At 39.2% G+C, this 66,892-nt stretch overlaps 1 protein-coding gene across 4 annotated transcripts; it reads right to left on the bottom strand.

Annotated features, from left to right (window-relative positions):
* Positions 1 to 6,855: 6,855 nt before the first annotated feature.
* Positions 6,856 to 44,534, bottom strand: SNX16 (sorting nexin 16). 4 transcript variants are annotated; one of them, XM_014827070.3, is made up of 9 exons: positions 44,395 to 44,534; positions 42,703 to 42,946; positions 42,476 to 42,615; positions 36,957 to 37,043; positions 29,977 to 30,125; positions 21,005 to 21,074; positions 10,721 to 10,857; positions 10,072 to 10,191; positions 6,856 to 9,125 (listed from the first exon to the last, which is right to left on the bottom strand). In XM_014827070.3, exons 2-9 carry the CDS (start codon positions 42,848 to 42,850, stop codon positions 9,029 to 9,031), a joined length of 948 nt encoding a protein of 315 aa, XP_014682556.3. In that variant the 5' UTR covers positions 42,851 to 42,946; positions 44,395 to 44,534; the 3' UTR covers positions 6,856 to 9,028. The 4 variants fall into 4 exon arrangements, with proteins under 4 accessions (XP_014682556.3, XP_070337097.1, XP_014682555.2 ...); XM_070480996.1 differs by lacking the exon at positions 44,395 to 44,534 and adding an exon at positions 43,855 to 44,141; XM_014827069.3 differs by having other exon boundaries at positions 42,476 to 42,946.
* Positions 44,535 to 66,892: the final 22,358 nt, after the last annotated feature.

The raw sequence follows: 66,892 nt of genomic DNA, 5'->3' as shown, positions 1-66,892 counted from the left end.
TGTTCAATTTTTTTTTTTTTTTTTTTAAGATTTTATTTTTTCCTTTTTCTGCCCAAAGCCCCCCGGTACATAGTTGTGTATTCTTCGTTGTGGGTTCTTCTAGTTGTGGCATGTGGGACGGCGCCCCAGCGTGGTCTGACGAGCAGTGCCATGTCCGCGCCCAGGATTCGAACTGACGAAACACTGGGCCGCCTGCAGCGGAGCGCGCGAACTTAACCACTCGGCCACGGGGCCAGCCCCTAGGTCTGTTCAATTTTAAAGTATATCCTTAACTAGAATTGGATTGAGATGCAAGCAGAGTGGGCTTGGAAGGTTCTGGAGCTCCAAAAACTGGAGAAAATTAGCAAACATTTTGTAGATCTGAAATGCTCAGAAAAGTAAACCCAACAGCTTTTAAAAAATACTTTGAGCAAGGCGTTGTAAATATATATCCATATATATTTCATATATACATATACATCAACACTTAGCGAGTAACCGATGTATCGTTTAGCTAAAAAAATGAAAGGTATTTCTAAATGTATCTATGTCCCCAGCACATACAGTAAAGGCCTTATTTTGAACATCAAGTTGCTCCCATATTATAAAACCAATTTCTCCGAGACCCGCTGAATAAGCCGTTGACCAAGTATGTGGAGAACAGAGGTCTGCCACGTACCGAAGGATCAGCCTCCCAGACTGAGAGCCCGCCTGCCTCTGTCTGGCCCAGCTTTGTCCGCCATATTCCTCTGGTCGTCTTTCTGTCCTTTTCGGCACCTCAGCCCACATGCTGTGGTAACTTTCTCTTCTTTCACTATGCATTCTTTAATTAATTCAACTGTACGCAAACTCTCACTTCTTCCCCTGCCTTCTAATTCGTGCCCAGTCACCACAGGAAAATCTTTATTCCATTTAAGCAAAAATACAGCCCTTATTTTGATTAATAAGGGTGAAGTTAGACTAGTGATGGATAGACTAATGCCAAACAGAAAGAAATCCAGTGCTAGCCATGTTCTCATCAGCCCTTGAGCAGCACGCCCTGACTTGCCCCACTGCGTGCAAGAAGACGCTTAAAATGAAACTGTCAGGTAATTGTGGCTCGGCAAGGAATTCCTTTGTATGGCAGTAGGGAGGCGCTCAGGGCTGATACAGCCCTGCTCCAGCCTAATGGAGGCACAGAAGGCCAGAGGGACCGGGACTCGGGGAGCATCTCCTCGCTCACTTGTGTCCTTGTGGCATAAATCTTTTGCACTGTTTCTTGGCCAATTTAGTGAGGTGGTCAGAGGCGTCACTTTTTAGCAGACATAACCTGTACCATCTCTTCGTGCTTGGCCTGGCTCGTTTTGCAATCTCCCGTTAGATTCTTTACAAAAGTCTCCCTTCCCCTTCGGCTCTAGTTAAACTGCTTCTCTCAAGCCCCGTGTGTCCAGATAAATACCTGTTGCTATTTTATTCTTGTTTAATTACCAGTTCAAAACCATTTTGTCCCACTGCAAACAATATACAAATTTCCATTATCTTATAGATTAAAAAGGCATTTTAAGTGTAGTTTGATAAACCACCATTTATCGAATGCATCACTTGGAAATGTGCTTGGGAAAAAACCATTTGTAAGCCAGGCAGAGCTGATGCAAGCCTTCACCATTTAAAATATGGGGTAAATGATGGAATAACATGGTTAGAAAATGAACATGAGTACATCCATCAATATAAGTTCAATAAGGGATTTCCATCATATTTTAGGTTTACAGATGGACTCCTGAACAGCCCATGATGATGGTTCCGTGCAGGAGGTTGGACGTCAGATTCCATCATTTACGAGTGCCTACTGTGTGATAGACTGGGCTGAGCGGTGTCACACTCCATTAGGCCACAACAGTCCTGTAGTTTGGGTGGCATTACTTTCCTTTTACAGGAGACAGACAGGTTGAGGAACTTGCCCTAAGTAAACAGATAGCAGATGGTGGGGTAATATGCATCTTATTATTAGTTTAAAAATAATTTTAAAAAATTACAAAGTAATAAATGCTTATTATCGGAAACTGAGAGAATACAGATTCATGAAAAAAAGAAAATAAAATCCCTTCATAATTCCATCAAGCAGATAACCACGGCTATTATTTTACTATATTTATTCTTTCTGTACACAAATGCATAAATGTATACCTTTTTTCTTTTAAAAGTGAGATCATACTGTTTTGTAATCTTCTTTCAACTAGCAATATGTCATGAATATCTTTAAATATTCTTCTGCAACGTCACTGGGTACAAAATATTTAACAAATCCCCTTAATACTGAAAACTGAAGTATTTGTGACAAATGTCATGCATATCCTTTGACCTAAATCTTTACACACTACATCCATTTCCTTTGTTTAAGCTCCTAGAAGTGCAGTTGCTGAGTTGAAGGCCATGAATATTTTTAATGGTTTTGCTATACGTTGCCAAAACAGGTCTAGAAATACTATTCTTAAAGCAATTCACGCTCCTACCAGCAACGCAGACTTCATTTCTTCATCGTCTTCTTAGAGCTGCAATTGTATTACTTTATTAGTGAGATCAAACATTTTCATTTCATTGTCTGCTTGAATTTCTTCTTTTTCTTTAACTTTGCTTTAAATACTAAATATTATTAGGATAAGCAAAACAAAACTTCATGATATTGCGCTATTATCGTATCTCCTGTGAAGGAAGGAAAACATGATCTTCTATGATAACAAATTACTTATAGAATGAAAAACAAATTAACTCAATGAGACACCTGGGCCCAGCAGGAGTACTTCCATGACACTTGTCACCATGGTACACGTGGAGTCACACATTTCTGGTCTTCTTCATTTTAGTACTACTAACATAGTCCCTAATAGGCTATAGACCATGGTACTATGGGCGGGGACAGGAAGAACAGGAAGGGTAATGCCTCCTAATTAATCTGAGTTCTGTAGGGCAGGCCTCTCCCCGGAATTCTGGATGATCATATCCAATTGCCTGCTGGGGAGCTCCACTTGGATTGCCTACAGTATTTCAGATCCAGCATATCCCAAACTCAGTCTACCCTCAGACTCCCTAGATCCTCCTCTGTCAGTCTCTTCCTTAGCAGGGCAACAATCTACCCAGAGTGTGTCAATCCCCAAGAGTTACATTTTCTTTCTAAACACCTCTATTTTCTCTAATATTTCCCTAATTCAGTCCTTTTTAATCTTAATCATTCAATACATATTTTTGAGCACTTACTATGTGCTCCCAGCTGGGAGGGGGGCAGGGACAAGAGGAAAAGAGAGAAAGCCCTGCCCTTTGGGGGAAGCAGTGGGGAGCTGGGCAGGTGAAACAGACAGTAAGAAAGTAAATAAGAAATTTGAGATGAAGGTGACTGTTTTGAAGACTATTTTTAGGCTGCTTGAAGAGGTAACATTTAACCTAAGACTTGAGAAGAGCCAGCCTGTTAGGATTCTGGAAATAGCTTTCTGGACACGGGGTATGACAAGGTTAGGAGGCAGAAGACCTTAGACTCCAGGAACAGAAAGGTGGCCATGTGGGCTGGCACTTGGGAGAGCAGTCAGCAAAGAGAAAGGATAGATTCAAGGTATAAGGTAAGCCAGCCCCTCGCTCCCCAACCTCAGAATACACACTTGATTGACTGGCCAAGGTTCTCCATCTTCTCCGTAAGATGTGCTGACACCCTGGATGCTCATGGCGAGCTGGCTCCTTCTTAAGACACCTGCACACGCCTGTTCCCTCCCAGGAGCTGTGTGACTACCAGGCATCAGTTTTATTTCCAAATTTGTGTACACCTCAAGTTTATTAGTAGTAGATGAAACAGTGAAACATGAGAACAAATGATCATTTCTAGGGAAAACTAGGTCAGATGATTTGGAAAGAAAGACATGGTAAAAGTATAGGCAAGATAGCAGTACAGGATTAAAAAAAATAGTAAAAACTGTCACAGATTCCTTCATACGTGTCTCATATCTTCTCTTTACAGAAACGAAAACTAGGAATCAGAAATGCATTAGGGGTACAGCTTAGCAAGAGAGAACCAGGAACTCTCATTCGTGAAACCAGACCAAAGAGGGGCCTGAACCTCTGTTAGAACACTGGCGAATGAATATACTCTTATGTGCATTGAGTTAACATGCAACGTTTAAGGTGTCTATCGTGGTTTGTGTGTCCCTTTTTGACCTATCACATGAGGTCAATGGGCTTCTGCTGCATCGTGGAGCTTGAACTGACGCGAGATGAAGGCATAAGCAGTAGGGACAATCATGGTACTTGTCACTTGCATGGGCTGAAGCTGACTCTTCTGCTAGCTGTGCCCCTCTATTCCACTTTTAAGAAGCAGCTAAAGCATCAGACTTCTACTTCTTGCTAATCTTTGCCCTCCTTTCTGCTCCTCTCGTCCCCATAATTGACAGTGAATACCGCTATTACCCCATTTACCACAATGCCGCACAAAGTACACATCAGCCTACTTGGAAGGCGTATCACTCTGAATTCCTTGAAGGGACCATGTGCTTCTCAGTAATTTTTATAACCCGGTGCCAACACAGCAGATGCTCAATGTTTGTTGAATGACCAAATGAAAGAACAGGCTATCTACTTTAATCTTTTAAACTGAGAAATATCTTTGTAAACATTTAATGATGTTACTTACATCCATCCTATGCTGTTATGGACTGAATGTGTGTGTCCCCCCAAAATTCATATTTTGAAGCCTTAACTCCCAGTGTGGCTGTATTTAGAAATGGGGCCTCTAAGGAAGTCATTAAGGTAAAATGAGGTCACGAAGGGTGGGGCTCTGGTCCAGCAGGGAACTAACGCTCCTATGAGACACCAGAGCGCTTGCTTGCGCACACATGCAGAGGAAAGGCCACGTGAGCGCACTGCAAGAAAGCAGCCGTCTGCAACCCAGACGGCCCACCAGACACCAACTCTGCTGGCACCCTGATCTGGGACTTCCCAGCCTCCAGAACTGAGAGAAAATAAACTTCTGCTGGTTAAGCCACCCAGTCTGTAGTACTTTGTCACAGCAGCCCGAGCTGACGCGAATGTACAATAAGACTGTTTTCTCTTTCATCTTTGGTTTGCCCAAAGGATCCTGGAAAGTAAGTGACCTTTGATATGTCTAATAGATGCTTCTCTCCCCTTTAGCTTTCAAGAAAAAAATTTTTTTTCTTTAATTTTTTCTTTGCTAACAAAATACACAATATCATCACAGGAAGAAAAACCTCCCCCCTACACTTAAGCTTATAATCTATAATCCAAATTTAAGATAGCTTTTATCTTGGTACAACTAACGGAAACCTACAATTTATAGTGGTTCAACAAGAGGGTAGCGTCTCTGTGGTTCTCTTCCTCTTCCCTCATCTTGTCACTCCTCCTGTTTGCAGGATGGCTCCCCCAGCACCTCTGGACATCTCCTGAGATCAGAACAAGGGGAGGGGAGACACTGTATCAGCAGCATACTTTCCTTCTTACTGGAAAACAAGGTTTCCAGGAAGCTACCAGCAGAATTCCATTTGTCCCACCGGCCACAACTGTGTCACAGGCTCAGACCCAGCTGCAAAGGGAGCTGAGAAAAGTATTCTGTTTCTCCAATTCCTATTTTGGGGTGGCAGAGGAGGAACGCAAATATCTGCTGGGTCAGTCAGTGACTGGCGTTTGCTATCCAGGGAGGCGAAGACTGGACGGGCAGGTCAACTAACTCTAGAGAGAGTCCTCCAGTTCCGGGCCTAATCCCCCAGGGCGGGCTTGACATCTCACGCTTCAGCCAAGGGCTTCAGCCGCCATCTGACCGACACTGACACCTCTGTGATTACAATTTGCCAGGTGCGAAGAGTCCATTAGGGTATTTAAAGCCTATACCTATTCTCACCTGTCTATTACAATAAAACACTACCTTTCACCGTCTGAGTACACAGCTGTACTGTTTTATATCGATGTTTGCTTTGTGTGGAGACAGTGACGCTGCTCTACTTTGCTGCCAATGATGAACATGAAACGACAAGTGGTGTCTGTTCTAACCAGAGGCCATGGTTAAAACATAATCTGAGTTTATCAATACTGTGCTCTGGCCGAGAACCTACCCACAGCTTGGCACTAACTAGCACTTCTAAGTTTGCCTTCCACATTCACTGATCTTACTTAAAGGCATCTTTTAAAGGGAAGGATGATTTAATTGTGTGATTATTGGCATCATTTAATGGTGCAGAAATTGTTAGTACAGGCTATGAAAAGTTCTTACCTAATGTAGTCTAAGATATCACTCAAATCTGAGACTTTATCAGAAAAAAATACACATGTTCTCATGAAGAAGTTAAATAGGGAAGAAAATTGGTGTTGAGAAAATAAGATAGAAAAATAAAGTCCTGTTTACTACACAAAAACCTAACTCATGAAGTTCTATATAGTAGCTACAGGTGAACTACAGTTTGGCTTAGAGCTGCCCAAAAAACAAAGCAAGAGAGACAGTAATAGAGTCCTTAAGAAAACAACAAAGCAATTGTTTAGGAGACACACAGGCTCATGGAACCAAGGCCTAACAGAATTTTCTCCTGTGAGTCCTCACGAAGGGCACCCACCTCATGAGATAGAGCAGTCGTCAGCCTGCAGGACACGTGTACTGAAACACAAGCAAACAAAATCCACTTCAAAACCAGACAAATTATTCTTAGACCCAAGGCCACTGCTCCCTTCTAACATCACCAACAGCTGGAGCCTACGCAGACGACTTACCCGAGGAACGTGGTCTTCTGAAGCAATGTGCCTTAACCGCCGACCTCAGTACAGCAGCCAGATACAAGACATTTTAAAATGCTGTGTTTTATGGTTGTATTATCTACACGTGAACTTAAGTTTTAAAAGATTATCCACAAAGTGTTTTCTGTTTCAGTTATGTTCTATTTTTTTATTGATTACATTTGAAGTGCATTGCACCTATTCACAAAGACTTATAATCAGTAACACGAAGTGTAACCTTAAAGAGAAAGTCACAGACTCATTCCACATCTGTGAAATGCAGCAGTTAACTATAATTAAATTACAACAATCGTAAGGGATAGGGAAACAGCAATTGGAGGGGGAAAAATGGTATTCAACATCTGAACGACACAGCTACTACTGTACTGAAAAAATAATTTATTAAATGAATATAATACTGGGAATAAAATGCATTATAAAAATAAAAAAGTAAATTCTAAATATAAATAATAGTGGTTTATCTAATTAACAAGAGTTTTTCTTCACCCATCCAAAGCTTTTAATATAGTCTTCTGAAAGGCCAGGTTTTGCAAGTGTATGGTTCACTTTAAAACGCACATGTAGCACACAGAATATCTGGAGGTTAGGAAAGATCATCTTGTTTAATTAGATTAAAAATGGTACTGATTAATTTAAATGATTGTTCCTTTTGAACCTTTTTGAAGCCTAGGATAATATTCTGAAATGAACAAGTACGCGAATTTATTATATTCTTTCTATCTCCCAGGATAAACACATTTCTAATACACTTTGGGGAAAAGGTTCTGAGACAGAGCAGACTTGTGCATTCTGATGAAGACTTTAACATTTTTGGTACTTTGGTAAAAAGCAGTCTCCTTTTTAGATGAAAGGTTAACAACAACTATCGGATCTGTTAATCTACGTCAGTAGAATTTTATACAACCACATCTTAATATGTACATCATGAGAACAATGAACTCTGAGATAGGAGAGAAAAAAAGAACTGGAGGTTGTTATTCTATTTCCCCAGTAAGTTTCCCTCAGTTTTTAGAAAGCATACGCAGTTCAAAATGCCAGCAAGATTACAATGCTTATTAACAACAATATGCAAAACAGCAGCAACAAAATAAACGAGTAACTTCACACCATAAAAATGAAACAAGGCACTTTCAACAACTAAATGCAACGAAATAAACAATCAACATTTTTTTCATAAAGCTGACTTACAGACCCTAGGAGACTTTTGTAAAAAGTGAAATAGTAACGGCACTACGTAATTCTTCACCCTGACTCCACGTGCTGAAGAGATTCACCAATTAAACTTGGCACAAGAGTTTCATTATCATAAAGTGCATCACTTGGCTAAATATACATTTAAAAGAAAATCAGCCATAATACATTATAGCAACATATTCAGAAATAAAAATGCAATGACAGGAGTCAATATAGTTATGAACTTTGTAGTATATATGGCTTTTTATTTATTTTTTTGCATAACTCCCTATTTGCTTAGAATCTATAATATACTTTCGAAACAGTATGCTTTGATTAGCAAAAAGAGGTAGTGTTCTGAAAGAGGCAAACTCACTAATTCTACAGGTAGAGATTTCAGATAAAGGCTGTGTGGAAAATAAGTATACCATATTACAATAAACTGGGACACATCACATTTTGATATTAATGACTTATCTTTCAAAATCAAGGCTATTTTATCACTTTAGCTATGTTATTACAGCTCTTTCAAATAGTTTTCCTTTGGTACTAGAAAGTTATCTTCTTTTAAATAGCAGTAACATTCCAAAAAAAGCAATTTTTATTTAGAGTTGGTAAATACGTCAATATTTAAAACTGAATTCATCTTTACCACTGATTTAAACCATGAATGAAAATATATCCTGTCAGAGACACAAAGAAGTACACATCGATCAGGTAGCAACATGCAATTAATTTTCATTTGACTAACATACCTGGTGATTTAAAAATACACACACACACAGATGCATGCACGCACACGTTAGTTTGGAGCAATACATGGGCAGAACACCAGAATAATTTCCACACAGTATTTAAGAATGTGGCCTTGATAACAGCACTCTACCTAGACTTCTTGTTTAGTGTATTGAACACAAAGGTTGGATAAAAGACAATCTAAAGCAGCAGTGAATTGATTTCCTATCCCAATAACTTAAAAACAAAACTTTTCTTTCTGTAAACTTTACACACGTACATTCTTGCTGTTTTCTGTAAATGCCTCAGTCTTTTTTCCTTCTTAAATACTTGCCACTCTGTTCTAAACCTGCTGAAACGTAAGAATGAAGAACTGCTTGTGGTGTTAGTCTTCCTCAGCAGTATACGCCACTTCTGCTACTTCTATCTCAGATACGGAATTCTCAGGTTCACCACAATTTAAGCATGGCTTATCATCAGCTCTGCAAAAGAAGAAACACTCAGTGAGGAGAGTGGATGCCCGCTACTTCACTTCACTACACCTTTAAAACTCTTTGACCTTATGTAAAAAAGGTTCGCATATTCAATTAGAAGTTGAGTACTTTTCAGTTGCTTTTGTCAGATAACCCCTTGGGAGATTTTGTTTTAAAGATCGGCACCCGAGTTACAGCTGTTGTCAATCTTTTTTTTTTTCCTTTTTCTCCCCAATACATAGTTGTACCTTCTAGTTGTGGGTCCTTTTAGTTGTGGCATGTGGGACGCCACCTCAGCGTGGCCCACTGAATGGTGGCATGTCGGTGCCCAGGATCTGAACCAGCAAAACCCTGTGGCGCTGAAGGTGAGCACTCGAAATTAACCACTCGCCCACGGGGCTGATCCCTGGAGATATATTTTTAATTCAGCTCTCTCAATTACCAGGCATCAATGAAAATCTAGGTTGTAATCACCTTTACCAACATAAAATTTGTTCTCATGATTCTAGCTTAACTAGCATCACTGAAGTATTAGTAATTACCTTGGATTTACATGTAATAAAAATCCTACGTGCTTTCAAATATACTATTTTTTAATCATTCCTATTAGGTAGGCAAGGTGGTTGCTATTACAATGTCCTACCCTCTAAATGGAAAAAGAGACACATCGAGGGAGGTTAAAGTAATTTGTCAAGATTTACAAAACTAATGAACTGAGTCACAGCCCAGTTACTTCAGACACAGCTTCAAAGCAGGTTCTAAGAAAACTTAGAGCCTGGATGCCAAAGGCTTGTTTTTAGGCACAGCCTAGAAGATCTATAGTCTTTCTCTGTCTGCTCAGCAGATTCATGACACAATAACACTGAGTTCATAAAAAATACTCCACAGAGTAGCATTACGGCAATCTCCCGACGATTATTCAGACGATGAGGCTAATGAACTAAACACTGTGTACCCAGATTCTTCATCCAAGACGTCTCCATCAGCCGCGAGTGCAGGCGACTCCGCCGTCAGGCTCGGTCCACCTTCCAGTCCTGCCCCATGCAGTGATCCTTCAGGTTCTAAAGACAGTGTTCTAAAAGGAAATCACAGCGACAAGTTATTTTCTTGTTCAGTATCTTCTTGAATAAAATAGGCGTACATACATTGTTGAGAAGGCACGCAGCCTTAGTAGTCTTCCGCTGGTAAGGCTTAATTAGTCATATGACTAACGCACTGCTGACTCTGAGTCAACAGAAAAACTGGTTATAATTAATTTAAAATGATTTTAGCATCAATTCAAAAATGCTGATGAGAAGGCAAAGTAGAACTTTCCTATGTGAAAAGCTGGCATGAAGGCCTAGAAACAAAGATATCATTTACGTAGGTTAAAGCGAATATTGCTTAGTTTGTTGAACGGCCAGAGGCTTATTTTCCTGATGTTTCCCCTCCTTCAAATGCTCAGCCTCCTAAACAAATAATCAAAAGACAACTTCCCCAATCTACGAGGAAGCACTCCGAGAGTCTACGACTTTCGGAATCAGAAATATCCTAAGTCATATGAAAATACAAAGGGCATCCAGCCCAGCCTATTGGGAGCTGAAAACGCAGGCGTCCCAACTCACCGGATTCTGCTCTCCAGAGCGTCTATGCGAAGCTGCTGCTCACTGAGCAGTGTCTTCAGGGACTCCACCTCCTTCTGCTTTTCAAGCAGTTCCTTCTGAAAACGGTAGTTCGTCTCTTCTAAAGTTTCACAGAAAGCCTTAAAAACAAACACACAAACACACATGGAAACAGACTCTAATTACTTCCTTATGCAGCATGTCTCTCAAGAGCATTACTGGAGTGAAAGAACACGGATAATCAAATCCTCTGTTCGCAGCCCGCACCCGCTGCCCTCCCCTGCGTCTTCTTAGCTCTCCGCTGTCTCAGCTCTCTGTGCCCCATCTACCAGGGGGACTTGGAACTGCAAATCCCTTTTCTAGAGAATTATTATGTAGAAAGTCAGGGGGCCTGAAGCAAATATGTGATATCTCTCTAGTGTGGGAAAAAATGACGAATAGCCACTGTTTCAGTTTCTATTCTCCTTAGTTTATTTTTGCCCAGTCCTAGGTAATTACATTTAAAAAGAACTGTGGCTCCTGATTCCGTGTATCAGCCCAGCAGAGACACTGCTGTAGCAACTACTTCCTCGACAGCACCTCGGCATCGCTTTCTCTGTGCTTCTCCTTTCACTGTAATTACTCAAAACCGACATTCTATCCTTTATTTCAGCAGTGTTTGGCGTCCTGGTTATAAAGATTAAAACAGAGACACAGACAAAATCATACTACCATGAAGAACGATGCCATGAGAAACTCTGGGTCGCCTCCCGTGACAAGGCTTTCCAGGTTACTGATGGCTTCTTTTCCCTGTTCCTAGTTAGCTCTCCTCTGTGACTATTTCAAGCCTTCACCCTGAGCAAATCCCCTACAGTATGTTACCACTGCTGATCCCAAGCCTGGAAGATGATCCCGATTCTTACACCAGAAAAAAATCGCTGATCCCCAGAATCCTAACTACACTTGCAGCCTGTTCTTGCCCTCAAGGACACGTGACTCTTCAAGTAAGCCCCGTCTCCTGTGGAAGCTTGCTCCATCACTTACACGCTCGCTCCAATTTTCAACCCTCTCTCCTCTTTTGGCCCTTAAACCTCGACAGTGTCTCCATACAAAACCAAAATCATCTCTATCACTCTCCTGATCATGAGTCTCTCTAGCTACTAACTCATCTCCTTCCTTTCAAAATGGAAAAGTTTTCCACGAAAAAAGGTCTTTTTTTAAGCCAAATTTAGCTTCCCATTCATTTCGAAAATCTTCAGAGTTCTACTCTTTTTTTCTCTATAATTAGGCTCAAGCAAAGGCTAACAATGACCTTCTAATTGTCAAATCAAGAGTATTGTTTTTCACCACTTCACAGTATGTCACAATTGACTTAAAATTTAAAAAAAAAAATTTAATGGAATCCTCTTTCATTGGCCTCTGTAAAACTTCCTGGCTCTCCTCCTAACTTTGACAGTTGCTTCTGAGCCTTTACTTGTTCTTTGCACATGGGCATTCATCAGAGTTTTGTCCTCCGTTATATACTCTCTTGCTCCATACGCCACCCCTGGGCAATCACACTTACTGCTGTCGCTTCAGCTATTATGTATACTATATGCTATCGACTCCTGTTGTTTTGTTGCTGTTGTTGTTGATCTCCAGCCCAGACCTTTCCTGAGAACAGACATCATTCACATGCCCACTGGTCCTCTTCAACTGGATGTACCAAAGGCAAGTCAAAGCGCATTCGCAAAAGAAAACCTGCTCTACTGCCTACTCATCCACGCCACCAGGCAGGCAGGCATCTCACGTCCTTCCTCTGCCTGATTTCTACCGCCCAAGGGTAACCCAGTCTTCCCACTCTTCCATTGCCCTCCTCCCCCACTGCCTCATCAACATCTCTTGTGTTTTCTCACTTTATTCTCTATACTCATTTCTCCTGTTTTTGGTTCTTAACAAACTACAACACCAGGAAACTAACTGGCTTACCTATGTTTACTTTGGCACTCTTCCAATCCAAGCTGGTTTTCTTAAAAATAGATCTGATCATGTTACCTATGATTCAATACCGCCTAAAGGATAAGGCCGAAGATCTTACTTGGCAAATGAGGGATCTTATCATGTGACATATGCCTTTCACCCTAAACTCACAGCTTGCTCTATTTACCCTTCCCCTCCTCTGAGCCTCCACACACCCATGTTCCAACCGAACTGAACTATTTTTCAGTTTCTCAAATATTTATTTTTATATAGATGGGAGTATATAACACCTATCATTCTGTGGCTTGGTTTTTCACCTAACCACATAAGACAAACATTATAAACATTCCCAAATTAAAAAATTTGGGTATATTCACAATATTACGAAAAAATGAAGAGTTTTTAACTATCGCACAAATAGAACCTAAGAGCATAGAGAAAAACAAAGTAAATAAACCACAGATCACTTCCATTGATAACAATATGGTTGACTAGATAAACTAAAGCCTCCAGCTACAAAATATCTAGCTAAAACCGAAACTTTTGAATAGCTGTGAGGGGAAGAAACAAAGGCAAATCTCAGGGGGCAAAATAAATGGAAATCAAAACAGGTGCCGTCAGCCTGCACGGACTCGGCAGCATTGGGGAGTGGGAGAGGACGACGAGAGGAGAGGCTGCCGTTTGGTAACGCTGAGCACCAGGATGGGACAAGAGATGAGGAGTCAGGCATATTTTGGGAGCCAGTGACAAGAAATGAGACACTCAGGAATGAAGCAAGGGTCCTAAAGAGCTAAGCCATTAATAAAGTCACTTATCAACACAGGGATACAGCACGAAAGACAGTCTGTCTCACTCTGGCCTTGAGGTGGGAGAGGTGGAGTCTTCCCTGAAGAGCCTACACCCTTGGCCAATGCCTCACGTGGATTTAGGCTTTGAATTGATACTATCACAATTAGCCAGAAACACCCAGCTGAGAAACTAGCATAAAAAATGCTTGAGGTATATCTGCAGAAGCAAACACAAACTTCTACGGAAGGACGTACCCTTGCCTTAGCTGTACAGAGTTCCTGCAGACCAAGTTCTAATCAAAGTGAATTTACAATTCAAAATGACAAGGAATTTATTACTAGGAAATTATCCAACACTCAGAGAGTGAAGGGAACCAATACACAGAAGGATCAGAATCCCATCAACTTCAGATAACATTACTAGGAAGAGACTGTAAAATCTGAACATGTATAATGACTTGCAAATATAGTCATTTTTAAAATTCAACTTTTTTTTAAAAAACTATTTCTTTAAAAGCAACTATTAAGAAACATTGGGTATACTGAGACAAACCAAACAGAATGTCAACACATGAAAAACAGTCAATAACATTAAAATCTTAAAGGAAGGATCACATGGAATAAGTCTGACTGAAGACAATATGGTAAATTGGAAGCCAGAACTAAGAAAATTACCCAGAATGAAGCACAAAGAGATGGAGATGGATATTATGAAGGAAAGGTTAAGATAGATGGAAAAGGAAAATAACATGCATATTTATAAACAGAATTCTAAAAGGAGAGAACAGAGACAAGGAGGAGAAGCAACACTCAGTGAGAAAATAGCAGAGAATTTTCAGAACTGATTAAATACTAGCGTTTTCAGATTTGGGAAGAATAATGCATCCCAAGGGAGATAAAAAATAAAGACCACCCAGATATAAGAGAGTGAAACTGCAAATGGCAAAACCAAAGAGACGCTCTCTAAACCACCAGGGAGAAAAAGCAGCTTACTCTACAGGGACAACTGCGAACAGCTCCCAGCGGCAGTCCACGCCCAAGGCAGAGAGAAAAACGACTCCCGAGGTGGAATTCCAGATCCAGTCAAATCACACTTCCAGAATGAGAGCAAGATTAAAAAAATTTCAGACATCAAAGACCCAACATCATCAACACACATTCACTAAAAGATCCATTAAATGAGGCACTTCAGGAAGTGAACTGGAACCCCGTGGAAAGAGCGAGATGAATTCGGCACAGTGAGGAAAGGAAGCGGCGAACACGCACCTAAGTCAGAAGCACTGACTCTGTAAAGCATGATAACGGCTAACTTTGGGAGGGCTGGACAACTTGGTGCTAAAACACGTGAGGACAATAAGATATGACGACCAAAAGACAGTGAACACAGAACTTACAAACCAAGAATGGAGGAAAAAAGAGAAGAAAGAAAACTGCAAATATGTAAAAAGGAGGAAAGGGAAAAAAAGCAGGGTAAATAAAAAGGACAAAATAAAATGGCAGAAATAAATACCAATATACTGGCAATTACTATACACACCAGAATAAACTCACCAGTTCAAAAACATTTCTCCAATTGCATCAAAAAATGAAAATCTACCTCTATGATGCTTACAAGAAACACACTTAAAACATAAAGGTAGAAAAAGACCTATCAGGCAGCAGGCAAATCTGCTCCTTCTCCCGCACAAACGGTGTAGTTTTATTAAAATCAGACTGAATGCACTTCAAAGTGAAAAACACTATTAGGCACAAAAAGAGCCACTATCTAATAATAAAAGTAACAATTCACTAGGAATATTTCAACTACATAATTGCAAGGAGAAATTTAATAAATCCACAACTATAATGAGTACGTTCAATATACTACTTTCGGTAATTAACAGATTAAACAGGGAAAGAAAACAGTAAATATTTAAAAAATTTAAATAATACAATTAATAAGCTTGATCTGACAGGTATATATTTAACCCTGAGCATAACAATCAGGAAATATATTCTTTTCAAATACACACGGAAAGTTTAGAACATCTATCACATACCTGCGGACTGCAAAGATTACACAGCACTGTCTCAACAATAACAGTGTCACAGAGAGCACAGTGATGAAAATGCAGACAGATGAAAAAAGTCAATAATGGAAGGAAAAATTTACAGAAGTGTAAAAAATTTAAGAGAATTCAAAAATTTATGGAGCAAAGAAGTATTAAAAAGAACATTACAAAACATGAATGATAATGAAAATACTACTTAAGACTTGTGATATACGGTTAGCATGTAATTCAAAAAGAAATTTATAGTTTAAATGAATGCATCAGAAACAACTGAAAAAGTATCCAACTCAAGAAGTCAAAAAAAGAATAGACTAAACCTAAGCAGAAGGAAGAAATTCACAGAGATTTGAAAAGAATTTAGTCAACAAAATCAAGAAATCAAGAGATGGTTCTTTGAAAAGACATAAAGTACACCAAATCCAAGGATAAAAGGCTGGTAGAAACAACAGTGAGATTGAAAGTGGATCTATAATTAAAGATATGTTTAACAGATTTTGAAAATCATGACAAAACAGCCTTACATCAATGTATTTTAAAACCTATATAAAATGGTTTTACAGTCGAGTTCTGATGACCACTTAGGGAACAAACATACTCATCTCATTCAAAAGGTTCTGGAGAACAGAAAAAGAGGGATTGTTCCTCAACTTACAAGACTGGTTATAATCCTGACACCAGATCCAATGACAGTAACAGAGAGGAGAATTACAGATGCAAAAATTCTAAATAAAATCATTACAATCCAAATCTAGCAATTAATAAAATGGTGAATTTATGAGTTAATCCCACAAATAATGTTCTTTCATCTGAGAATTTATGAATGTAGTTTACCAGACCAACAGATCAAAGGAAAACCCCATATGATCATCCTTATAGAAGCAAGCAAAAGCACTAATAACACACACACCACCTCTCAGTGAACCAGGAAGAGAAGAGAACTTCCCTAACCAAAAATAAAAACAGCAGAAGCAATGCACAACTACCAAAAGCCTATAGAAAACACCATACCCAATAGGAAATACAGAATCATTTCCTTTAAAGTCAGGAAGAGGAAAAGCGCGCTCTCGATAACTGCTTCTGTTTCATTCCAAAGATCCTAGCTGGCACGATCATATAGGAAAATAAAATGAAAGGAACTACAGATTAAAAAGTAAAAGACCTAACTGTCTATATTGCAGAGGTTATGACTACCTACACAGAAAATCCAAAAGGACCTACACATGAATGAGAGATTTCACCAAGGATGTGACACATAAAATAAATACACAAAAAATCAATACTACAACAGTAAAAAATTAGAATATAAGATAAATACCAATTATGATGTAAGAAAAGCAGAAGAATAGGGCCAGCTCTGGTGCCTCGTGGTTAAGTTTGGTGCGTTCTGCTTTGGTGGCCTGGGCTCAGTTCCTGGGCATGGTCCTACACTGCTCTGTTAGCAGCCATGATATGCTGGTGGCCCACATACTAAATAAGAGGGGAAGACTGGCACAAATGTTAGCTCAGGGTGAATCTTCCTCAGCAAAAAAGTCCAACTAACCAAGCAAACAAAAAACATACGCATAAACCCTACAGTTTTCCTTAGAAATTTAAGGAAAAAAACGTAAACCTTTACTGAAGGACTTTTAAAAAAGACCTAAGGGCCAGCCCAGTGGCCTAGTGGTTAAGTTCACATGCTCTGCTTCAGCTGCCTGGGGTTTGTGGGTTTGGATCCTGGGCTTAGACCTACACACCACTCATCAAGCCATGCTGTGGTGGTGTCCCATATAGGAAATAGAGGAAGATTGGCACAGATGTTAGCTCAGGGACAATCTTCCTCACCAAAAAAAATTAAATAAATAAAAAAGACCTAAGTAAGCAAAGATCTATGGATAAGACTCAATACTATAAAGACAAGGCTCTTCAAAATCAATCAATAAATGTACTATAATTCCAGACAAAATGCCAACAGGATTTTTCATGAAACTCACATGCTGATCCTAAAATACACATGGAAGAGCAAATAGCCACTTTTCAAGAAGAACAAGGAAGGCAACTCCTGCCCTACTAGATACAAAGATTATAAAGCCATAGTAACACAGTACAAACTCAACAAATATAGAAACTTAGTAAGAAACAGAATGATTAAACAAAAAGCAAATAGAAATTCTGGAGTTGAAAAACACAATAACTGAAATGAAAAATTAACAAGGAGCTCAACAGCTGATGTGAGATGACAGAAAAATGAATCAGTGAGCTTGAAGATAAATCAATAGAAATTAACCAATCTGAAAAACAGAAAAAAGTGACCGAAGGAAAATAAACAGCACTTCAGAGACATGAAGTGTAATATGAAGTACACAAACGTACAGGGCATGGGAGTCCCAGGAGAAGGGCAAGGGAAAAGAACGGGAAAAGTCTTTGAAGAAACAATGGCCAACAAATCACAAGTCTGAGACAGAACATTAATTTGCCAAATCCAAGCAGCTCAGTGATCAAATAACGATAAACACAAAGAGATCCACACCTCAATACATCATAATCAAACTGTCAGAAGTCGAAGAAAACAATCTTGAAAGCAGCAAGGGCGAGATGACTCATCATGTATGTGGGAACAATACAGTGAAAGGCAACTTTAATCAGAAACAACGGAGGCTGGAAGACAGCAGAATGACACAAAGTGCTGAAAGAAAAAACCTGTCCAAGACACTATCCTTCAAAAATGGACACTCCCAGATAAACAGACAGTGAGAATTTGCTGCCAGCAGTCCTGCCTTACAAGGACTACTAAAGGACGACCTTAGAGCTGAAGGGATGTGATACCAGACGATAACACCATCCTCAGGAAGAAACAGAGGCCTGGAAATAGTGAATATATGGATAAACGTAAGAGTCTACAAAATGCTTTCTCACTTCTCTTAAGTTCTTTAAAAAAGAGTGTATAAAAAATAATTATTACGCTATATTGTTGGGTTTATAATACATATACATGTAAATATGTAACAACAGCAACACAAAAGAGGAGGAAGAAAAAGGAAACACACTGGAGCCAAGTTTATAATTCACTGCATTGAATTATAGTATTATTCTGAAGTAGACTGAGTTAAGATGCATACAGTCATACCTAGAGCAATCACTAAAAAATAACTAAGAAAAATGAACATTTCTACAAAGGAAACAAGATAGCACAGTAAAAATATTTATTTCACACAATAATAGGCAGTAAAGAGGAAGAGGACCAAAACAGATGAGACAGATAGAAAACAAACTGCAAAATGGCAGACGTAAAAGGAGAGATGTCAGACCGAATAAAAGAGCAAGACCCAACTACATGCTCTGTACAAGAGACAGACCTTAGATTGACAGACACAAACAGACTGAAAGCAAAAGGATGGAAAAAGATGCATCATGCAAAGCTGTAGGAAACAAGACTGTGGTACTGGCAGAAGGGTAGGTAACCAGATCAAGGGAAGAGAATAAGAGTCCAGAAACAAACCCTTCCTCTCATGTTCCTCTGACTTTTGATAAAGGTGACGACACAATTCCATAAAAGGTAGAGAGACAATTAGATACCTATAGAAATTTAAGACACTTAACTCACATCTTATGAAAAAAATTAGGTCAGGGTAGATTTCAGACCTAAATGTAAGAGCTAAAACTATGAAACTTCTAGAAAATAATGTAGGAGAAAATCTTTGTGACCCTGTGTAATCAGAGTTCTTGCAATATAACCAAAAGCATAAGCCATAAAAAAGTCACAAAATGAACTTCATCAAAATTAAAAACGTTAGTACTTCAAATGACACCATTAAGAAGATGAAAAGACGCATGCAAATAGGAGAAATTATTTGCAAATCATGTATCTGAAAAAGGACTTGTATCCCAAACAAAGAACTCTTACAACTCAATAAGACAAACACCCAAGTAAAAAAATGAACAAGACTTAAATAGACAATTCATCAAAGAAAATATATGAATGACTAAAAAGCACATGAAAAAGTGATCAAAATAAAAAATCATGAGAAAATGCAAATAAAACTGTAATGAAATACTACCACACACCCACAAGAGTGGCTATAATCCACAACAGATAATATCAAATGTTTGTGAGCACGGAGGAACTGGAATACTCATACATTACTGGCAGGAATGTGGAATGGTATAGCCACTTTAGAAAACAGTAAGTTCCTTAAAAAAGTTAAACATAATTTGCCATATAACCGAACATTCCACTCTGAGGGATCAACCCAAGAGAAACGAAAACATATTTTCACACAAAGCCTTCTTTGAGATCGTTCATAGCAACATTATTCATAGCAGCACAAAAGGGGAACAATCCAAATGCCCCTGGCACTGGTGACTGGATAAACAAAGGGTGGGACACGGATACAATGAAAAGCCACTCCACAATAAAAAGGAATGAAACACTGAGAGAGGACCCTCCAAACATTATGCTAAGTGAAAGGAATGAGATGCAAAACTTATACACTTTATATACATATATACACACAAACACTGTATACTATATGTTAGGCATACTGTATATATAAAAGATTACGTACATTGAATACTGACTTTTATCTATCTATACACACACATACATATATACACTATATGATTCTATCTATATGAAATATCAGAAAAGACAAATTTGTCGAGATTGAAAGCAGATCAGCAGCTGTCTGGGGCTGGGAGTGTGGACTGACTGCAAAACGGCTTGTAGAAATCTTTGAGGTGATAGAATTTCTAGAACTGGATTATGGTCATGGTGGCACAGCCCTACAAATTTACTACAAATTATTAAATTGTACATTTACAATGGAATAGCAAATAGCAAATTTTATGGATGAAAATTTTACCTCAGTAAAGCTGTTTTTAAAAAGCTATGGCATTCACTCTGATACAAAGAACTGACTCAGTGTAACTGAAGACATTACAAACCTACCAATTAAATCTGTTCCATTTAAACACCATCAAACATTTGGGAAAAAAACTTGCATACTATCCTAGCTAATCTATTCTTACCACATGTTTCGTGAATCTAGTCAACTGCTTCAAGAAATAGGCCACTTTAACATGTCAATTAGTGCAATCTGAGGACCATCACACTTGTGCTGAATTGCTAACAAGACAATGACTTCTATCTCTGAAGACAAGTTTTAAATTTGATCTTAACTCTAGGTTCTTTACTTTGATACTCAGATGGAAGAAAACTCAGTGTACAAATAGTACTTTTAAATCTAGTAATTTTTTTAACAGTAAAAATAAAGAGAACAAAATATAGGATTTAATTTTAGATCTTTACTGACCTTATGACATTAAGGATTTTTTTTTTTTTGTTTTACTGAACCAGGTTCATGTATCTCAATGAAAGAAATCTTTGACTCAAACATTAAAAGCTTTCTGTGCAAAACTACCATGGTCTAAAATGATAATATTTTGCTGTTTTCTGTTCTATTCAAAGAAACAATGTAGTTATTGTACTCTATTATTTGTTCCTCTTTTCATGTGATATATGATACAGCACTTACCCTGCTTTCTTCTAGGCTATCAAATGGACCTGGAGGATCATCCAGACAAAGAAATTCTCTTACTGCAAGGCTTTTCAAAGAAAAAAAAAAAAATTGGGGTGCAAATAAGTTTACATAAGATAGCAAAAAGCAAGTTATTTTGAAGCTATACAGCATTTTAAGCAAGTTGTTTCTGCTGATAAACCAAAATAAGTAAGCTGGTTTATGTGTTTTCATACAAGTAACCAAATACAAACATAAAATCTATAGAAGACACAAAGATTTTTAAGTTATTTTCTAAGATCTTGCGAACATGGAGATTGTGAACTCATGTTACATACAAATACAGGACATAAAACATAATTCAGAATAATGGTACAGGAGACCCAAATAATTGGTGAACAGACACTTTATCACTTTCAATGAGATATTAGTTTGAACAAGTCTAAAAAAGTCACTATCGTATGAAGAAATACAATTTTAACTTATACTTCGTTTCTTCCTCAGAAGATGCTTCTAAAGTAATTGAAAAGTACTTAGGTTGAAACAAGTTAAAGCTTTTCCTTGCAATCATGTTTATTATATTAGTTTACTTAGATATTTTCCCTAGAGAGTTCAAGAGAAAAAATTCTGACCATCCCGTTTCTGAACTGCCATAAATTTCAAAATAATTAAATAATATGGTATTGTTATATTTATACTTTCCAATTATCAGAAACAGGCTAAGTGGGTAGAAAACCAAACTTCCTTATTAGAAAAATACTCCCTTTTCTAAAAAGCAACTTCAGTAACATTTTTACATTCACAAATTACCCTAATTATAGGAATGCTGCTGCTAGGAAAGAAAAAGTGGGACAGCAATTTCTTTTTATACCTCTGGTTTATAGTATAAATGCAGCCCAAGATCAACAGTGATGTTGAAAATGTACCCAGCTGCAGGCACCTTTTTTTGGAGCGGCTATTCTGGTTCATTCTCCTTCCCTGAAAATCTTTATGATCTATGGCTCACTAGAATTCTACTCAAATGAAATTCAATGGATTTCCTAAGTTTTTTTCAATACAGTTCCAAGGTTATACTCCATGCCCTACTCTCTTTGCAGCATAAGAATGAAATTTAATTTAAAATTGGCTTTACAATGCTGATTTACAAAACACCTTTTCTGTGGTTCACTATGTTTCTTCTGTTTTGACAGGACTCAGTCAGTTGAGGAAGACACTCAACACTCTCATGCTTTATTCCCACTCCAGGAGAGGGACACATAAAAGTCTCCAGTACACAGCAGTGTTCGAGAAGACAATTTTTCTCAGAAATTCTGATCTCTTTTCATTTTCCTAGAAAAGGAAGCCCTCACCCCTGCTTAGAATCACTGACTAGAGAACTTTACTTAGATTTGATAAATATTTGACTGCCTATCTGTGCCACAGTTCTGCTCAGTGATGTTCTATATATATTATCCATGTATGATTCATAAATGAATCAAGTGAATTCAAATAAAACACAAATACCAGTCTGTATTATTGAATGGTTTATGGATTAAATTTGAGTCAATTTCTTTTTCTTTAAGATTGGCACCGGAGCCAACAACTGTTGCCAAATCTTTTTTTTTTTTTTTGCTTTTTCTCCCCAAACCTCTCCAGTACATAGTTGTACATTCTAGTTGTGGGCCCTCCTAGTTGTGGCATGTGCCGCCTCAGCCTGGCTTGATGAGCAGTGCCATGTCTGTGCCCAGGATCCGAACCGGTGAAACCGTGGGCGAAACCCTGGGCTGCCCAAGCAGAGCAAGAGAACTACTTGGCCTCGGGGCTGGCCCCGAGTCCATTTTTAAAATAAAGTGTTACTTTTTTTCTTCCTTACTTGTTCACTGATAGGTTTAACACAGTCCCCTTAACTGTCTTCTGTAGTCAATCTTTAATACCTTTGCTTCCATTTCATCACGATAATGACTAGGCAAGAAAAACATCAGGATAGGAGAGAAACCTCTCTGACTCAGAGAAGATCCAACAGTCTAGAGTAAAAAGGTCAGGAAGACTGTATCTTTCTATTCCTTTCATTAACTAGAGTACCTTGTCAGTGTGTTTGGGGAAACTCCGTTTTAAAATTGGGATCAGTTGCTGACTTAACTTGCCTGAAGACGAGCAGACCACAGATGGTATCCTTCAGCATCGTTTTTATTATCAAAGCAAATGTGTCCTATAACTTAAACTCTTCCTTTGATTCTCTTCAAAGTTTTCTTTAAAAATGTTTTACTGTATTTTCAAACTTAAAAGATTTCATCCAGTGAACTTTCACCATCTATTTACTATTTTGCTCCTTTCTTTCTTTTACAGGTATGTATCTGTTTACATTTCATAATTCTTTAAAAGACCAGGTATTAAATAGGTAAGTGTACACTTTATCTCAAAACTTATATTTTAAATGGGAAAAAATCCCCTAAAACTAAGTAAAAAATGTACTAAAAATCCTAGATATCACTTCTGTCAAAATGAAATTATGCACAAAAAGTCACTGCAAGAAACTATTACCGAGGGATTTAGATAGAAATGTTACATCAGTTAATATTTCTCTTCAGAATTCTCCCCAGTTAAAACAACAAAGATTAACAGTGAATACAAGCCTGGGGAGAAGGGCAGAGGCAGGCATGACAGCTGAGGCCACGGGCAGGAGGGACGGGTGGGGCAGCAGGCGGTGAGGCCCGGCCGTGGGGCCCGGGTTAGACCGTCGGCACCTCTCCCCCGTTACTCTTAGCACACTGTGTCTCCACCTTCAGTCTGATTCCTTCTAATCCAGAACACTTCAAAAAACATGTTTTATGTCAAATGCAGTTTAAAACCCACCTATGCCTCCTCTAGCAAGGGGGAACAAAGCCCAGATCTTGGCGTTGGCATAAAGCACCTGCCCACATCAAGTTTCTTATCCGAAATTCAGAAACGGTCATCCTCATTTCTCTCCTGCTGCTCCAGGCTTCCAGGCCTCTCCTCACACTGGCTGCTGTTATCCTGGCCCATCCCTGCCACCTTTACCTGGCATTCTCAACTTTAGTCCTCAGGACTCAGCTCATCCATTACCTCCTCATGGAGTCTTCTCTGACTAGATCCCGTCCCCATCCTCTCCTAGTTCAGTATTCTCAGTGTGTCACCACAGCACCTGGAAAAGATCCCTCTCACAGGGTTTATTAGCCTGTATTATTAGTACTGTCTGTTTATGAAGCAGTCTGCTTCACCGGCAGTAGAGGACAGGTTCTGGGACTGTGCAGACTGTGTCGGAAGCAATTAGCACAGCAGAGAATAAGCATTCAACAAATAATTAATTTACTTGTAAGAGCGAAGCAATTAGAAAAAATTAATAAAACTATTAAGGCCATCAGAACAAACTTCTCTCCACTGTTGTAGATAAATACTACAGTACAATTCTCAAATTTGAGGTGGATTTTAGTTTTTAATAGATACTCCAGCTTTCACAAGAAAGTAAGCCTAGGACAGCAAGAAGTAAGACCAAAAGTCTGAAGAGTTAAAAGAAAGTTAGAACCTGGCTCTTTCTGATGGTACAGCTTCAAGATTCATAAAGAAGCACAACAAAAACAATAAGATATGAAAAATTCAGAGCTGAAAGGGAATTTTCAGAGAACATTTACCCCATTACCTAATTTTCCAATTGAAGACTGGTCAAACTCAGTTAAGCTTATTTCACTACGAAGCCCCGAAAACTCAATTTTGTATAAGGTCTCCAAAACCCAATTTAATTAAGTAAGGGTTTACATGTATCTGAATACAAAATGTTTGGCTTTATTGCCTTTTTAAAAACTGTCCATAACTGAATTTATACCAAACTTTTTGTGGTAAAAATCATCCAACCAACCTTAGCAATAACGTGTTGATTCTCATGAGGTACTATTACACTAGTGCAAGTATAACTGAATTCTTGTCTCATTTTATAAAAATACTAAGACTAACCCAACTTTTCTTGATAGTATCTTTACATAGAAAAACAACTTAACTATATTAACAACAAAATTTCCTGTGAGAAGACAGTTCAGGTTGAAAATGTCTAAAAAATAGTTTAAGTATTCTGTTCAAGAATTATAGAATTACTGAACTTTACAACTAAGAGAGACCCAAGAAGTCACCTACCCCACCACAGCCCATTTAGTAACTCCCTCTTTGATGCCACTGAGAGTCATCCAGCCTTTTCAAATACTGAAGGTAAAGAGGAACTCCCTTTCTCAAAAGGCAGAACACTTTCATGCTACATATCATTTGATTAATCCTTCTCCCCATCACAATCTTTAAAGTATGTGAAGATGTTTATCATATTCCCCAAGTACTTTTTCCCTTTAAAGGGTAAATATTCTAATTTCTTTCAGTTGTTCCCTCATGCAAATGCTTGGATACTATTTTTTTTTTTTTTTTTTAACTATGAACTGCTGCTAATCTAGATCCATTCTAAACTTTTTTTTCCCACAGATGTAGAATTTAAAACACTGAATTTTGGCACTGAAGCCCTTATAGATGAATGGCACTATGATGAAAAAACATATAATTTTAACCCGTGTATCTTACGAGAATTAAAACGGAGGAAAAATTTGGTACATCAGGACATAAGACCAGTACTTCTGAAAATAGAGAATAGGAAAATATCTGCTGTGCTGATCAAATGATGTAACAATTTCCAAGTGGCACAAGACAGCATAAAACAATAAACAGCCTTGTTTTACCTATAACAGATTGTGCAATCTAAGACTCTCCCCCTTCATCCATCTTCACACATCCTTCACCTCGACAAACTGAGTTACACACTGTGCCTGGTCTGAGAGCTGGGCCTTCCTGCTTCTGCATTTTGATAAAATATTCCCTCTCATCTGGAAAGCTCCTCTTCACCTTCTCTTTATCAGTCTAAATAGCATTGATTCCTTAAAAACCAGCTCCAATGTCACCCCGTAGGAGGCCCCCTCTAACTCTCCCTTCCTCCTCTGAAAGAGGTCTAACTCTACCCATTGCAGTTTTCTCGGGTGCTTCTTTCTCCTATTCAGTTGTCTTGAATAAAACATTAGCATCTACCACACCCGTGTGGCTGCAATACCTTATGTATAGTAAGACCTAAATAAATACTTATGGAACAAAAATCAATAACTCCTTTTATCATGAAAATATTAATGTTTTTATGTTTTCTTACTTTGTATTTTCTAAATGCATCTGAAAATAATATTGTGTTAAAACATTCAAACCAACAATCCTAATACCCTTTCAGTTGTCCTCTTCCACTCGTGCTTTGTTAGAGTTAGAGAAGTTACAATATTAAGAGCTGCCAGTTGTGCAACGGCAAGCTCCTAGACAACACGAGGGGTAAGAAATAACTGTGCTGTGAGATACTAAGAATATCAAAAAGGAAATGAAAGACGATACTGAAAAGGAAAATGAAAGAACTGTATGAAGAACTAATAGCAAATTCTTATTTGGCTGTACAAAGATAGTAATTTTTCTATGCTGCCATTCCAACTGTAAGAGGATGCTAAGAGGTGTACCAACAGGTACTGTACAACTAACTGATGTTTTAAGTAGTGGTTCTTCAATGTAGTTTTATGTTTTATAAAGAAGTATTGGGATTCTGTTTTTTCTCCTTTTCTCTCTTAGGAGAAACTCATAAACAGCTGTTTGGCAACCTCAGACTTCCTAGATATCTCCTAATTATTTGTTTCTGACTCATATTCATCTTCTTCCCCATAATCTTAATCTGGCCTTCAAGGCTCTCAAATCCTACTTCCTGCTTCCAGAATTGCTCGATCACTGCAAAAAGGACTGACGGTTCCTTTTCTGTGTTCCTGCTACTTTTATAATCAGAATCATACCAAGAAGCATTTCATAAACTCTTACTTGGTTTAAACAGAATACTGATAGAATACTAATTTTCTTCAAATGAATTTTAAGACCAATGAGTATATCTTCTTCTTTCATACCGTTCTGAGCATGACACAGGGCAAACACTTAAGATAAAGATTAATAACTCTTCTCCCCACCACCCCTACACCGTGCTTTAAATAATAATTAAGAAACTTCTTAAATTGTGAAATAAAAAATGCTATGCATCACCCACAAAAAGACAGTGGGTGCCCTACAATAAACAAGGCATAAATACCTTATTTAGGCTTCAAGTTATCTTACAGCATTCCCTAAATGCCTGAGGACGTGACAGGACAAAAGTAGGTAGGTGAACACCGTGAGGCACACTAGATGCTTTCATGCCTGACTTCTGAGAACCATGAATGCTGCAGCAATGCCAAAGGAAACCTTCCCCGCCCTCTCCGGCCAAGAAATCTTTCTGTCCCTGAAACATCTATTTATGAACTGAGCAAGACGACTACTTCTGTCCCAAAGTATGCAGTTTTAGACATAACAAGATCTTGAATGTCCCTAGTAATGCCCACCTTAGAGATGGAGATCTATTATCAGGAATTTAAAAAAAAAAGAAAGATGCATCTCAACTAAGATAAACTTTCACTATTTAAAAAAATCAAGAAATCATAGAAAGAGTTTATTAATATGGTTCACATTAATATTTCATTTGGTAAAAACAGAGTATAGTCATTTATAGAATAAATCTGATTTTAAGTCACTAGAATATTTTCAATACAGAGACATAAAGGTTTTTGAATAAGGGACAAGAGAAAGGGGACAGGATGTAAAAGTCCTATTTTATGGTATGGTATACAATACATTTTCTTCAAAGGCTTTCCCTATGATTTTAGGATTTGTTGGTTTTTATTCCTGTTTGCTGTGTCTGAATTAACACTAACCTTTTTTTGGGGGGGATGTAAAAAACACATACAAAAGTAGGGAGCACCCACGTTTCCACCACCTAGAAAACAGCTGCTAAGTTTTGTCATGTTTGCTTCAATCGCTTTTTCTTATCACTAGTACAACAGGAAACACCAACAGTTCTGCCATTCACTCAACAAGCACTTACTGAGCACGGCCTCCGTGTTGGCACTGTGCTAAGCGCTGCACCCCGACTGGGGAGTCAGACAGCTACACGACCTACTATTATGTATGCACCTTGCAACCTAGTGGGAGAAACGCAATCAAATCATCACAGAAATAGTTACAAACTGAAATGCTAGAAATTAAAGTACCAACTAGCCATTCTTAGCAGGGATTCTGAGAGAATCAGACCCTAGTGACGAGGATTTCAGTGACCATTTTCTCAGTTCTCTTAAGATTGGTCTGTAGCTAGTATCACCCTAGAAGAAGAGAATTTAATTCACACATAGAATGGGTGTCATAGGCCTTAGGAGTTGACTCTCAGGACCAGTTGAGAAGGGCTGGTACTGCTACTGTGAGAAAGAGCTGAACTACTTTTTGGCGAAGGTAGTGGTGGGTGAGGGGGTGATCAGGAAAGCCAGTCACCTAAGGAAGTGAAGTTTTTATTGCAATCTGAAGGATATACAGGCATTATCTAGGTCAGGGCTGAGTGAGGTAGCATGAAACACTGCTTTTCCAGGGAACAGCATATCTGAAGGCACGAAGGGACAAAGGAGTGAGGTGATTTGGGAAAACTAAAAGACCAAAACAGCTGACATACAGAGAATGGGGGTGGGGAAGAATAATGAAACACGAAGCTGGAAAGACAGGCAGGTAGGCAGAGACCAGGAGGAACAACAAACTGATACAAAAGGTGACTATGGCTCCACAGGCTACAGAAACAAGAGCAGACGAGAAAGGTCGGTGGGAAAGCTTCTGAGGTAATTAAGGCGAGAAAATTGCTTAGACTAGAGGGGTGATGGCAGGAACGGAAAAAAGCAGAGTTGAGTGGAATTTGAAACATACAGGAGGGATAAGGGTAGTGAAGGAGGTGTCAAGGACGACTCCCAGGTTTGGGGAGATGATACTGCTGAATACTGTGGAAAAGGTGTAGAAAGCAAGCTTTCCAGTCTGTTTTAGGTTTGAGGTCACTTTGAGATACCCGAAGGAGCTGTCAAGGACGCAAGTGCATACGTGAATGTAGAGTCGAGAGAAGGGTCTGGCCTGCAGCTCCTTTCGTAGCGGACAATGAGTGGGGATGGGCGGAGACCTCGAGCAGCTGTCAGGCTTAGGCAGCAGACGGTCAGAAGCAAGACGTCTATGCACAGCACGTGTGTGTTATGTATAACCTCAGGTGATATACACTAAAAAAGGCTGAGAAAAGAGGCTGAAGAAGTGAGATCGGATGGTTTTCTAATTGCTTTCCATTGTTATGTGGAAAACTACTAAAGATAGTTACAGATATAGGTATCTCTACAATACACTATTGCTGCCTTGTAAATGCTCTCTTTTCTCAAAATACTTCCAATTTACTCGATAATGTAAGTTCCAAAATTAGATACCCAGCTGACATCAAATCATAAAGCAATTTTCTGTAAATATATTCAGAAGCCAAAAAACCCATACAGATCCCTTCTCTCCCTGTTCAGTGGTTTTGGTACTTTTCACTTTATCCTCTAAGTAAATTAACTCAACTTCACAGTTTTCCTATTTTTGCATTACTTTGGAGAAATATAAAGAATACTACCCTTAAAATCACATAGTGTCATATTGACCATATTGATGTGGGCCGCTTTGTTTAAATGACTGCTAAAACACTAAATATTAAAATCAACTTCACACTTGGGTGGTTTAGTATATGGCACACTGAATTTTTACCTTTGCTAACTTCTTAAAATTGTTAATACAAATCAAACGCCAAATAAATTCCTGACTGGAAAAAAGCAAGAAAATTCCATGGAGTGCGTGCTTTATTAGAGAGGAGAAGTAATTATAATCCTACCCTATATTTCTGTGCTTGAATAACTAGGGTCCTAGATTTATTTTTTTTCCTCCCCTCTACTTTATGTCCCCAAGTCCCCATGGTACATAGTTGTATATCTTAGTTGCAGGTCCTACTAGTTGTGTCATTAGATTTATTCTTTAGTTTAAACTAGTTGTTAGAATGCACTGATGACCTCTTACTTCAATTTGTTACATACCAGTTGGCAATGTCCTTGTGAGCTACTAAATTTTGAAGAAATGCTTGTAATCCTAATTGTCTATCTTCTAAAAAGTCGGCATTGTAATTATCTTTGAACCAGCGTTTTGGTGGAAGTGCTAGTCGAAAGCCTGGAAACATCTCTTTTAACTGAAAAAGAAGAAAAAAGAAAACACAGTGTTCAACTTAATTATATCACCTCTACAAAATCTATCCTGTTGACTAGGTAAAACTATTCATGAAATATGTTAAAATAAAAGAATTAAATTTAGCTAAGCTTTTTATGCCTTGATTCTTGATTTCTAGCAGTTGCATATACATAGAAGTCACAGTTGCTCCACATCTTTGCCAACACTCGGCATTGTCTGTTTAACCTTAGCCATTCCAGTAGATGCATGGTATATTTTATCGTGGCTTTAATTTGCATTTCTCTGTTGACAAATGATGTTAAATATCTTATATGCTTATTTGAATCTGCATACCTTCTTTGGTGAATTATCTATTCAAATCTTCTGACCTCTCCACTTTTTAAGGAAAAAACTGGGTTGTCTTTTTATTATTATTTTGCGAGAATTCTTTACATATTCCAGACACAAGTCATTTGTCAGGTATATGTATGACAAATATTTTCTCCTAGGCTGTCACCTGACTTCATTTTAAGTCTTAATACAGCATAAGTTTTTAATTATAATGTTATCTAGTTCATCCATTTTTATCTTTTATGGTTTATCCTTTTTTTTAGATCCTAAGAAATCTGTGCTCACTCCAAGGTTACAAAGATATTCTTCCACGTTTTTTCCTGGACATTTATAGTTTTAGCTTATACATTTTAGTTTATGATCCATTTGGCATATCTGGCTTAAATTCTGCTTTCTTGGGCAAGACTTTTCCAATCTTCTAAGCTATATTAGATTTCCCTTTATATACTGGGTTCAAGTGACTATACCGGTGTAACATGTTACCTCAAAACCTAGTGGTATAAAAACGACCATTTATTAGGTCATGGACTCTGTGGGCTATCAACTCACACAGGGCACAGTGAGAATGGCTTATCTCTGTTCCACAATGAACTGGGACCTCAGCTGGAAGACCTGAAGGTGGGAGCCGGAATCATCTGAAGGTCAGTCCTGCATATGTATAGATGATGATGCTGGCTGCTAGCTGAGACTTTAGCTGGGGATGTCAGCCACAAGCCTAACATGGCCTCTTCACATGTCTTGGACTTTCTCTCAGTAAACAGGGTGGATTTCAAAGGAGAGCATCCCAAGAAAGCGAGGATGAAGCTGTCTACTTCTTATGATCCAGCCTGGTCACACAGCTTCATTTCCATTGTCCTCTATTGGGTGGAGAAGTCACAAGCCCACCCAGGTTCAAGGGGGAAGGGAAACAGACTCTACCTCTTGACGGTCAGTGGCAAGATTCTGGAAGAGCAGAGGGGATTGGAAAAATTGCTGTGCACACTTTTAGAAAAGACAGCCTGCCACACAGTCTCAAATCAATTTACTTTTCAAATGTCATTTATCACAATGTACATAACATTTATTTAATTTTGGACTTTCCTACTAGACCTGTGATTCTAAACCTTGGCTGCACACTGGAATCACCTAGGAACTTGAAAAGATATTAATTACTGTGTTCTGCCTCTGACAGATCTGGGTTTAATTAGTTGGGATATGGCCTGGGCATTGTAGTTTAAAAAAGGTTTCCAGGCAAGTCCAAAGTACAGCTAAGATTGAGAACTATTTTAGCACACTGCAACGATCATGCCTTATTCATAGGAGCATCCTCAATGTCCAGCACAGTGTCTGCTCCATCACAAGCAGTCAACAATCTCTCTTCAATAAATGGATGAGCGAAACGAAATCATGTACACACACATTTCTACACTTAAATATAAAACTAAATATCACAAGGTAAAAAAAAGGCTAGCAAAAGGGAAAAGTTCACAGGGTAAAATGCTAAGTAAAAATATAAAATATAACATTCTGTCTGTATTTCTATAAACATGTAAAGATAAAATAGACAAAAACTAGAGAGTAACTTGGACCACTGAAAACACTGATTTGATTTCAAGATGTAACTAGATACTTTTGGCCTTGGAGTTTTGTTATTTAATGTGTTTGCAATGAAAATAATAAAAGACATGAGGAGGAAAAAATGGTCTTTTATTAATTTTAAGCTTTAAATTTAAATAAAACATATGTCCAGATACATGGTTATTTTTTTCCTTTAAAAAATTATCCTCAGAAGAGGGGAGTGTCCCACAAATGAGTCCTCACAAAGTCTTCATTTTATGGGTACTTAGTCAATAACTTTATTTTGAACAAAGTACAATTTGGGGACTATCCATTAGCTTGCAATAACTTTTGTAAATGCTAATGTTCATATTTCATTAAATTAAAACATTAATACATTTCTTGGAAAAATGATCTCATAATAGGCATTTGATGTTTCTATAAATAAGCTTTCAAAAAGGAATGCACGTTTTTCAGATTAAGATGGAGAATTGAGCACTCTCATCTAATTCTGTCTTTCTGCAGCCCCACAAAAACTATAATGAAGAGAAAAATACATAAAACAATACATGAGAAGCTAAAATGCAGAGAGAAGAGTGGTAATTGACTCAGTAGAGGCAAGAAAACCCTACGTGTAGGAAAATCTCCACCAAACGGACACTACAGAAACCATTTCAAACTTTTGCTCAGGAACTGGCAGCGAAAGGCAGGAGATTGGAAAACACTCCTCTGGACAGTTTGATCAAGCCAAGAAGAAGGACCTAAGATCCTGACGTCAGAAGTTCTCCAAGAGTGGCCAAAGCTTAAAGTCAATGGAGGCCTCATCCACGGAGTAAGAGATTCCAATGAGCTTTTAGCACCCACCTTCCAACCATGATCAGACAACCAAGAACTACTTAGTTACTCTTTAACATGGAAGACAAACAGAAAAAGCAACTCAGAGAAAAAGATAACACAAGGAGAACACATGAAAGAATAAAAATACAGATGAAAACTTATCACTAACACACTCAATGGATTAAGAGCAGATATCACATCCAGGAAATACTAAGATGACAAAAAATGGACACACTTACAGAATAAAAACATGCTTTTAGAAAGAAAGAAATAAGGAAATATCTTCCAAAATAGCAAAAAAGAAAAAGAGAATTAAAAAGGGGAGGCAAAGATAAGGAACCAGCTCAAAAGGTGTATTTTACAAAAGAAGTTACAGAAAGAGAGAACTGAGAACACAGAAGGGAGGAATTCATTAATAAAGCAATTCAGAAACATTTGTCTGAAGGACATGAGTTACCATATTAAACAAGACCACTGAGTGTCCAACAGAAGAAACGAAACCTACAAAAAACACTGTGAAATTTCGATTAATTCCACAGAAAAGGTTCAACAGACTTCTAAAGAAGAAAAAAACAGGTGTCCTACAAATGATCAGGAGGAAGAATGGCTTTGGGCTTCTCAACAGCAACACTCAACACTAAAAGCAAGATGACAATAGCTTAATGTCTTCAAAATTCTGAAAAAAATCCCAAAGACTCCAACCTAGAATTGTATACCTAGCCCAAATTTGAATCAAGTATGAGGACAGAAAAAGAGTATTTTTAGACACGCATGGATCTAAAAAATATCACCTATGTGATTTTCCTCAAGAAGCTACTGGGGAATTAGTTCCTCTAAAAGCAAAGAGTAATTCAAGAAAGAGGAAGATATGGGATAGAGGAAACATGACCCAACAAAGGAGAAAATAGACAAAATCTCCTGAAAGACAATCTTAGGACGCTACTTTGGAACTACATGATGAGATCAATCAGTGTAGGACAGCTCGGGACACTGTGGCCCAAGAGACAGGCAGGCTGAGGACGGCCACGGAATTTCTCTTTAATGGAGGGGCTGAGCCCTATGCCCTGCTGCCTGGAACTGAGACCAATTGCTCCACCTCACAGAAATGTTCAGTTTTAACCTACTTCTGCAACCTGGAAGTAGAAAACAGTGAGCTTTTAAGTAGAACACAGAGAAAAACCCACTTCTTGTGGCCATATTTCTGCAAACTATTCATCACTCAGCCTGCTCTATAACCCTGCCAGACACCTCAACTCTGATCGGCCCCATGTGTTCCAGAACTTGCTCATGACTTTGCACTCTGACTTCCTCAGAAGAGGCTCTTATAAGCTGAAGCCAGATTATAACCCAGGAGACTAAAAAAAAAGAGGAAGAAAAAAAAAATCAGTGTTCTATACAAAATTTTCTCTTTATAGCCAGTTTATTTCAATTATGTTCAATAATTCTCATGTTGTCACTTGACTATTTTTTTCCCCACTACTATAGATAAGTGGGGAATATAAATTCCTTAAATTTAGGACCCATCCATGTAGTTTCTATGTAATCCCAAATTCCTAGAACAATGCTGAACTCAAACTACCCACTTCATAAACTCTTCATTATTGGTTTTATAAAATTAAAGATCCTAAGATTTTAACTTCATTTTTAACAATTATAAAAATAACTGCAATTTAACCTGTGTGCCCGCTGGTGTTTCACACATTTTGATTCTTGCCAGTAAAAGCAGGTAATGGGTGGAGCGCCTTCTGGTACCTAGAAAACTGATATAGACACTTAATAATTTTAAGTGCCCAACTTGGAGTACCATGGAGATAGTTACCAGATTTAAATTTAACTCCTACTATCATTTTTCTTCAAAAGCTTCAGCGTTCTCTAAATCTCAACTTGCCTAAGACAAGAAATATTTTAGCAATAAAGATAAATCTAGAGAGATAAAGGAAAGTAAACACTAAAAACAGTTGAGCCCTGAAGAGAAAAATAATAAATAACAGATTAAACAGCGCTAAATTGAAACCTAGAAATTAGTCTGCAGGAACAAATATTATAATAATTTCATAAGAAAGCTAAGAAATCCACATAAGTATCTAGTAACTTCATGAATTACTTTGATTCTTCTTGTTTGTTTAATCATTAAAAAAACTCAACAGAAGTACAGAATTATAGGTTTTTAATTCATCAGTGTAACATAAAAACTCAGGAACAGTAAATGAAGTTCATATAATGGCAGAAACACACTAGAAATAATACTTTAAGTATTCTGGCATACTACAAAAAGGCATCTTAATATCACCTTAATAAAGGATAAAATAGTTTGCCATTCTATGTTTTACCTTTTCATTCAAACTGAGGTTTTCAGAATGCCAGAAACTTTTTGGCAGCCAGGCAGCTGCAAAGCCACATAAACGGGGTTTCCCACCAGCGAACATTGTTAAGAACATCCTGACTTTAGAAGTTCTGAGGAGTCCAGGAAGCAGGGGGGAGGGTGGCAGGCGGGAGAGGACAGGACCAGTGAAGTTTCCTCTACTGAACACCCGTCAAAATGAGGGAGTAATTTCCGGTCCAAGGTCATCTTACTTGGCGTCTCAGAAGCACATAAACCACTTGCTGCTTCTGGAAAAATGCTCTTTCCCTTGGGGTCTAAAATACCAACTCCCCCGACCTGCCTCATCTGATTTCCCTCTAGCTCTGGGCAGCTCAGCTCCTTTATTACATTCTCACTGCAATTTACTCAATTTCCTTATTGTTGGAAATGTAGGTTGATTCTAACTTTTAACTATTAAAAACAAATTAAAACACAAAGAAAACAACAATAAATAAAACATTCTGATAAACATCCTTAGAGCTGAATCTTGACCATATCCCTGATTTCTTATATAGGATAAATTCCAGAAATGTGATTACTGTCTCAAAATTACGCACAACTGTAGGGTGTCCTCTAGGAAGATTCCTATTTCCAACAATGAATAACGCCATTTAAATGTCTGTCAACTTGACAGGTGAAAAACAGTTTCTTAATTTTCTTTTCTTGGAGTTCCTGTGATAGTAAATGTTTTCCAAATTTACTGGTCATTTATATTTCTTCTGTGGATTTCCTTGTTCATATCATGTGTTGCATTTTATACTTTTGGGTTTACCTTTTTTGCTATTTATTTTTAAGGGTTCTTAATATACTGGCATTTATTATCATCTTCTGTTTCACATGTGCAGTATGCAGAATTCTAGATGGGCCCATGATCTTTGCCTCTGGGGTTGCTGCTGTCATTTTACGTTACACAGAAAAGGAATTTTGCAGGTATAATTAGGGTGACTATTCAATTGACCTTAAGATGGGGAGATTTTCTGGGTGAGCCTAATCTTATCACATGAGCCCTTTAAAAGTAGAGCTTTCTTCCTGGCTGGTGGCAGAAGAGAAAGTCAGAGAAATTCAAAGCATAGAAGGGTCTGACCCACTGTTGCTGGATTTGAAGACGGAGGGGCCACGTGCAAGGACCGGGAGCAGCCTCTACGAGCTAAGAACAACCTCTGGCTGACAACCAGCAAGGAGACAGGGGCCTTCATCTCACAACCACAAGAACCGGAGCTCTGCCAACCACCTGAATGAGCCTGCAGTTAACAGCCCAGTCAGCTAACAGCTTGATTTTGACTTTGTTTGGCGCTAAGCAGCAAACCCTGCCGAGCTCACCCAAACCACTAGGTAATGAACAGGTGCGTTTTAAGCCGCAAAGTGTGTGGTACTTTGTTATACAGCAACAGAAAACTAATACAATATGTTAAAAAACCTTTTTTTGTTCATTATTTTGTAGTCATATGATTTAGGGGCTGTCTTACATACATCTTTGTCAAACTCACAAGGTTATATTAATAATTACTTATATTTCTGTTAGGGATTTTAAGGTTTTCTCATTTTGACAGTAAAAATAATTTTTTATTTCCAAAAAAGAAATTTATTTGTAGAGATGGGACTTAAGGCTATTAAAGTGAGATGAAACGGTTAATTTTCTTAGGAACTAGCAAAGATTTAACTTCACTCAATTAACAAGGAAGAAACAACACAAATAGAACAGAAGCATCAGGAACAAAAAATAATTCAAATTTGGAAAGTCAGTTTGAGATCTATTAGAGTACTTACTTTACCATTAAGCCTGGAGAAATCAGTGTATCTCCTGAAAACCACCCAGCTCTCCTCCGGGGCTTTCTTTACTAGTATTTTATAGACCTATGCAGAGAGAGGAAGAAAGAATCAATAGGTATATGTGTGAAGATATTTAAAAATTCAAACCAAATATTTTTAAACCTTTTACTTGACAACCCAGATCATAATGATTACGTAAAAAGAATCAGAAATTATCTAGACCATCAAATGTACAAAATAATCAATGTAGGCTCCAAAGGCAAGATTTTTTCTTAAGAAAGATGACTATGACAAATGTGAGACAAAACATTTTTCTGGTGAACACTAATAACAAATAAACTCAGCTTCCAAGACATATTTTATGCCAACAGATTATAAAATTGATAAAATAATCAATCATGATTGAAAAAGCTAGGAAAAACAGCCACTCTTGTCCCATACTATCAATTTAACTTCTAAACTCAACAACTCTGAAGCAAAGTTTTCAAATAAATTTGATGTTATTTTAATCTTCAAGGCTGAAATACAAGCTAAAAAACAGCCATATTAGATAAAAGTTTACATTTCTATAGTTATGCACAATTATCTAGGCTATTAAATAGAAAAACTTGGTTGAAGCCAGTCAATATTTCAAAAAGCACATAATAAGAAAAAACTAGATTCTATTTTTCGTAAGTATAATATTAGAATTTATTATGAGGAAGTACTACTTATAAGAGAATCTCAGAAACTCTGTTAAATGCCTCCTGGTAGCTCTTGGTGCAGTTTTGGGCTAAGCTAAATACACGGCACATATGAAGTACTCAGTAACCGTGCGATGCCTGAAGCTTTCTTAAAAAGAGCGACTTTTTCCTTGAAGTCTGCTGAGCTGTAATTTTCATCTGTAGCTCTGGAGCTGCACCTGGGCCACAGGCGGCTGCTGAACACTTGAAACGTGACTAGTCCAAACTGACGAGATGTGAGTGTGAAAAACACACGAGGTTTCAAAGACTTAGAAAGAAAATGATGTAAAAATACTTCATTAAAATGGTTTTATAGTGATTACATGTTAAAATGATCATATTTTGGGTATATTAGGTTAAATATATTATTAAATACAATTTCATCTGTTTCTTTTTACTTTAACATGACTATTAGACAACTTTAAATTACAAATATGACTCACATTCACGGTTCACATTATGGTCCTACTGGATGCTCCAGAGACAACTCTATTTAGGGGCTGTAGATCATCCCACTATTCCACTTTTCTCCCTTACAAACTTCTCTTTCAGCTTTTAAGGGGAAGAATCAGAAGGGTCAAGGATGCATCCCTTAGCTTTGAAGTAAGATAGAAGTAATTTATCTTTGCAGCATATAAAGGTGAGGAAGATTACTTGGACACCCTTTCAAGTCTCCACAAAGTCCTGATAGCAAAGAGGATACAAAGGAAACATTCTTTGTAGGAGTTACTAATTCCAGCTGAAGGGATAAATGGGCCTCAGAACTCTTGAGTATGAATGAATGATGCGTGATAAAAGTCAACTTTACATGATAATTAGGTTATCTTCACATAATCCATATTGACTTTATTTTCCTATTTTAAAAAATGAGCCCTCCCTTCTCACTGAGCTACTCTCCACAGTGGCCTCTGAACACTCCTGTTTCTCTAGGGCAGACAGTAGGGACTTTTGCGTTTTCTCTCTTCTAGAAGGCTCTACCTACCACGTTTACCTAGTGCTCTCAACAAGAACTTAGTGCTGATTACTTCCTCCTCTCTAACAGCAGTTACTGTTTCTACTCTTCATTGGAAAATCAGTATACACTACAGTGGACTGTCTATGTTTCTATGTAGTTCTTGTTTTAGGATTTTTAAGTAGACTATAATATACACAGAAGCATACACTGAATTATAAAATACATATAGAAAAGTGCAAAAATCGTAAGTATACAGCTTAATGAATTTTCACAACAGAGACACATCTAGTAACTAGTCCCGAGACCAAGAAACAAAACATCACCAATTGAAGATGCCCGCCTCACGCCTCCTTCTCAATTCTGCTCACCACCCCTCTGGTCAGTTTCCATTTTTAAACACTTTTCAAAGACTTGCCATTCTCTATATTATAAGATCTCGCCAGTCAGTACTAACACTTTCTTCAGTTAAGAGAGCAATTCAAAGGAATAAGTTATTTTATAAACCTAAGACTCCCAAGCTTGTATCTCCAGCTCAGACCTCTGCTAAACTTATATATGTACACACATGATACATGCGTACACACTCACATGCACATACACACAAACACACCTGACATCTCCAGTCTGATGTCTAATGGACATCTCAAACACGGCACGTCCAAAAACACATCCTGATCTTCCCCTCAAAATCTGTCATCTAATTAAATGGCAACCCTATTCTTCTCATTGTTTAGGCCAAAAACTTTGGGATCATCTTTGATTTCTTTTTCTCCAACATCCAAGGCTCTACCTTTAAAATATATCCAGAATCTGATCACTTTTTAGGCTCTTTCCAACCACCCTAGCCCATGCCACCATCCCGTCCCCCATGGATTACTGCAGGAACGTAACTGCCTCCTGCTTCTGTTCTTCCCCACAAAACCAAGTCTCAACGCAGTAGCCAGAAAGAGCGTTTAAGAAAATTAAGTCAGATTATGGGACTGTCCCTTTTAAAACATTTTCAAAGATTCCCACCTCGTGCAGAGTGAAATCTAAAGGCCTTACACTGGTCTACATGCTCTACTTGATCTGGGGTCACATCCCTCGTCTTTACCTGTCATCTCAGTTCCGACATCTATTCCCACTGCTTCTCCTGCTGTCAGCCACACGAGTTTTTGCAGTTGTCCCACCTGTCTGGAAAGCTCTCTCCCTCTCAGCGTTAACATCTTTTCTGTGGGGCCATGACTGACAATGCTATTTTAATTGCAATTCCAGTTTCAGGGAAACTCTCTCTCTTCTCTCTCTCATTTCTCTCTATAGCACTTATCACCATGTGACATATCAGCACTTTAAAAAATTTACTCATGAATCATTCATTCAAGTTGCTGTACCATTATTACCTGGAAGAGTGCCTGGTACATAACAAGTACTCAAAAATATTAAGTTAATGAATAAATGAGTATGACTAACTTCATATCTGTCATTTGCTTCTTTCCTCTTGAAAGACTTTACATGTATAACCCACTGCCTTACATTTCCCTACGAACTTGCATTTTCACACACATCACCTCAATGAACGCTCATTCCTTCCTAATGAAGGTAGGTCACCGTAAGGAAATGAACCAGCAGTTTATTATAATTTCCGAAATCACTCTCAACAAAGTCAGGTCCGTGCAGATCTCCCATCACATCATCAGTCTTATGACAATTTAACTCTAAGGACTGTTTCTTCATAAATTACCTCAAGAATTTTTTCTTGGAGGGCCTTCCGTACTGTAGCAAATTTACAACATGAAATGCTGAAGTAAAATAAAAACTTTACTTCAAGAAAATCCAAGAGAAAGAACAAACTATTTCAACTTATAAGTGAATTTAGTAAGGTTGCTGGATATATAAACATACATTCACATACAAGACCAAAATAAATAAACTAACAATGAACAAATAAAAGACAGAAAAAGAGATAGAGAACATCAAACAAGATCCACACCTAGAAATAGATCTAACCAAAAGATGTACGACCTCTGCCCTGAAAACTACAAAACATTATTAAAAGAAGTTAAGGACTTAAGTAAATGGATTAGGTTCATAGATTCAAAGATTGAACATTGTAAAGATGTCAGTTTGCCTTCGATTAGTCTATAGATTCAATACGTTCCTGATACAAAGGGCCAAGAACAGCCGGATGATCCTGAAAAAGAACAAAGGGAGAGTACTCAAGCTACCAGACACCAAGACCTATCACAAAGCTTCACTCATTAAGACAGTGTGGAATTGATAAAGGAGGGAAAAAGGAACACAGAAACAGATCCAGACATTTATGTTCGCCTGACTTATGACATAGGCAGTAGTGCAAATGCAGAAAATAAGTGGTCTTTTCAATAAAAACCTGATTACTTGATCCCATATGGAGGGAAAAAAAAATGTCTTGACCTTTACCTCACGCCATGGACAAAAATCAATTCCAGATGATTTACAGATTTAAATGCGAAAGGTTCAACAATAAAGTTTTTAGAAGAAAATACAGGACAACATCTTTGTAAACAGAGAGTAGGTAGATTTTAAAAACTGCTAAACATGAAAAAATTAGTAAATTGGACTATATTAAGAACTTCTTTATCAAATGCATCATTAAGGGTAGTGAAAAGGCAAACCACAGAGAGATGATAGTCACAGTACACACTCTGAAAAAAGGACTTATGTCCAGAATGCATAGAAAACTATAAACCAAAGTGGAAAAGACTTCTCCAAAGGAAAATGAACAAAGGTCTTGAACAGACACTTCACAAAAGAGATTATCCAAATGGCCAAAAAGAGTCTTCAATCTAATTAGTCACTAAGAAAATGCAAATTAAAACCACAAAAGAGTGATATCACTCTACCAACCAGAATAGCTACATTGAGAAATGGAAAAATACCACGTGAGGAAGGTGTGGAGTAACAGTAACTCTCATACGCTGCTTAGAGGAGTATGAATTAGAACAACCACTCTGGTATGCTGTTGATCGGTGTCCTCTAAAGCTGGGCACATGATGCGGCAATTTTTTTTTTCCTGCTTTTTCCCCCCAAATCCCCCCAGTACAAAGTTGTATATTCTAGTTATGGGTCCTTCTAGTTGTGGCATGTGGGATACTGCCTCAGCGTGGCCTGATGAGCCGTGTCATGTCCGTGCCCAGGATGTGAACCAGTGAAACCCTGGGCTGACAAAGCGAAGCGCGAGAACTTAACCACTCGGCCACGGGGCCAGCCCCCTGATGCGGCAACTTTACTCCTAGGCAGAACTCAAACAGAAATGCATACTTTTGTTTACTGAGTGACAAGGACAAAAAGCTTCTTAGCAGTAGCATTTCTAAGAGCCCCAAACTGGAAATTACCAAAATGCTCCTCAACAGAATAAATTGTAGTATATTCACATAAAGGAATCCTATCAGTAATAACGAGCTGCCTACAATTACACGCAAGATCAAGGATGAATCTTACAAACAATGCTAAAGAAAAGAGATCACACCCCAAAGAGTACCTACTCCATAATCCCATTTATGGAAAGTACAAAAATGGGCAAAATTAATCTAAACTATCAGGAGAGTGGGAAGTGGCTGACAGAGGGCACGGGGGGCTGGCTTTTAGCATGCTAGTAATGCTCTGTTACTTAATCTGTGTGCTACTTTCAGAGGTGTGTCTGCTTTGTGAAAATTCATTCAAGTAAAACAAAGCATGACAAAATTTAGAGGTAAAAACCATTTGAGTTTTATGTTCAAGAAATTACATGTAGTGGCTAACATTAATCAATTGAACACAGGTTTAGAACACAGGTTAGTCATTCTTTCACGTTCCACTGGTATCCAGAAGTCAACACTCACCGTAAATTTAGCTCTTTCTTCCATCACCTCATAACCCAGTATGGTAGGCGTAGAAGGTCTATCTTCCAAACTCCCTGTCTCAGGATTCTGTTCTTCACTTTCTCTTGGTCTGGTAGTATACTCAATGGAAGAATCTGCACCTGTAAATTTAGTCCTAATGAGGGGACTGCTACACACAGATGAAGTACTATCCGTTTGATCAGGTACACTTGTCTGTTTACAATTACCCATGTTTGAGTCTTCTAAATGGCCTTTGGAAGAGTTTGAGCTTGTTGAGATACTCCCAAAAGAAGAAGTTCTTTGGTTTCTGTTGGTTGTAAAACTGGAAGCAGAGTTCCCTATGGGCATAGGAACTGGGACATAAGGAGTTGCCATCTTCTTTCGGCCTTTGCAACACACCTGTGCACTGCTGAGTCCAAACCCTTAGAGAATAATGAATATGCAATCCATTATTTTCTTCTTAGGAATTCACTAAAAATGAGAAGAACATATGGAAAGATTAGTCTGTAATCTGGAGCATTATCCAAAAGAAAGCAAAACGTTCATATCCGTTTCTTTTAATTTTATAACACGCTATTATTTCATTTGGAAAGAAAACACACCCCAAAGTTCGTCCTTTAATCCCAAAATATCATTGCTAAGGACTCCTATTTGCAAGGTATAGAGAACAGAACTATCCCACACCCTTTTTCTTGACCCTCATATTACATGTTATCCCTTTTTTCCCCCTTTATTTCCTTGTGATGGATTTCTGCAACGTTCATTTTAACCTGATCTCATCTATATAAGAGGTGGAAAGAGAAGCGTGGTCAAGACGTTCCTCTGCTTATGGTCCTGACAGTACTACACAGAGTATGGGGAGGGAAGGGGAGAAAGTAAGGGAAGAAAGGGAGGAAAATTATTCACACACCACTTGATGTGATTACTGAAATGCTAAACAATTACTCAGAGTAATAACAGAGAACCAGCAGCTTAGAAACTACAAGGTAAATACCAACTGTTCTTAAAGTAACAGTTTATTAAACCCGGGATGACACGTATTTGGAAAAAAACGATCAAATTAATCAAACAAAAACCCAATGAACAATAAACTTACACCCAACAAGATTAAATGACTCGAAGTTTGAACGTTCTTCTAGTTTTCCAGATCATCACTTATTCTGCTCTGCCACAAACTGGGGGCACTTAACAAACCTTCATAACTCTTAATCTCTGTTGTCTACAGGACAAGTTCACCGGGCCTCAGAATAATTTCATAATAAAGAAGAAAAGGCCCTAAGCTGCTAAATAATAAACTAAGAAACTGTAATAACCACAGTCCAGTGACAGGACACACAACGGCTCTGCCTAGCCAACCACATCTACACGTCGCTACTCACTGACAGGGAAGGGAGGAAACGAAGCTCTCGGACTTGCAAAGATGCTGAACCAAGACTTTTAACCCAGCACGTGGCCCTGGGTACCTTTCCCCATCACCAAGGATTCGGGGACCTCGGGCTGCTGACTCGCCGCTCCCCCGGCCCGCCCGATGGCCCCCCGCAGAGGGGTAAGGAGACGCCCGCCACCTCGACCTTCCCAGGCCCGCGGGAGCGCCCGGCCGCCCTCGTCCCGCGGGCCCGGCGGGGAGGTCGGCACGCACGGGCCCCGCGTGCACAGCGCCGCGCCGACGTCGGGGACGCGCGGGCTCGGGGGACGCACGTCGGTCCCGCTCCGGGGCAGCGCGCGCAGGTGCGGCGGCCGGAGGACCCGGCCCGAGTCCGAGCACGCGGGCTCCGGCGCCCCGGACGCGCGGCGGCTCGGCTTTGGAGGAGCGCCTGGCGCCCCCGCCCTCCCCGCCCGTGGAGCCCGCCGCCGCCGCCGGCCCGGGGCAGGTGTCACCGCACGAGCGCCCGGGACCGCGCCCGCCGCCCCGTCCCTACCTCAGCCCGCTCCGCGGCCGGAACAGGGCGCGTCCCCGTGACGCTAACTCCGACCTCCAGAGCCACAGCGCTTCATGCCCCGGCGGCCCCGACAGGCCTCCCGTGACCCGCCGCCCGCAAGCAGCCGCGCTCCGGCTCAGCCCGGCTCAGCCCGGGCAGCCGGGCCCAGCGTTCCGCGAGGCGGAGGGCGGGGCGGCCGGCCGCCTCGCCCGGAAGCGACGTCACGCCGAGGGCGCCCGCCCCCGCAGGCGCAGACTGGACTTTGCAGGGCCTGGGCTGTTTGGCAGGTGGGTTGAATCCAGTTTTGTGGTAAGAATTCTACCTTCTGTGCCATAGCATTATTTTTATACGTTAACTTTTGAGAAATGGAGGCTAAAATACCTAGTATGCCAGACAGGTAATCAGAAGACTACAATTCCCAGGAGGAACTGCGGCCCTTATTAGTCCGGGCTCCTGCTTTGCATCATGGGACTTGTAGTTATTATCGGCTTGGGCCGGTTCTAATAGGTTGTAGATTGTTTTCCATAATTAGCAGCACTTTAATGGATGACAATCGATTTTAACAGTGGGAAGATAGAACACTGCGCTAAAGCCTTTTCGTCCTACATAATTCAGAAGTCCTTATTGGCAGAGAACTCCTGAAATTCTTTAGTGTTTTTTTCTTCCTTTTTTTAATGATCTAGAGAGAAATTTTATCCTAAATAATACAGTATTAGGCTTGTTAGACTTGCGCATCTGAAGACCTATGAGGTTTTCTGGAAAGTCGTTCTTTGATAATCAAATACCAAAATTCAGACCAATCTACAGGCCTGTTTATCATTAGAATTGTGCAATTTGGTTTAAGGATCGTTCCATGATTTTAAGGCTTTGGAATGTTCCCAAGACTGGGAAAACTGACAGTTGTAATTTCAAAATGAACATAGAAAGAGAATCTGGCTTATAGCATAATAATGGTCTGGGGTTGATAATATTGCCCTTCCACTGTGAATGAGACATAAAAAGCAAATTCCATAGAAATAGTGGACTAAAACGTGCCGTAGTTTTCAGGATACACTTGGCAGTCTTGGCCCTGAGGTGGCGTTATATCCATGAGTTCTGTGAGACAATCCGGGCACAGAGAGAAAAGAAAAGAAAAAAATGAGCCTTGGAATCTTTCCCTCGCTTGTGGACAGTGTTGCTGGTGGTAGCGACATATGCCTGTGATGGGGAAAGCCTGATAGCCCGATATCAAGGAAGCCAAGGAAAATTAAGCTTTCAGGAAGTTAGGGTGTACAGATGCCACAGTAGGAAGGAGTATAAAGATCTAGAAGAGGTCATTTCAATTGTTCAAGGAGGACTTCCTTCAGAGATTATTGAAAGGAGCATATAGGATATATATACTCCAGGGGCCCTTTATCTTGCAGACTATCTGGTGTTGATTAACGTCTATATATTAGTTTCAGATGTACAACATAATGATTCACTGTTTGTGCATATCATGAAATGATCACCACAGTAAGTCGAGTTAACATCCATCACCATACATAGTAACAAAAAAAATACTCTTCATATGCTGACGACTTTTACGATTTACTCTCTTAGCAACTTTCGAATATGCAATACAGTATTATTAACTATAGTCACCATGCTGTACGTTACATCCCCGTGACTTATTTCGTGGCTGGAAGTTTGTACCTTTTGACCCCTTTACTCATTTCGCCCACCCCCTAGCCCTGTCTCTGGCAACCACCAATCTGTTCTCTGAATCTGTGAGCTTGTTGCTTTGTTCTGTTTTTTAAATTCAACATGCAAGTGAAATCATACAGTATTTGTCTTTCTCTGGCTGACTTCTTTCACTTAGCATAACGCTCTCAAGGTCCATCCATATTGTTGCAAATGGCAAAATTTCATTATTTTATATCTGCATAGTATTTCTCTCCCTCGCTCCCTCCCCGTCTCTCTCTCTTTCTCTGTGTGTCTACACCACACCTTCTTTGTCCATTCATCCAACGATGGACACTTAGGTAGTTTCCATAACTTGGTTATTGTAAATAATGGAGCGATGAAGATGGGGGTACGTATGTTTTTTTAATTAGTGTTTTTGTTTTCTTTGAATAAATATGCAGAAGGGGAATAGCTGGGTCGTGTGGTAGTTCTATTTTTAATTTTTTGAGGAAGCTCCATATTGTTTTCCATAGTGGCTCCACCAGTTTATGTTCCGACCAACAGTGTAGAAGGGTTCCCTTTTCTCCGCATGCTTGTCAACTCTTATTTCTTATCTTTTTAATAGTAGCCATTTTGACAGGTGTGAGGTGATATCTCATTGTGGTTTTGATTTGCATTTCCTTGATGATTACTGATGTTGAGCATCTTTTCATGTACCTGTTGGCCATCTGTATATCTTCTTTGGGAAAAAGTCTGTTCATATCATCTCCCCATTTCTTAATTGGATGGTTTGGCTTCTTTGCTATTGAGTTGCATGAGTTTTAATATATTTTGGATATTAACCCTTTATCAGCTATATGATTTGCAAATATTTTCTCTCATTCAGTAGGTTGTCTTTTCATTTTGTTGATGATTTCTTTTGCTGTGCAGAAGCTTTTTAGCTTGATATAGTTCCATTTGGTTATTTTTGCATTTGCTGCCTTTGCTTTTGGTGTCAGATCCAAAAAATCATTGTCAACACTGATGACAGGGAGCTTACCACCTGTGTTTTCTTCTAGGAGTTTTGTGGTTTCAGGTCTTATGTTCAAGTCTTTAATCCATTTTGAGTTAATTTTTGTGTATGGTGTAAGATAGTATTCCAGCTTCATTCTTTTGCCTGTGGCTGTCCAGTTTTCCCAACACCATTTATTGCAGAGACTGTCCTTTCCTCATTGTATATTCTGCACCATTTGTTGAAAATTAATTGACTGTATATGTGTGTGTTTATTTCTGGGCTCCTGAGCGTCTTTAATAATCAAGAAAGAATATCCTATGGTTGTCAGAGTAAAAGTTGTATTATCACAGACCGTATCTGATGGCTAGTCTCTATGTATGGAGTATTTTAGGTAAGCTTGGATGCCTCTGCACAGTGTACACCATCAAACTGAATTGTCTACATTTTAATTTGTAGAGTAACAGAAGACCATTTTTATGCCCTTTCATTCTTTTAATTTTGTATAAAATATATACACCTAGGAGGACATTTTGAGCCCACTCAAAGTACGATTTTATGCAATGATACATGGGTGTTGGTAACTTGAGGAGAGGGCTTTAGGGGAAGAGAGAGGAAGAGTAAATAAATCCAGCAGGAAAAAAGTATGTGCAACTGGCAGACGTCTCTTAAGGTTGCTTCCTCAATCCCAGCATTTTCCCTTCCCTGGAGCTCGTCCCTCTTCTACAAGGCTGGGCACCTGGTGGCGTGTTTGTAGTGTGTTACTCTTGTAACAAAAACAAATGTTTTTTGTCATAGTTGATTGTGCCTGAGGAGGACATTTGACCCAAGTTATGTCCAAAGGATGCCTTCTCTGAGGAATTAAAATGGGCTGGGGACGATATGGCTGGAAGTTACAGGCCCTAAAGTCAGACTGAAGGAAATTCTGTGGTGAGAAGATCCATGAAGTCCCACTGCTGAGGTCCCTGGAGTTAATCTGGTCCTTCCTAGTTCTCTACTTTTCCTTGTGGTTCATGCGATACCCTAGTGTTCTTTCAATAGACTTGCCGTTTTCTTAAATCTGGCCAGAGCTGGTTCTTTTGCTTATAACCAAAAGTACAACTAATACAGTGAGTTGGCATGAGGCAGACTGAATTTGTATAATAAAAGCTGATAAAATGCAAATGATTTTTCTCAATAATTTATAATAACTAAGATAAAATAAAAAACAACTCATTCTAAATATTATTTTGGTATAATTTCATAGATTCCTTAACTCATGTATCTTGTTTTCCATAGGCAGTTTTTCTGTAATCTTGATATTCCAGGATTTGTATTCCACCTGCCCTCTATTTTCTCACCGCCGTGAAATTGTAAGAGTCCAAAGAAAGAACCATAAGTGATCTATTCTTAGGATAACAGGAGGTGACCAAAGTAGTAACAGGGCAACAGGACAGCCAACTTTATTTCAGTGAACGTGTGACTATGCAATTCCTAAATCCAGGGAGGAAGTAGATGGCATTTGGAATGGCACAGAGAAGACTCTCTTCAATACTGGTGCCACTGATTAGTGGTTTTCCACTCGTCATGTTACATAAGGACAATTTTGAAAGTGTGTGTGGAAATCCTACTGGAAGTATAACAATGAGAACAAATTCCTTCACAAAATCACAGTTATAATCTTAGAACTGAAGGGGACCAAAATGATCATGAGGATCAGCCTCCACTTTAGAGTTAAGACACTGAGGAAAACAGAGGCTAAAAGATCTGCTTGTAATCAGAGAGCCAGTGAGTCCTTGACTCCCAAACTAGTAAGCTTCTCACCACACACAATGAGACACCCTTCTCTGAGCGCCTCTGCACTCTGTTGTGTCCTAAAGGTCTTTCAGCCTCCCAATAGCGTCTTGCCTCTTATACCAATGAACATTTGATACCTGGGAAGTCTTCATGGATTTTGTGCATGAGGAAGGCCTGCATTGTGCCTTTAAGAGTTAGTAGGAATTGCATAGTTAAGGGAGAGCGGCAGGGCATACTAGACAAAGTCAAAGACTTGAGAGGACATAGCCGAGAGTGGGGTGTTGTGGGACAGTGGGGAAACCAACCTGATTGGATTGAAGGAAGTTCAGGGGTAGCTGGAAAAGAGAGATGAGCTCTTTCTCATCCCTCAAGTCCATCTCAAATATAATTTCATCAGTAACACCTTCCTGATTTCCTGAGATTGAATTAAGTAAGGCCCTCCTCTATGGTCCCACTGTATTTGGTACATGAATGGAGGCAATCATCACGTTATATTGTGAGTACTTACTTATGTGTGCAGTCTAAGGGCCAGGATCATATATTAGACATCTATGTGTTCACAGTACCATACATGGTACCTGGAGGAGGTACTTCGTGTATAACCCTCATAATTACTATTTCTTTTACACCTGGCCCACCTTACTTATTCACATTTCTTATAAGATCCCTATAGATATTTGCATTTTCAACTCCTAGTTTAGAGAATAAAATCTAAATTCTTTGAGTAGGCCTATGAACCCCTTCGTGAACTGACTTTTGTCTGTTTTTATAGACTGTTTCCTCCAGATTGATTAACTAGGTAATCAATTAACCAGCAGTTTATTGAGTAGCCATCACATGGAATGAATCGCAAAGTCTAGCCATGTCAATTATTTTCCATTCTGAGCTGTTTTTTCCTGTTGCTAGTATTGGTTGTTGCTTTTGCCTGGAATCTGCTGCTTCTCTCATCCCCCTTCCAAGGCTCAGCTCTAGGTGACCGCTTCTCCAAAAGCTTGTCTGCATCCCCCTCCAGCTCGTCCTCACAGTCCCCTCTGCAGGCTTCTGCTTTGGCCTTGCTCCCACTGGGTGTGGTTATTCCTGTACGTCTGCTGTAAGGCAGAGACGACGTCTTTTCTTCCTCTCCACTGACTGGCACAGCCTCTGGCAGATGCTGGGGTTAAACTGAATGAATAAAAGGATGAAAATGAGTGATTAAAGTTTTCTTATTGGATTAGCTTGGTGGTTTAATATAAACACACACACATTCTCAGTGGAATTTGGTTTCCACTTCCTTCCACTGAAGGAAGATTAAATGGGAGCTCACTTTATGAAACAAAGTGAAGCAGCTCTGGTTAAAGAGAAAAGATTCCTTCATCTGCTCAGAATAATTTGTAAACCCCTGAACTAGATAGATGAGTTCTAAGGCCCCTTCAGATCTAAAGTTTTATGAGTGTGTGTGTATAATTTGAAACCTGCAGTAGATAACAGGGCAATGCTAAGATCTGTAAAGGACATTAGGTAGAGCAAAAATAAAATGAAAACAAAAACAAGCTAAAGTCCTGAAATTGAACAGACCAACGAATCAGGTATTGTTGTACGTTTAAGTCTTTGTATTAATTAAGTTTGAGATATGCTCCAACTCCTGGTATGAACATGAAGAAGGAATTCCGTTTTCTGAGGTCTCAGTGCCAGGTTTCAACATCTTAGTGTATATGAGAGCCTTCCAAAAAAGAAAAAAAAACATTTTCAGGGGAAAACTATAGCCTTGGAAGAGGAGGCTAGTGTCCATTCCATCAAGCCCAGGATTCCTGCTCATCTGCTAGGTGAGCTTGATACCTCTTCAGGGAGGGCTTACATCACCTGGTTACCTCTGGTCTTGTGTTTGGATTATTCCCCACTTTTCTTCATCTGTAATATGTGACAATAACAGTCTTTCCTCGTAGGAAATGATCATGCTTGTTAAGTACTTGGGCCAGTGCCTCCGAAAATGAACAATAGCTATTATTATTATCTTGAGTCAACAAGGTAGCTCAACTACTTTAAAAAGATAGGCGGTGTTAATAATAATGTAGACAGATATTTGTTGGATGAATAAATAGTAGTTAACTGTGAGCAGAGAACTGTGCTATTGATTTTATGTGCATTAATTTATTTAATCCTCATGATAATCCCATGAGACAGGTACTATTATTATTATTGATACTTTACAGATTAAGTCTCTGAGAGGCTGGTTAGCTTGTCCTTTTTATATGGAAAGTTATTCTCTGGGAGGTTATCTTGGTCAGCAAGATTGAGGCCCAAGCCCTGTTCTGTCTGTCTCTGAAGCTCATGCTTAGACTTCTACTCCGCTGTAAATTCTCCGTCATTACTGGGGTAGAGCTTAGACCCTCAAAGAGCCATACTTGGCAGGACTTGGGTTGAAATCAAAGTCTTTGGACTGAGTTCCAGGAACTCCTGCCTTCCTCGCCCAACTTGACACCATGGTAGCTAGCCCAAATGATTGCATTTCTTTTTTCTTTCTCTTTGACCATTACCTAGCTCCAGTATAATTTACACATCCTAGGTTTGGCTCCTACAATAATTTGTCTTGATAAAATGGGGTTATCCTGTGCCTTTCCTGTCCTCAACTGCTTTATTGTTATTCTGGTTTGCTCTCTGGTATTGCCTCTGATGTCTTCACTTCTTTCATCTTTCTTGTTGAAAGACTGGATTAACAGGAAAGATTGGGAAGGAGTTAGCCAGATGACGTATATGTCTGGAGGGGAAGCGAGGAGAAGAGCAGTATCTGAGGCAGAAAAGGTGTAGAGGATTTTTTTTAGAGACTGCTTCATAATGAGAGACAGAGTTGTCTGAATTAAAGAATAACAGACATGAAGTTTTCATTTTTATGTGGTATCAAATAGCCTCAACTCTGTGAGGAGCCAGATCTTCAGACTCATTCAACAAATATTTGTTGAGTGTCTACCATATGTGTCAGTTGTTATCCTAAGCCTACAGGAATTTATCAGCAACAGCATATGCAAAGGCTCTCCTCTCATGGAGTTCACATTCTGGGGAATGTTTATGCAGAGACAGACAATAAGCATAACAAGAAATAAGTTTTAAGGATTTATCTAGATTTATATTCTTTGAAGACAATAAAGTGGAGTAATATGATCAGAGTGGCTGGGGCAGCATTTATACGTTGGGGCATCAACTCAGACCTCTCTGGGAATATATGTTGATTGCTGAGATTTGAATGTCTAGAAGAAAACTACTTTGCAAAAATCTGGTGGCAGAGTATTCCAGGAAAGCTGCCTCCCGTGTGCTGTAGGAGGAAGAAGGAAGCTAGTTGGCACAAGTGTTCCCTTTTCCTTCTCCTGAGAGCTCCACTTCTAGGAAAAAAGATGCCAGATGTTTCTCCAATCAAATGTGTGGTCCATATGTCTCTGAGACGTTGGATTTTAACGTTAATACCCAAATCTTGCTAGTTTCAAGCCCCTACTTCATTTTAAGGAATTCTTGGCTCTTCTAAATTTTCCCTTTCCTACATATTTCTACAGTCCTCTAGGGCTATCTCCTATGCTCCAGGGCATCTGTTTTGGTTATTGCTCCCGTCACTGCTTTGCTGCGGGCTGAGTCACACTTGCCTTGACAGCTCCACACCACCCTTTCCACTAACAGAGATTTAGACGTTCAGTGTCTCTTGAGTCAAACTCCCACACCAGGGATGTAAGCTGGAGATCTTCCAGTAATGCTCCCTGCCTCTGCTGAACTGGAGACCCACAGTGTAGCAGTCTGCTGCCAATTGAATGGGGAATTTTCTTTCGCTTTTGCTTGTATGCTGAAGTGTCACAGAGTTTGGTGAGCAAGCCCTTTCAGCTTTGGTCACCCAGTCCTCTTTTCCCCAGGGAGCACCATACCATGTGGGTAGGTGAGTTGGCAGAAGCTCCTGTGACAGTTCCACAGTGGACCTTACTGGTTGCCAACTATCCGAATCATAGGGAATTCCTGCCCTATGCATCTTGGTGAGAGGTCAGAGCCCACTTTCTACTATAAAATTCTAAATTGCCGTATATTTGCTTTCTCAGCCTCTCTTAGAGCTAGGGTATAGATACATGCTCCGGGCATTGCTAATCATATGAGCCCCTTCCCAGGCCTGCCGTGTTGGTGGGCCGAGGTACGAGGTCTAAGGCTCAGTGGTGGCAGCACCCTCACAAGACTGGTTTTATGGTTTGATTTTAGGCTTTGTCCTGGGAGCATTGTCCTCAAGCTTCCCAGAGGTTCTGTGAGCTAGTCAATATCTTTTTAAGATTTCTTTATTCTTGAGCCAGCCCTGATGGCCTAATGGTTAAAGTTTGGTGCTCTCACCACTTTGGTGGCCCGGGTTTGTTTCCTGCTTGCAGAATCACACTACTTGTCTGTCAGTAGCCATGCTGTGGTGGTGGCTCACACAGAAGACCTAGAAGCACTTACAATTAGGATATGCAACCATGCCCTGGGCTTTGGGGAGGGAAAAAAAAAATCTTTATTCTTAAATTGGAGAGGCCACTTTTGGCTGCATGCCATATTGGCAAGAGAAGAGAAGGGCCAAGAGAAAGGCCAAGAAAAGGGAAGGACTTAACTCCTGTGCTTGGGGGGAAATATTCTCTTCTCTTCAATTGGATATGACAAAGGAAGCACAGAGTCCTGGTTGCCATTGGCATTCACCTTGCAGCTGCAAGGGAATCACTTTGGATGAAGCCAGTGTGAGGATGGCAGAGTGAAGAGGGTAAAGCATCTTGATGATATCATTGAGCCTTTGATTTTACTGTGCACAGAGTCTGCTCTGCTTCTGGATTTGAAATTATCTGAGATAATAAATTTCCTTATTGATAAGCAAGCTTAAGTTGGGATTTTCTGTTGTCACTACCTTTACTGTAATAAATACGAATAATAATGCCTAGCCTTTATTGAGAACTTAAAATGTTACAGTCACTTTTCATGCATTCAACAAATATTGATTGAGCATGTCTATATATTAACTCATTTAAATGCTATGACAACCCTAATGTTACAACATAGTGTTATGTATGCAGCTGGAGGTAGAGACTTATACATAGAAAAGACATATGCATAGATATAGATACGTGTATATATGTATATAGATATAGGTGTAAGCATGTATATGGATACAGATACAGGTATAGCTATGGTTATGCCCATGGGTATAGATATAGATATACATAGAGATAAAGATATACAACTAGATGATAAATGAGATTTATCATCTATGGCAGCTAAGTCCCAAAGCTGAAGGTACAAGTTCCAAGTTCTGTGTTCTAAGGGTACAGTGCACAAGTAGTTGGAGCCAGCAATCTTCTCCAAAATTCTTCTTTGGGGTGCAAGCTCAGAGACCTGGCCCGATCACCAACGTCAGCCTGGTGATCTTGAGGAGGCTTGAAGAGAGAGGGTGGTGTGCCCTTTTGGGGAAGGAAGTGTTTGTGAAGAGAGGCTGTTTCTTTTCCATCACAACAGCTAAAGTTTAACCAAGAATTTCAGCCTTATTTCAGGATAACCAGCTGCTCAGCCTGGGATATGCCCTGCACCATGCTTCTCTTGTTCAACTCATTTCACATTTTAATACCAGGTTCTGAATTAGTTAGTATGACTTGGGGGTAGAAGTAATAGAGAATATGGCTCACACTTGCTGAAACGTTAATAAGAAAATATTTCGGCTCAATTACCTTAAAATCTAGAAGTAGGATGGATTTTAGGTTTGGGTGAGCCGATGACTTAATGGTTCTGTTCTGTTTTCTGTGGTGACAGGCTAATTAGCTCCATGATGTAAGAAGGCTGCCAGTAGTAATCAAGTATACATATGTCCTTGTTTATTTTTATGGGAAAAAGAACTTCCATCTGAATATCCAAGCGAGAGTCCTGAGATTCATCCTGACTGGGCCGTTTAAGTCACGTGCCCAACAAGACACCAGTGACTGTGTCCAGGGGAACAGAACATGTTTTCTGACTTAAGTCAGCCAAAGTCCACCCCAGAGGTAGGAGACTTTGAATCAGTTTTACCCAAAATACATGGGTTACATGGGAGAAGGGGTTTATATCTGAATAAAAATCTAGAGGTTCTTAGGAAGAATGGAACATGGATGCTGAAAAACAATGGATAATGTTCTGTACAAGGAGTTAGTGACATAATGACAGGTGATCAATGACAGGGAATATATGCAAATCCTAGACAAGGGGCAGAAGAACTTGGATGTTGTCCTAATTATAGGCAAAGATGTGCAGCTTTTAGAGAAAGGTTGGGGTGGTTTTGAAGAATTCTTTCTCAGTGCAGATCTGTGTATGCTTCCACCGGGATCTGTATTCATTTGCGGGAAGTCAGGTTTGGAGGTGTCTAGTACAGACTGAGGAAATGCATCTCCTCCTCTGGCGATCCACAGGGAGAAACACCGGCTTCGCGAGGGTTTTTGAGTGGTGAGGAGTGTCTGCCTGTTGACAGCAGTGCAGCTGGAGAGATGGTGAAGTTGACCCCCACTGCCAGTTTTCCCTTCCTGGAGGTGAAGATACACTGTAGGACAGAAAGAAAGGAGCGCACCACTTGGGCTTATTTCTGAAAGCTGGTGAATATTTCTACTCACATGTCCCCTCAGCACTTTAAAGTCGTCATTTCTTCAGTGTCTCCGTCCTCTCCACCTTCACGTTCCTTCCCCTCCCTACTTTGCTTGGTGATGATATTCCTACCTACCAGATCCCCTAGAGCATAAAACTTGAGAATTGTCCCAGATTTCCACTTCTCTATTCCTTTCACCCTGTCAGAAGCAATCTCTGTCAATTGTTTTCTAAATATCTTTCAAAACTGTCATCACTACAAATACCCTCCTGCAGGCATCCACATATATTGCCTTGGATCAATACAGTTAGCCCCAGATCAGTGTCCTTGACACTGGATGTTTATTCTCCACTTTTGCTACTGGAGAGAACATTCTGGAACACAAATCTCCTCGCATTATAATTCACCTGCTCAATGTCCTTTATTATTGCTCAGTCACTTATGAGATAAAATGCAAAAGTCTAGCCTGGCAGCCTGCACCCAAGGACTATTATGATCTAGCTCCTGCCTACTAATGTAGCCTCATCATTCCTAAGTTCCTTTTTTCTCTCTCTTTAGGCCATATATCAGATGAATCACTTGTCATAAATGTGAAATGCCTCCTCTCCTTTGTCCATGGTGTTTCTTCTCTCTTCTGTGAAAGATTCCATTCATAAAGCTCACATTTTAAGTCCTTCATATGGTTTTTCAAAACTTTCCCAAGCTTAGTTGGCATTTCTTCCTCTATGCTCCTGTTTGTTCTTTGTGTAGATTTTGGCCTTTACCACACTGCATTGAAATTGTTTCTATATTTGTCTCCCCACTCATTCAGTCAGTCCACATTTCTTGATTACCTTATGTATGTAAAGCATAATTCTAAGTGCTGGGGCATTTAAAAATAAATACTTTATACTTACTGACTTCAGTCTACAGTTAAGTAGAGATAGGCATTTAAATCAATAATGCAAAAGTGTTCTAGTTTCTATGATGGTTCTCCCAGCAGGGAATCCGGTCAGTATAAAGAAGAGAGAGGCAATTTTACTTGGAGTTGGGGATTAAGTGTCAGGTTTTTTGCTAGTCACTTTACATATGTTATCTCTTTTATTCTTTTCACCAACAACAGATATTTATTGAGCATTTATGATTGCTGCGCTTTGAACCAAGAGATACAGTGGTAATCAAAGCAGAATTAATTATTCCCCTTGTGGCGTTTACAGTATAGTTGGATGGGTACAGACCAAATAAGCAATTATAATATGGTGCAGTAAGCACCATAATTGGGTAGAGAGTGTTCACACAAAGGGGGTGTGCCAACCCAAGTTACAGGGTGGGTAGTCAGTGATGACTTCCTGGAGGAAATAACATCTAAGTTCAGACCTGAAGGATGGTTAAAAGTCAGGCAGGGGAAGGGAATGGGGATTGGAAATGGGAAGGGTGTCCCAGGCAGGACAATATTTCCCAAGGTCTGGAGGTGAAAAACAGCATGGCAGAGTCAAGTGCATTAGGGGTAAAACATTATGAATGTGTGAATATGTACAGTTTTTCATACGTCCTTGACTTAAGGTGGAGGGGTCAATCTTTCTTATTAGGTTTTTTTGCAAATCTAGTATTGGGCGGGGTTTTTTTTTTTTTTATTTAAAAAGAGGGAAAGCAATGGAAGAGGGTGTTGAGACGACCTTTCCCAGGAAGTTCCATGTATGTTTCCCTTCTGAGGAAATGAAGGAAGTCTAGGAGCCTGAACCTGCTGGGTTCTCTGGCTGTCCCAGACCATTCTAGAATGGATTACCTTTGCTATTGGGCTTGAGTGGAAGACTGGGGACCAGAGGTAGTCCATGATGGGAATGGGGCAGAGTGAAGGGAGGAGTTCCTGACTGTAAGAGAACCTTATTGAGAGAGAGAAAAAGATTTTTGCTAGCTTCCCAGAATGAAAAACCTTCAGAGGAAGGAGAGCAGCATTAAGGGAGTGCTTAGTAGCTTTCTGTGAAATTCTATATAAAACTCCTATGCCAAATTATGTATAAAACTCCTTTGAGCACCTCATAGCTAAGATGACCCTATCCTTCAAGCTTTCAGACACAAGGCTCATGTTTCTGTGGCTGGTATACCACGTGGAGACTGGACTCTATGGCTTCTCTGGATATCAGAAGGAAATGTAAGAAGAGAAAAAGAAGTTGTTCACAGAACCCATACCACCAAGTGTAGAGTGGGGCAGGCTCAGGAGCAGGGGGGTTGAAGGAAGACCAGCTCACTGAGGGCTTTGAAAGCAAGGTTGAGGTGCTTAGAAATGAACTCTTGGCAATGGACAGTGGGAAGACAGAGAAAGGAACCCGGGGCCAGATTTGCATTTCAGACAGATTACTCTGTCTCTAGTGTCCAGAATAAACAGGAGGGAGGCAAGACTCAAGGCAGGGAGATGATTTCTAGGCTACGTAGTGATCCTTGCAGGGAGAGTAGTATTACCTTGATTTTCCAGATGCAGAAGCAGAGCTCAGAGAGGTCTCTGGCAGTAAACAGAGAGAATTAGGACTCTGGACTGTTGGGCTCTAAACTCCATGATTTTTCCTAGTTGACCATACTGTCTCTGTCTAATGAAGTGGAAGGAAGAAACTGGGTCTTATTTATGGTTACAGTGCCTGTTCTGGTTATCTGTTGGTGACTGAATGACCATGATGAAACTTAGTGGCTTGAACAATAAGATTTATTTTGCTCATGCATTTGCTGTGTGAACAGGGCTTAGGAGAGATCACTCAGCTCTGCTCTACACAGTGACACCTGGGGGGGTTTGATGGCTAGGGACTGGCATCACTTGGAATCATTCACACACTTGTCTGCCACTTGATGCTCACTGTTGCCTGGAACCTTAGCTGGGGCCATTGGCCAGAACACATCCACATGGCCTTTCCTTGTGTCCTGTTCCTTGTTTCCTCACAACATGCTAATTGGGTTCCAAAGGTGAGCATCCTACGAGAGGATCATGATGAAATTGTATCGCTTTTTCTAACTAGCCTTGGAAGTCGTTGCCTTCTATTCGTTAGGAATGCCTCACTAAGGCCAGCTCATACTTGAAGAGAGTTAGACTCCACCTTTTGATGGAATTTGAAGAGTGTCAAGGAATTTGCTGATATGATCTAACTCTACTACAGTGCCTAATATTAATAGTTAACACATGTCAAGCACTCAAATATGGTGAGAACTCTTCTATAACTTTTACTTATATTTAGTTATTTGATCCTCATGACAACCTTGTATTATTATACCATTTCATGAATGAGGAAATCTAGGCACAGTGAATATTTTACCCAAATTACACAGACAGTAAGGGAAGTGGAACCACCATTGGGACCTAGACAATCTGGCTCCAAGGTCTATGTGCTTAACCACTGTGCTATGTTGTCCATTGCAGTGTCTGGAATATAGTCTGGACCAATATACATTTGTTGAATGAATGAATATTTTGTGTCTTGGTCTTCCCTCAAATGCTAGTAAAGACATTCCTTAAGTTAATGGTTTCATATGCCACCCTGCATTGGACATTGAGTGGAAAATATCCTCTCCTGTGCAAGTGAAAAAGGAGCAGTTCATGAATTTCCAAGTGAGTGATGAAAGCACCTATTCAGGATGCCTTCCTTTTAGGAGGTGCCATAGATACCACATTCTACTAGTTACTCAGGAGCCTAAGTATCTTCTAAATAGATATGTTATGGTAACAGTCTCTCTCTCTCTCTCTCAGACACACACACACACACACACACACACACACACACACACACACTCTCACTCATACATATCTTTGAAAGAGCAGTCAGTTGTATATATTACATTTTGCTTAGATTTTTTTCTCCTTTTCTCAAACTGGCTTTATCTTAATAGTATTCACTTTAAAAGAACGTGTAAGAGATAGTATATTCTCTATGGAAATTGTGTTTTCAGTGCTGCTTACATAATACAGTTAATTTAAAATCTAGGAGGAGCCACCTTGTGGCAAAATTTAGCATTTCACAGTTATATATTTTAAGAAAAAATTATAAGCAGCTCTAAAAGAAATCCGTTGTGTAGCAAAATAAATTGATATTATATACAAGTCACATAATATGGCTTCTGAGATACATAGTTTGATTTTAATATTAGCAAATATTATCCAAAGGTATTTATTGAGAATTCAAAAAGCCTAGAGTAAAACATGCAAATGATATTACATGCACTAATGAATTTATATTTAAAGTGCTCATTTCAAGGTTCTGGTCGTCTCCTAGTACACTCAGTTTCAGCATTAATTTGGACCTTAAAAATGAAATCTTAAAAAGTATATTCAATGGGCCAGCCCTGTGGTGTAGTGGTTAAGTTTGGCGCACTCCGCTTCGGCATCTCGGGTTCTCAGGTTTGGATCCCAGGCATAGACCTACACCACTTGTCAGCCATGCTGTGGAGGTGACCCACATACAATATAGAGGAAGATTGGCACAGATGTCAGCTCAGGGGGAATCTTCCTCAAGCAAAAAGAGGAAGATTGGCAATAGATGTTAGCCCAGGGCCAATCTTTCTCAACAACAACAAAAGTATATTCAATTAGATTTTTTTCTTGATATTTAATTATAATACAACTTGAATTTTATTATATATTTCTACATATTTACATAACATTCGTTGCAATGATTTATCAACAATCAAGAATACTAAATTTCCTTTTTGGTTAAATTGTTACATTGACTTCTTTGTAATTTTTCCTAAATTTCTTTCTTATACTTCGGCAATTCTCTAAATTCTCCATCTTTCAATTAATTCCCACATTTTCATGTCTTTCACAGAACCTTCCCCATTTAATTGAATATGGCAGTAAATTTCCACCTCTTAATGAGTACTCATAGTGTGTGCTCAAGTATGGGTGGCCACACCATTGTAGAGCTCCCTCTCTTCCTTTCTCCACTGGCACTTTGAAAACTTTCTGGAAGCAAAGAGGTTAATTCGGCATCTTACTCCCTTCCATTCTCCTGCCAGTTCTCACTTCATTCCTTACCTCCAGATTTCGTCTGACATCAGTGCCTGTCTGATGGTGGTGGAGTCGGGACAAGTGGTGATGCTGTCAGAATTGGCATGGAGTGTAGACTACTAAAGCTCGTAGTCCGGAGGAAGAGGAGCAGGTGAGTTGGACTGTAAAGGAGAAAAAGGGAAAATGCAGGGCATGCTGTTCCTCCTCACTAACAAACTCTCCCTCTCTGGCTCCTTCTTCCTTTCTGATTTCCAACTGTACTTCTCCCTCTCAAACCCCCAAGGCTATATGGGTTTAGTTTGGGCTCTTTTTGCTTCTGTCAGTTGGCATTTCTGGGTTGCCAGCTTCTTCAACTCCATATCTGGGATATATGAGGCAAAAAGAAACCCAGGAACCTTACCACCCTGTCATCCCTTGGGTCTCCACGTCCCTGGCTTGTTTTGCCTTCTCTCCACTTTTCAGTCTTCCTATGTTTGTTTATGCATAGTGTCCAGGGTTTTTGGTTGTACTTAAAGCAGATCTACTTTTTCTTTCTTGGAAGCAGACGTCTCAAATTACGTATTTTTTTTCAAATTTACTTTTTATAAATCAGTTTTGTTACTACGTGGAGAGCAGATTCAGAGGGGAAGGAAGTGGTGAAGCAGGAGAAGCTGGACAACCAGTTAAAAGTTGTTTCAACCAATCAATTCAGAGATGGTGTTCACCTGCTTGAAGGTGGCAGCATGGAAATGGAACAAAGTCCATGTTTCTGCTTACATAAATTCTTGGTTAGCTATTTATTTCTTTAGTAGGTTTTCTTCATCTAACATAGATTAACTGAGCACATGCCCGTGCTAGAGCCTGACTTGGGCATTGGGTAAGAGTGGTAAGCAACGTGAATATTATGGCTGACTTTATGGACCTTATTGTCTAATTTGGAAAGATAGATAATAAACAAGTAAACAAAGAGTACTACACAAGTAAACCAAAAAACTGAATTATAGTTACAACTTGTGACAGTGGTGTGAATGAAGTAACTAGTGCTATACTAGAGCGTAACATAAAACCTACTTAGATGGCAGAGTGAGCACAGGCCTTTGAGAAGATGCTATTTGATGTGAGACCTGAACAATGAGAGGGAACCAGCCATGTGCAAATCTGGGTTTAGGTGGAAGGAGAAGGGAGAGGAACTGGATCAGATTAGAGGATGTACAAAGCACTTGGGTTATGAGATAAAGGATGAGGCTTGGGCTTTTGGTGAAGACCTGAGTAAGTAGGAATACATGACGAAATGGGTTAGTCCTGATAGGCCCTAGTTAAGGATGTGCGCTTAGCTCTTGGGCTGTGGATGCTGAATACTTTACCAGGCAGTATGGGCTTTTCAGTGCAGCTGCTTTCTTAGCAGCATGGACTGTGGTCGGTGATAGGGGTGCTGCTCATTGAAGGCCACTCAGGGGGATTTGGTCCTGAAGAGCAACACAGCTCCCTCAGGCAGTGGTGGTGAAACTTATGAAAAGCATTCCTGATTCCTTTTATTTCCACTAAATATGTTTTTAACCGAATCACACTTTAATTGCCTTGTTTAGCAAATGTTTATTAAGTTCGTGTGCAGAGCAGTCTGTGCACTGTAATATCCATGCCCATGTGGCAATACCATGATTATTTCACTTTGTTCATTGCCTTAGGATAAGGCAAAACAGACATACTTGAATTATGGTGTTGGTTGCTGTGTGTGCCAGTGATGAAGATGATGGTGGGACAAGAAAATGTAAATAACCAGAGAAGAATGCCGAGATGAATTGAAGGTGCATTAATATGCAGCGTATTGTTTTCAATTTTAACTACTTTAAAACACATTTTTATGTAACCAAAATACAAAGGATCTTTTGGAAGAAGAATGAACTACTCGGAAAAGAAAAAAGACTGTCATATGTTCCTCTGCCTTTAGACTGCAGATGTGCAAGGGTAGAGACCAGGCAGAATGTATTCTTGAACGACTAGTGCCTGCGCAGGACCTGGCACATCCAAATAAAGGTCTGTCCAGTGAATGAATGAATGAATGAATGAATAGATGATGGACAGAAAAATGAAATGTTTAAGCTGATGCTCCACATACCAACCAGGATGAATTCTGATCACAGAAGTGCTGATTTCAAATGGTGAATTTGTGTGTGTGTGTGATATTCCATAAGTACTCACTTCCCTAAGTGGCAACAGAAGAAACTTAGAGAGCAGGTTCATCGCAAAGGAGTTTTTGTCTACTTTGTCCACTCTTGACTGTTCCCTCCACTCCCTTCATCTCTGTTAATTCCTACCTTCAGAGTTCAAGTTTACTGGAAGGGATTAGGGATATAGACTGCTAGCTAGTCTAGCTCCACATAAATGAGAGGCTGCTTTAGTTCTGGAATATTTCTAGGGGTGCAGCTTCAGAATGGGGCTTGACTTTTCTACCAGGGAGTTGGAAAGAGGAGGCAAACTGATGTTGGGCTATAGCAGAGACGACAGTCTGTTAACATGGTCGTAGTAATTTCCATTTATTTGTTATCTGCAGTGTGCCTGCCACTATACCAAATGCTTTACATGCCTCATTTAATCCTCAAAACAACCCTCCAAATACTGTTCTTATTCTATTTTTCCAGATGAGGAAATTGAGTGTTCCAGTTACTATATCTTTGTTACAAATTATATCAAAACAACCATTTATTCTGCTCATGGATTTGTGGGTCAGGCATTCAGATGTGGATGGCTTGTCTCTCCTCCATGATGTCTGAGGCCTCAGCTGGAAGACTTCAAGGCTGGGTCTGTGCTCATCTGAAGGCTCATCCACTCACAAGTCTAGTGGTTGCTGCTGATGGATGCTCAGGACCTCTATGTGATATTTTCACATGGCTGGTTTGCACTTCCTAAGAGAATGGTGGATAGATTTCAGAGGTGACTGTTGAGAGTCGGGGGAGAAAGAGAGAGAAATCACTGTTATGACTAGCGTTGGAAGTCATGGCAGCATTAACTTATGCCACATTCTAGTCACTGAGTGACGATGTGACTGAGGAATGCCCAGTTTTAAGAGGAGGAGAACTGACTTCTCCTCTTGATGGGGGAGTGGCAAGGTTCTGAAGAGAAATGTTGACGTGGCCACTTCTAGAAAATACACTTTACCACCTGAGGCTCACAGAGTTCAGATAACTCTCCCAGCCAAACGGCCCGTAAGTGGAGCAGCCCCAGCAGGAGATCAGTTACTTGTCTCTAATTTTGTGTGCTTGCCACTTGTTCACATTGCACAGTAGAGTGTGTGGCATCAATAAGATCTTAAAAGAACTGTTGTGAATAAATAAGCAAAGAAAGTTACACGAACAACTTAAATTCAGAGTTTAGAATCTTAAGACGCCCAGGCTTCAAGATTTGCAAGTCACTGAGACAATAGTTTGTACCTTTTTCTGTACCTTTCTAATGTCACCTATTCACTTTTTGCCTTAAATTATGTTATTTGTGCACATGTCTGATAACTGACCACCTCTCCCAACACATATACTCCAGTGGCTTATTTTAGGCAGCGTGGGATCTTTGTCTAATTTGGTTCATCTCTCTACCCTGACAACACCCTTTATGAGAAGCTGGCTCGTAGTAGATCCTCAATAAATGCTTGTCAAATGAATAAATGGGAGTTCACACTAGCAGAAAATAGCAGACTGGTATCACTTTGCTGTTGTTGAGCTGCTCTGGGTAACTCCAATTGTGGGTATTGTGAGGACCAGATTAGGTAATTTGAGTGAAAGTGCTTTAAAATGGTAAATGTCAGATGTGCTTTGTGATTAATATGGTAGTTGGGGATCAATCCTGGAGCTCTGATAGACCTGCAGGCAAGACATGGAGACGTTTCATTCTTGGTCTTTGACCAGTGGCAGCGGCTGCTTTTTGAGGAATGAAGATAACTCCTGGGCACAAGATCAAAATAAATACAGCACTGGATGGTAGGCAGGTCTCCTTCTCAATCGGTCGGTCTGTTTCTATCTATCATCTCTCTCTCTTTCTCTCTCTATCTACTATCTGTTTGTAATTTTAACACAACTCATGAATGAGGTCATATTATTTGTAATGTTCTATTTTTCTTTTGCTCTTAAAAATATATCTTAGAGGTCTTTCCATGTAAGTACATATAGATTTACCACAGTCTTAAATATTTCTATATACAGTCATGTAGTGTGGGCACACTGTATTACATTGAAATAATTCCCTATTCATAGACATTGGTTGATCCTTTTTTTTGTTTTTTGAGGAAGATTAGCCCTGAGCTAACATCAGCCACCAATCCTCCTCTTTTTGCTGAGGAAGACTGGCCCTGAGCTAACATCCATGCCCATCTTCCTCTACTTTATGTGTGGGACGCCTGTCACAGCATGGCTGTGTAGGTCCCACCTGGGATCTGAACTGTCGAATCCCGGGTCGCCGAAGCAGAATGTGCGAACTTAATCTCTGTGCTACCAGGCCAGCCCCTTGATCCTATTTTTTTCTTTTTTGTTGTTGAAATTATAGATAATGCTGCAATGACATACTTGTGCATAGTAAGAATTTCTATAGGATGGATTCTTGAAAGTGAATTACTGGGTAAAAGGATATGCTTTTTTGCGTTTAAAATTTTGATAGATACTGGCAAGTTAATTTCTAGAATGGCTGTGTGGATATGCTCCTACCAATGTTTCCCCACATCTTTTCAGTGCTGACTTCAATGCTAGTGGTCGATCCAGAGAATTTGTAGCATAGTAGCTTAAAGGATCCTTGTGTCAATAAAGGAAAGATTTTGAGTGGACATCTGGTTTGAAATTCTTACTCTGCCACTAACTATTTGTGTGATCTTGGGTAAATTACTTGTTCTTTTTCAGCCTCAGTTTCTTCATCCATAAAATATAGGCAAGGATAGCAACCTTCCTGGATTGTTGAAAAGAGTAAATGAGACAACTACATATGTAAAGTGCTTTGTGAAATTCTTAGAGCTAAGAATTATAGTTAAATTATTTTTCCTTTCTTTCATCAAATTTTTATTTAAATATGTTGGCTCAAAATATAAGCCCTATTTTGGCTTTTACACATCTTATTACAAGGTCCAGCTTGATGACTAACTTTTCAGAATAGCATTTCTTCTGAAATTATAGCTTAAATTTGAACATATATCTATTTGGAAGAATGCATTTTGATTTTGCTGACTTTAAAAATCCACACACCTGGCATTGTAGTTTTTAAAAACTTCCTTTTAATTGCTCTCTTTGATCATATAATAACAATCATTGTTTCTTGATACATTTATGTCTTACAAAATGTATGTTAACAGTGTATCATACAAATCCTGGAGAAAAGCTATAGTTTTCCTCTACTTTATTTTCATAACAGATGTACTACCTTAAGGAAATATTTTTTAAAAGCTGGAGTTTCTACCTGTTAATGCAAAATGTTCCTGAGAAAATGATGAAGGACAGCATTAAAACTTCACGATTATACTGTAACCCTTGATTGTGTTTCCAGAAGTTGCTTGGGCTGAATCAAATTATTTGGTTTGTAATGAGTTTTAGAGAAATGAAGAGAATGGAGGTATTGGAAAATGAAGTATGTCTCAATTGAAAAGAGACTATGATTGTTTCTTTCCAATTTAAATCAAATTATTGTGACAGTGGTTTCAAGCAATTTAAAAGTGGAATTATTCTCTGGAAATAATGACTTCATTATATAATCTAAAAAATATAAGTAAAAAAGCTCCTTTGGTTGTCTTTCTGCTGGAATAAATGATTTAAAAGTGAAAATGTTTTTATTGTTCATCTGCAGAATTAATTTTTTCTCACAATAATATATAAGCATTAGAAGACAAGTGTCTGGTTCTTTACTGGAATTTTCATTTGGGCTACCATGAGACATAAACTAGGCAAAGGAAGTGAAACTATACATATGCTATATATATATATTTTTAGGGTACATAAAATGTTTATGGTTTTGATTTTCATAGACGTTTCAAGAAATTACTTTTTAAAGTTACTATTTGAGGTGAATATAATTTAAATTTTCAGGAATATGATTTGCATTTTTTATTATACACACAAACACATGCACAATCACAGTACGTGAAAAGACTCTGCATTGGACATAGGATGCCCCAAATGTTGACACTTCTAAAGGAAGGACAATGAATTCATCTTCCTCACATGCTGAGAGAAGGAATACTTTCAAGTATTTATTTTTCACCTTTAGGGAAAATGATCTCCCCAAACTCCAGTACTCACTAGATTTTTAATAATGTGAAATACTACCCAATTTAGCCTCAAGAACAAATACTAATCGTCCAAATCCAGGTGTTAGAAATAATTACTACAGCCTGCAGTCATTTTCCCTTTCCCATTTACCGGTACCTGGACCATGCGAATTGTTATTCAGGCAGAGCCCTTAGACTCTTGGAGTCTGGTCTTGATTGCATTTCCACATTTTGAAAACTGGGAAATGTGGTAAAACACTGTCATAATACTTATCTGTCTGTCTGCATATCTATCCATTTATCTAGTTGATATCTACTTATGCATTTTACCCATCTATCCATCTC

The sequence above is a fragment of the Equus asinus genome, chromosome 12 (assembly GCF_041296235.1).
Source record: "Equus asinus isolate D_3611 breed Donkey chromosome 12, EquAss-T2T_v2, whole genome shotgun sequence".
Classification (NCBI taxonomy): domain Eukaryota; kingdom Metazoa; phylum Chordata; class Mammalia; order Perissodactyla; family Equidae; genus Equus; species Equus asinus.
The sequence above is the reverse complement of the archived record's forward strand: the minus strand, read 5'-3'. Positions and strand labels throughout refer to the sequence as shown.

Excerpts from the sequence above, each read along its gene's own strand:
- SNX16 (XM_014827069.3), bottom strand. The coding sequence starts at position 42,850 with ATGGCAACTCCTTATGTCCCAGTTCCTATGCCCATAGGGAACTCTGCT. Across the intron at positions 21,075-29,976 it reads CACAAGGACATTGCCAACTG|CCTTGCAGTAAGAGAATTTC; the intron begins GTATGTAACAAA and ends TTCTTTGAAAAG. Across the intron at positions 10,192-10,720 it reads GCTCTGGAGAGCAGAATCCG|AACACTGTCTTTAGAACCTG; the intron begins GTGAGTTGGGAC and ends ATTTCCTTTTAG.